This window comes from Cupressus sempervirens, chromosome 8 (assembly GCF_028749045.1).
Source record: "Cupressus sempervirens isolate cs-2001-9-10 chromosome 8, ASM2874904v1, whole genome shotgun sequence".
Classification (NCBI taxonomy): Eukaryota; Viridiplantae; Streptophyta; class Pinopsida; order Cupressales; family Cupressaceae; genus Cupressus; species Cupressus sempervirens.
Window position 1 is genome coordinate 347,806,325 of NC_143125.1, and position 72,089 is coordinate 347,878,413.

Genomic DNA, 72,089 nt, shown 5'->3' on the forward strand with positions numbered 1-72,089 from the left:
TATGTGGTGATACAAAATTGGTTCTTGCGGCGGTATTGAGCTGTAAGGGATTACGGATTGTAATCAGGTTGTAATCACTGGATTGTAATAAGATCGAACTTGCTATTTGGTGGACGTAGCCCAGGGATTGGGTGAACCACGTTAAATCTAGGTGCTTTGTGTTCATTTTATGTGTGTTCTATTATTTTCTGTTATTAGTAATATTTGCATGTAGTTTTTATTTCTGTCCGTGGTTTATCCTAACATTTCCATGATACTTAACACATCTCAACTCAACCTTTCACTAGGTCATCTCATGATCTCTTCTTTCAAATCCTCTTCATCAATAAAATGATATAGTACTCTACACTATTAGTAAATGTCTCTCAGGTTTGACACTCCATCTTACCAATAGATTGAACATCAATAACAACATAGCAATTCCTCCAATTTATTTTCCAACAATTAATTGTTTTTGGGTTGACACTAAAGGAATTGATTTTACAGGATCAAGTTATAAAATAGGAAGATCCCACTTTTGTGTCTAAGTTTGAGATTCTTGAGAAGGTACAAGGATCATGGTTTAACCAAAATAGAGACTCTTGCCACTTGGGTGACCTTTAAGGATAACAAAACCAAGTTGATTTATATTCTAGAGGGACAAAAGGAATGAAACTAGTACAAACTATTGACAATACCAACTCTTTGATTTCTACCATTGAACTAACATATAAAAAAATGTGTAACCAAGCTCAGGTGAAACATATGTAGGAAATAATTATAGATTCATAGGTAAAAGAAACTAAAATGAATAAGATGATAAATAAAATGCATATGAAGACAAGGAGATTATAAAAGGAATTGAATGAGTTAAGGACTCCTACCACACATAATGTTGTAGTAGTCCACCAGGCTTCTCTTGTCATTACACAATAGGAAAATAAACTTGAGGAATCAAAGCAAGAAGATGTACATAAGGATTGCATTTATAGGAATCTGGAAGAGATCCTTTCTCTCAGGATAAAGATTATTATGGACAAATGTGATGAAATATATATAGGTTTTTTGAATGTTAGTCATATGTTAGAATTTTTCAAACATATTAAGGTTGTGTTGTTAGAATTGAAAAGGAAATGGAGACCATATAGGTTTGAACTAAATAGACTATATGAAGTAACTAAGAGAGATATAGATGCTCTTTATAGATAAGATCCTCTATTGATATGCTAGAAGAAATATCAAAGAACTTGGGATATATTGATCAAGAACACTAGAAGATGGAGCAGAAATAAGTACCCATCACTTCCACATATCATTGGGTTATACCTACTATTAAGGATACCACATAAAGGGTCAAAGAATTGTAATGTTGGAAGAATGGATTTATAGTATTACCATGCATAGTCATGGCCTAGTTCAAAGGAGAAAATGGTTTTCAAATGAATGAGTTCCATAAGTTTGTGGACAAGATAATTACCTTGGAGAATAAGTTTACTAAAGTCTAGACTGATGTAAGGGTTGCTACTTGGAAGAAATGGTTTGAACTTCTAATTTTCATACTAGAAGTGTCCCAATTTATATGGTCAACACACACACAAATTGAAAAATGGGTGAGTGACTACATGATTGTCCCCAAGGTGGCACCAATGGATATAGGAAACAATAAAGAGGACATGAATTAGGTCGAATAGAATCAATCAAATGTTATAAGATGTTTTTAGTTTATTTTTTGTATTAAGACATGATTATATATATGCTTGATAATAATTAGCTAATATAGTTATACTTTGAGGAGGTCTATATCTATGTTGCAACCCTTCATTTTCTATGAGAAGGGGTACCAAGACCTCTATATAAAGGATCGATAGATATAGATTTTGATATTATTATAACATACATGAAATAAAACAAAGATATCAAAACTTATTATTATGTAATTTCTTATTTGGCTATTTGGTTTTTCAATTAGTTGCATTCTACACCGTCCTCTTGGATTCACACTATTGTTTGATAGATTGAAATTAGTAGATGGTCTTGATCATCAAATGTTTCATGCAATGTAATATTTGTCTAATTGGTCTCCTTTGACTAGGGATACAATCACTTAGACTAGGGTTTGTATTTTGAAGTTCTCTATCTAGTAGCTAATGGTGTGTATATTGTCTCTAAAGGGTTATATAATAGTAAGATCATATAAGGTTGACTCCATTTGCCCAATATTGGATTATGTGTTGGTCTTGCTCAATTCATATAAGTCAATACATAGTTGTAGTTGGTGAGGTTCTTTTCCTAAGTGTTATGCATGTCATTAAGTACACCCATTTATATTCCTCAATCATCTTTTAGATATCCCAAAACATTCATTTTTATAATCATTTTTTCTCATTGAAATATTTTGTGGCTGTGGGCTAGCATCCCTCATAGGATTCAAGACATAACTTACCCACGTCCTATGGTTCTATAAGACTATTGGTTGTTTCAAACATTGACATATCAATATTTTGGTTCAATGATAACCATATAATTTCTAAAAATTGGTATCAGAGAAATAGGTTGGAGATTTTCCTAGAGTGGAAACTACTTTTAGTGCATTAAGTGTTTGCCCTTCTTTATCAAGAAGTGCAAGCACCAGTGGAGATTGTGCTAGTAGTAGTAGATGATGCAAAGCCCTCTATATTTATCTTCAAGGAATCTTAGTTCAACTCAAGGGGTTCACAATAGGCTGGTACACCCTCAAGGAACCAAGAACATCTCAAAGATTTCAACAAAGAACCCCGACATTATACACCAATAAAGACAACATCTTCATTCACACAATCAGATTTCTATGTCTGATTACGTTATTTATAACTTTCATTCTTGAAATTTTTTTGCCAAACCCTTTGGAGGAATTGTTACAAATTAGGAATAATAAAACATATTCAAATATGATACCCATCCAATAAACCAATTACAAGTTATGGTCTTTGTATCAAGACCTATTTTCTTTGTCATAAACTAGAAGTAAAAATACTAACCATGTGTAGGGCATCAAATATATTTCACAAAACAAATTCAAATAACAACAAACTAATTCCACACTATCCACTTGTGAGTCTAGTTTCCAAAACTATAAGCCATTTATTTTTCCCATTCATAAATAATTGTGTAAGATCAAATATTTGTCTGCAACACCATTAAAGACATTTACCAACCAGTTTTCACTCAAATCTTCATAACTTTCACAAATCTAAATGAAAATGATTCAAACCAATTGGAAATGAATTATAGTTCACATATCTTTCCAATTAATATTATTAGAGGTGGTCTTTATTCTCCAAAATATATCTGTACCACACGCTGCAATATGATTGTATTCAGAGAATCTCAAATCTGCAAATACCCATTTTCACCAAAATGATCATAACTTATTCATTTCTTCATAAATTTGAACCAAAAAAAAGAATGAGAAGGAGGATTCATCATTCTATCTATCCATTACTATATTATATGGTTTCTAGGCTGTACATGGTCGTACAAATCCTAGAAACAACACTAAAACTAAAACACCAATCAAAACAACAATAGAATGCACCAAAAATGTATCAAAATATTTCCTCTTCTCAAATTTTGATTCGGTTCCACCATAAAATAGTATGTATATCCATTTTATAGTTATAAGCCTTCCTAAATACCCCCAAGACCAACCATATACCTTTTTACATCATTTTTGTATTATTAGCAACTTTCTCAATGTTGCATTTTACAACTTTTTATGCAACTTTTACATTTTTGAAAAAATGGCTTCATACCCTTTACAACTTGACCCAAATACAATATAAATGACTCAAATGGATTTAAATATCTCAAATAAGGAATCTTAACTTTCTCACATTGTTTTACTTTAGGTGCTCCTACACCAGTAGATCCAGATCTGAGGAAGATAGAAGGATTGAAGAAGGAATTGTCTTGCTTGTAAGGAGAGAAGTAGATGGTAAGAAAATCTTTAAATGTTGGACTTGTGATGAATTTGGTCAGTATGCTTCTAAGTGTCCTAGAAAAGTGAAATAAGTATAGAAGCATTTCAAGTCTAGAAGACCTAGGATTATTTGTGTGCAAGTGAAGATGATGAGTCTAATGAGAGAGTAGAGAGTGAAAGTGATGATGAGTTGGGATTTGTAGGTATAAAAGAAGAAAATCCTGAAATAGAAGTTAGAGAGAGAAAGCCCTAATTTTGCAAGTTGAGAAGAAAGTTAATTGGATCATAGAAAGTGGTTGTTTAGTTCATATGACTGGTGACATGAATAAATTTGTTAATTTTAATAGTCACAATGGAGGTATTGTCCAAGTTGGTAACAATGTGGCTTGTCAAATCAAGGGAATAAGATCTATTACTCTTGATGAGAAAACTAACATAGATGATGTTTACCTTGTTTATGGATTAAAGCATACCCTATTGAGTTTTGAAAAATTGGTTGATAAGGGATATCAGTTACAATTCACCAAAAAAAAATGCATTATTAAGGATAAAGATGGTAAGTTAATTGGCACTCGTACAAGATCCAAAAGTAATGTTTTTCATCTAAACCCTACATAGATGACATGTTTGGTTGCAAACGTTGATAATAGTTGGTTGTGACATAGAAGGTTTTGTCATATAAATTTCAATAATAGTGTGAAGACAAGTAGTACATTAATTGTTAGATATTTACAAAAATTGTGAAGCCTACTAATGCTATGTGCAAGGAATGTGTTATGGCTAAGTAGAAGAAAAGCTCCCTTGCTAGCAAGAAGTTTTCTACAACAATGAAATTGGAGATTGTTCATACAAATTTGAGTAGTCCAACTAAGAAAGAGGATTCTACGGTGGAAGGTACTTCATGATTAATGTTGATGACTTTACTAGAATGATGTGGGTAGTGTTCCTTACAGGAAAGTTTGAAGCATTTGAGAAGTTTAAGTTATTTAAGAATAGAGTTGAGAATGAGTTTGGATTGAAGATTAAGTGTTTAAGATTTGATAGAGGTGGAGAATTTACCTTGAATGAGTTTAACACCTTTTATGAAGTGAATGACATTAAGAGACAAATATTATCACCTAAGACTCTTGAGCATAATGGTATTGCTGAGAGAATAAATAAGTTTGTAATAGAAGCTGCTAGAGCTATGATGTTTGAGAATGATGTATCAAAGACTTTTTGGAGAGAAGTAGTCAATAAATCAATGTATATAATGAATAGAGTGCAGATCAGAAAAGGTATGAACAAGACACCTTATGAACTATGGTTTGGACATGCAACATTAGTGAAATATGTTAATTATTTTGGAAGTAAATGTAATATCAAGAGAGATGATGGCATTGGTAAGTTTGATGCAATAAGTGATGAAGGTATGGTCATTGATTATTCATTAAAAAGAAAAGCTTATAAATGTTTTAATTAGAAGACTAAGACTATTGGTTAGTACGCAAATGCGAAAGTGGATGAGAAGTTTGGGGTTAAAGAGAGAATGCTTAATTATAATTCTGATGATGAAGAAGCTAATCCTAAGCCTATCATAGAAAATGTTAAAAATTTCTTTGAGACTAAAAATGATTTTTAGAATGATATTCAAATTGTGGGACAAAGAGAAGAACCAAGATCTCAACCTAGAGAAGAAGTGAGAATTGAGTTATTGACACCTACACCTAACAAGAATTTGACAAAGAATCACCCTACTAATCAGATTATTGGAAGAAAACAAAAAGGAGTTAGTCCAAGATTTTTTTTTTTGTGAATATTTTTTATTTATTTTTCAAGTTGAACCAAAGAGTGCATATGAAGCATGCAAGGATGATCATTGGATTCAAGCAATGAAAGAAGAACTAGACCAAATTGTGAAGAATGAGACATGGGGATTGGTTACTAGACCTAAAGATAAGAATGTTATAAGAACTAAATGAGTTTTCAGAAACAAGATGAATGAACAAGGTGAATATGTGAGAAACAAAGAAAGATTGGTATGTGTAATCACCTAAAAATGGTCATCTAGACTATTAGCCCCCTTTTCAACATTTTGGCTAAATTAATTTAATCATTTACCTAGACCAAATTGCTAATAATCAATTTATTTGATTATAACCTATAGTTTGACTATGCTATCCTAAGTTCATTATTTGATTAAAAGAACATGTGCCCTTTTAATTAAATAAAAGACCCCATTCTTCTAACCCACTTAAAGTGCACACATAAAGTTCTTTTTCTATTTTGCAATTAAAAGAAAAGGCTTTGTGACTTTTGTCTTATATGACAAGTCAACTTATATTCTATTGGTTGACTTGTGTGTGCACATGGATCACTCCTCTTTTCGAATTCAACCGTTGATCATCCACCGTCTTCATCTTGATCTCCACCGTCCGTACATCTTTAAAAGGGAGAGAGATTTCCCCCTCAAAGGATCCATCCTCATTTTGAATATTATTATGCTGCAGGTTTTCTAACAGGTTTCTTTGGAGCTTTGTGGAGAACTTCTCTTTCTTGTCTACACTCTCTCATCCATGGCATCATGGCATTCTAGCTTAGCTTAGCTTTCATTTTTACATGTAGCTTAATCTCACATAGCTTAATAATGGTATTGTAACACTCTCAACCATGCTTAGGATAGCTGCACTTTTCATATTCATGCTAGCTTAATCTTTATTTGCATTGCATCCTTGAGGAACTCCTTGGGACATTTGCATTCTTGCATCTTGTCTTTGGAACCTCCCATTGCATGGTTTACTAGCAAGAAGAGTATCTCTAAGGCTCATCTGAGAGCCTTTTTATTTTAGAAATATACTCTCTTGCACTCTGTGGATAGGGAGCTCTAAGCCGGCATTCGAACATTCCAACTCATGGAATCGCTTGGATAGAGTGGTTTAGAGTGTGACACAAATCAAGTGTACATTTTTGGCGCCCACCGTGGGGCTTGAATCAAATTTCTAGCTCCATTTTCTTTCATTTCTTATCTTTGATTTTTTACAGTAGCATATTGGATCTAATCAAGTGCTTTTGTAGAATTATCACTTTGGTTTTAAGGCCAACCCATAAGTAGATTGGTTTGAAGGCCAAAAATCTAGTTGGTTTAAAGATTTGATCATATCTTTTAAACCAATTTGAATTTGGTTCTGAAATTTATTTTTCAGGTTTAGTATGTGTCCAAAATGTTGTAGAACAATTTTTAGAGCATTTTGACATGATTTGCAAGAGTTATGATTTTTTCTTTGTTTTTCATAAAAAGCCATTTCTGATAGAAAATCAGTGCATTTTTTAGAACAACTTACATTTACAAAATTTTTTTTGAATTCTAAGAGGGGTACTCTCTTTTTTTTTTGACTTTTGAGGTCGTATTAGGGATCAAAAACCCAATTTGATAAATTTGGCCTGTTTTGACAAAATTGGTCTCTACAGAGCAAATGAAGAGATTTTTTTGAATTTCTTGCATTTTTGAAAAGCTCTCTGATTTTTAGTAGGGGTCTTTTCTTTTCATTTTTGTTTTTGGATCCAAAATAATAGAAAAAAAGTATAATCTTGTTGACTAGATCAAAAGCAAAGAGTAAAAATGAGAGCATTTGTGATTAGTTTGCCCTTTCTTTGCATACACTTGATTAGAAGATAACTTGGATATTTGAGGCAACTAACCACTTTTTATTTTTATTTTTAATGTTATTTCACACTAACTTTTGGTGCTAACAAGTTGTGATTATAGGTTGCCATCCTTGTGAAAAAAATTGAAACATTGCATAAAAGAACGCATGTCAAAGCTTCAAATGCACAAGGGCTACTAACGATTGTTTGCAGGGCTGCCCAATGCATAAAAACCCAATTTTTCTTGTTCTTTACTTTTACATGTGCGGCATATACTAGTTGTTTATTTTTAGGCACATTAAAACTTACAATTGGGATCTTTTGGTGATAGGAGAGTATGCTCTTCACCCTTGTGGTGAATCCGAAATCTTGACTTACCATTTGATTTCAAGAGTAAGAGGCAACTAAATCTTTTTGGCATGTTTGGGAGAAAATGATTGGAATAGGAGAGTATGCTCTTCACCCTTGTGGTGAATCATAAATCTTGACTTCCAAAAGTTGATCCACTCTTTGTGTAGTTTAGAATCCTTTAGAGGGCCTGCTCTCGGACAACCTGAGAGGAACAACCCAAGTGGGGACAAGCAGATTACCTGGGTCTTCCAACCCACTATAAACTCAAGGCTATCAAGGACACAAAACTTTGGTAGAAATAGTGTTTATCTTCGCCTAGTGTGATCGCTTATGGGATTTCAACCATAGGGAGATCACTAGGCAAGAATGCTTAAGGTACTCTTGTGGTCGCGAGATCGGTTACTCATCGCAAGGTGAGGTGTCCCGTAATTGGGAGCAAGAGGACCACTATGACCGGAAGCCCTATCTAAACACCCTAAGTTAGTAACTACCCTTTTTTAGCCACTCAACTTCTTGGTGCAAGGATTGATCCTAGTGGACTACCCGGATCACCTCAAGATTTTACACTCACCATATGTGTTCCCTTGGTTGTGCTTATGGTACTTCCATGACAAAGCCAATATCTCTTGTGGGCAACCACTTGGTGTGAGGCAAAGGAGCATCAAGCGTGGGCCAAGTTGTTGAGTAATGAACCATGACTTTTAGGTAGATATTATTTGATGTGTTCTCGAATGTGCTAGACCTATGAAAATCTTTTGAACATACACATGATGATAATTCTAGGGATTTCTTTTAAGACCTCACATATGCTTGTATCATGCAAGGTTGCTTTGTTCCTTGCTTGATTGTTTGAATAATACTCCATGTGTCACTATCTTGCTCAAAAAGAAATTGCTTTTGAACATCAAACTTGCTACACTATCAATTATTGTCAAACTTTGTCAACCAAGTCAAAACATCAAGTGCAAACATTTTCTTGTGTTGCTTGCTAAGAGGAGTCTCATCATTTGACTTTTCTTTTATATGTCTCTAGTGCTTGAACATTCTTAAATTGACTCTTTGGTCTTAGTGCTCTTGGTCTTTTTGTCTTCATGGTCTATGTTTGCTTGCTAGTTATCCTTTTGCTGAAATGGTTGCCTTGATTTCTTGACTACACTCTTAGGTTGGAGAGTTGTTCACTTGTCACCCTAGTTGCTCTATCTATTTGGCTATTTGGGCATCTTGCCTAGCCATTGACTTGAGTCATTCATTTCGTAAGTTTCTTGGACATATTGTTTGACAAGTCACTTTAATCTCTCTCTACTATCTTGGCAAGTGAACACTCTACCTCCTATAATTTCAACATCAAGTTATCTTCTAGGCTCTTTTATGCTTGGCTTTGCATCTAAAACTATGGCATTCAAAGCTTGTGCTATCAAACCTCAGCCAAATCTAGATGGTCATGATATCCTCCATGCTGCTAAAGAGTTTCGAGATCTATATGCACAATATAAAGAACTAGAAGAGACAAATGATCTTTCTTACCTTCATCTCTCTAAGCGCATGACAAAAATGAAGTTTAAACTTGAGAAAAGGTTAGAGGAGAAGATTGCATTCTTAAATAATTCTCCCTTAAGACCTTTACATACACATGGTTCATCTTCTTTGAGGTCTACATGCTCTACTTTAAGACATCAAATGTCTTCATCTTCTAGATCTAAAGATGTCTTTAGAGAAAAAGCAAGTGATACCTCCTTTGAGCATATGCTAAAATTTCATGATGGACCTATCTTTGACCAAGATAATGATGAAGGCATGGATGCATACCATTCACTTGAGAAACAACAAAAGGACTCTAGACATACTTCTAATAGAACTTTTGCTCCCTTGGAAGATTCTTATGATGACACTTTGCAAAAACTTCTTGGCAATAAGATCATCATGTTACCTAAGTCTAGCTCATATGGAAACCCATTCTTGGATATCTATTGCGCTTATCATCAACATAATGAGCATAGTATTTCAGATTGCATTGAGCTAAAACATAAAATCCAAGATCTTATTGATAATGGAATTATTGATACCTCTAATGATTCATGTGATGAGGATACTTTTCTTGAGCAAGATCATATTAATGAGCCTATGTCTAGTGATGGTTTCCTTGATACCTCCACTTCTTCCAACACTTGTGCATCTCCCAACACTTCAAAGCTTTCCAACATGCCTCCATCAAATAAAGAACCTAATGCTTTCCACATTGACTACACATATCCTCAAGGGCTACCTCTAAAAGAAACTCAAGCTAACCTTCACTTGGCTGCAAACCTTTTCCATGCTACTAATCCTAAACATCCTCAACCTTCATGCACTACTATGCCTAATCCAAGCACTACTCCATTCACTCTTCATTCTCCCTTATCCTTAGAAGTGGCTCCATGTCAAGAGGACTCTGAAAAAGAAAAAGCTATAAATGTCAAGAAAGATCAAGATCAAGCACCCGTTCATCTCTTTCAAGATTTTTCCATTCCATATCCTATATCTTGTCCACCTCCTAAGTATGATGAAGATATCACTTCCACTATCTCCCTTGAGCTTACTGAAAATTATGAGAAAAGTTCTCTTCCTATGCTATCCAAAGCTACTTGTCAAGATCAAAGTGTCCCCTCGTGTTCTACTTCTCCATATCCACTTCAAAATTTTACTCAAGCTTCAAGTGCTCCTATTAAAAATGTTGGTCCTATCAAAGCTACTCATGAGTCTATTGATGGCTTTGACCACGTTGCTCACTCTAAAGATGTTGATGTCCCTTTTCACTATCCATTTGCATCTCCTAAGTCTATCCTTGGTCCTTATCCATCAAAGCTAAAGCCTTCAAACCTTCCATCTATATTGGGACCTTATGTTCTGTCATCTCCTACATTTTCCACTCCTAGCTCTCTCGTCATACCTCAAGATCAACAAAGATGCTCATCCTTGATGAATTATCACCCATCTATCCACCTAAACTAGTAATATCAACCTTATTCATCCACAAATCCCAAGTCCTTTGGAAGTGAGAATAAACATAAGAATCCATTAAAAAAGAAAGATCACTATGTCCCATCTAATCAACATGTGAATGCTAAGAAGGAGAATGCACAAAAGAGACCACAAAGGTCCACTATTAAAAAAGCTAAATCAAAGAAAATATGGGTTCCTAAACCCATTATTGAAGAAATGTGTTTTGAAGTATCTAAAGGAAAATCTAAAGCTATATGGATTCCCAAGTCTCTTTTAAAAGGCTTGAATATTGAAAATACTTCAAAGTTGACATTCAAGCTTCCAAAGGCTTCCATTCCATCTTCTTTCAAAAATCTTTCTAAAAATATTCCAAAGCCTTCCACTCCACTTTTTTCCAAATCTCTTCTACCACCTCATACATCTAAACCTCAAGCTACTTCATCCATGATTCCTCCATCATTCCAATACCCTTCAAGGTGTGTGTCAATGTTGATCTTGTCCAATATTTCAACTACCCTCATGAAATCCTCTAAAGCTTACACTTACTTTCTATACATGAACTATTATCCTCCATATACTCTTCCTACTACCATTTCTCTTTCATCACCCTATCAACATCTTTGAGCATACCTTTATATGGTCTTGGCTTATCATGACTTATCTTTTCTATAGGATCATTATCTACATTCAAACAACTTCAGCTCTTTCTAAAAATTCAAAAATTCAAAAAAAGAAAAAAAGAAAAAAAACATCAAAAAAAATGAAAATGTGCCTTGGTGAAAACCACTTCTTGTGGCACCTTGGTAGCAAAAGTAAAGAGAAATAAATCCATCCTATGGTGAAAACTACTTCTTGTGGCACCTTAGATAAGTACCATGATGAAAACCTGGCAAATAGGCATCATGCGTAATTCTTCCATCATCCATCTATCCCCTCTTCTCTCTTTGATCTTGACAATGTTGAGCTATCTTTGCATATTGGCTATCTTATCCACCATATTTTCTATTGTGCTCTCCCATTCCCTCATAGCCTCCATCTTGAGCTTTATTTTTATTTCTCTATCCCATCGCTATCCTATCTAGTTGACCCCTTGGTCTTGATCATAATAAATGAAAATGGTTCTCATAGGTCTCTTGACATGGCTACTCTTTTGGGCTACACACTTCATGCTATCTCACTTGTTGGCTTCACCGCTTATCCTACACGTTATCTTGCTCATTTCTTCCGTTGCTTATCCAAAACCTACTTTATATAGCTATCTTTCCCTAGCTTGGGTACTCTTGAGGAGTGCATCCTTGAGGATCACTTTCACTTGCTTCATACTCCTTTCTTATCCATCTTTGTCTATCCACCAACTTTTTGCTCCATCATGTCCTACACCTTGCTAGACATTGGGAGAAAATGATGTGATCTTGCTTGAGAACTAGTAATCTCTAAATTATCTAAAAAATCCAAAAAATCATATATGATGCTGAAAAATCCTAAAAATCAAAAAATGTCCTGAAAAAAGATCATCTTAGTGAAAACCTAGCAATAGATGCTTTGATGTAAAATACAAAAAAATTCAAAAATACAAAAAAATTGAAAAAAGTCCTGAAAAAATCTATCAAGTGGTGAAAACCTAGAAACAAGCACTACTTGAAACCCTTGCACCTATGTCTATCAATCTCAATCATCCACTTCACTACACATTTCCTAGCTTGGAATTATTTCTGTCCTCATCTTGGGGGCACAACTACTTAGCCTATTGAGGTATTCTTGTGCATTAGGGTTTCTTTGACAACTCACAAAATAGTGTTTCTCAACACTACCCCCACCCACTTTGACATCAAGTGTTTTTCAACACTTTACATATAGTTTACCTACGGTCTCCGATGTTGCGATATTTCTCCCTATCAGAATCAAGTCTTGAAGAAATGGCCAAGTGACTTGCACACACGCACTTTAACACTTAAATGACTAAGCTATGCTGATTTTTATCTACTTTGTGTGCTATCTATGATGATTTCTTTGCCATGTGTTCCCTCCCTAATAGTCTTTTGAGGATGTCATTGACTAGAAGATTGGGGGCATCAGACATATTTTATTGATTTCTGCTTGTGGGTATACTTTTGTTTGTCTATAGTGTTGTAAGCATTTATGCTGGTCCTATTCAACACATTGACTTACAAATGTATCATCCTTGACTATTTTGCAAGATCGTACTTAGGGTTTATCCTGGCGCTTATGCCTTGATACAGGTGTAATCTTGCTAAATTAAACTTAGGGAATCTAATTGTGTAGTTATCTTGACTTACATGTCTTTGATGCTTAGATTGGATTTCCACATACCTATCTGATATTGATCATATTCATATCCTCATAGTTATACTAGTGATGGTTGTATGATCTCATGATGTCCCTAATAAATGCTCAATGATGAAATTAAGAGTCTAAATGTTATGCACTTCTTGCTAGTAAACCACTTTGCATATTAGCTTGCATTTTAGGTTCATTTTCTAGCTTAGTCTTGCATTCTTGCATATGGGGAGAGCTCTCTCTTCATCTTTTTGTGGACATATCAGCTAACTCCTTTCATATATTTCTTTACTTTCTTCTTGTTCATGTCTTTTCACCTTCTTAATCTTTCGCTTCATCTCTTTTCTATCTTATCATCACATTATATAAAGTTTTGACCTCTTAAATAATTTTGATGTCCTGGATTCATTTTCGGGATCAAAATCAAAATCTGAGTTCATCTTGATGGTCAAAATTGTCTTTTAAAATTCTACTTTCTTCTGAGAAGTTAGCTGACCTTTTGAGGTCTAATCTCTAAATCATCACTAGAGCATCTTCATTTCTTCATGTCTTCATCATTTTTATACTTCATATCTACTTCTATTCACCTTTTCACATCTAAATCCTCTTTCTACTCAATTTGATCTAATTTTTATGATTTCTTTTTCGCGGTCAACTTTGGTCAAATTGGGGCATTTTATCAGTTTCTTATAGTCATTCTTGGGTTCTAATCATTTATCTATCATATCAGACATTGCTATATCTCAATTTTCTCATGTCTAGCTACTTTTTGCTTCCTCTTACCTCATTTCGATTTCGATCCTGAGGGGGCAGAAATACTCTATTGCTAATTGTTACAGCTATCTATTTCTTAGGAGCATTTGTTTGACCTAATCACTTGCTCTCGATCTATTCGCTTTGCTAGATGTTAGAATTCTTTTCAGATCTTAACATCATCTTCCTAATGTTCAGTACTACCGCTATCAGGTTGTGCATTCAGGACTTGCTATGTATTTTTGCATTTCATTCTTTGGAATCAAATATCTATATCTATCATCGCCTACTTGGCTTTGATTTTCTTTGACATAATGTGTTCCCAGATCGATCACGCATTAATCAAAGAGGGGCAAATGTAATCACCTAAAAATGGTCATCTAGACTATTAGCCCCCTTTTCAACATTTTGGTTAAATTAATTTAATCATTTACCTAGACCAAATTGCTAATAATCAATTTATTTGATTATAACCTATAGTTTGATTATGCTATCCTAAGTTCATTATTTGATTAAAAGAACATGTCCCCTTTTAATTAAATAAAAGACCCCATTCTTCTAACCCACTTAAAGTGCACACATAAAGTCCTTTTTCTATTTTGCAATTAAAAAAAAAGGCTTTGTGACTTTTGTCTTATATGACAAGTCAACTTATATTCTATTGGTTGACTTGTGTGTGCACATGGATCACTCCTCTTTTCGAATTCAACCGTTGATCATCCACCATCTTCATCTTGATCTCCACCATCCGTACATCTTTAAAAGGGAGAGAACTTTCCCCCTCAAAGGATCCATCCTCATTTTGAATATTATTATGCTGCAGGTTTTCTAACAGGTTTCTTTGGAGCTTTATGGAGAACTTCTATTTCTTGTCTACATTCTCTCATCCATGGCATCATGGAATTCAAGCGTAGCTTAGCTTTCATTTTTACATGTAGCTTAATCTCACATAGCTTAATAATGGTATTGTAACACTCTCACCCATGCTTAGGATAGCTGCACTTTTCATATTCATGCTAGCTTAATCTTTATTTGCATTGCATCCTTGAGGAACTCCTTGGGACATTTGCATTCTTGCATCTTGTCTTTGGAACCTCCCATTGCATGGTTTAATAGCAAGAAGAGTATCTCTAAGGCTCATCTGAGAGCCTTCTTATTCTGAAAATATACTCTCTTACACTCCGTGGATAGGGAGCTTTAAGCCGGCATCCAAACATTCCAACTCATGGAATCGCTTGGATAGAATGGTTTAGAGTGTGACACAAATCAAGTGTACAATATGTAAAGGATATTAACGACAAGAAGGTATAGACTATGAAGAGACATTTTCCCCTATTGCCAAAATTGAAGCAGTAAGAATGTTCTTAGCTTATGCAACAAGTAAGAAGTTCAAAGTGTATCAAATGGATGTAAAGTAAACATTTATGAATAGAGAACTTGAAGAAGAAGTCTATATTGAGAAACCTAATGGATTTTCTTTGACAAAAGAAGGATACATGGTATGCAAATTGAAGAAACATTGTATGGACTAATGCAAGCACCTAGAACCTGGGATGCGAGGTTGGATAAGTATTTGGAAAAGTTAGGATTTGCTAAAGGTACTACATATAGAAATTTATAGTTGAAAGAAATTGAAGATGGCTTGAAAGAAATTGAAAGAAGGATACATGGTATGCAAATTGAAGCAACATTGTATGGACTAATGCAAGCACCTAGAACCTGGTATGTGAGGTTGGATAAGTATTTGGAAAAGTTAGGATTTGCTAAAGGTACTACATATAGAAATTTATAGTTGAAAGAAATTGAAGATGGCTTGTTGATTATTGTGATATTTGTGGATAAAATAATCTTTGGAGGTAATGATGAAGCAAGTAACAAATTTGCTGATGAAATGAAGAATAAATTTGAGATGAGTATAATTGGTGAGATGAAATATTTCTTAGGTTTACAGATTATGCAGAACAATGATGAAATTTTTCTATCACAGACTAAGTATTTGAAAGACTCGTTGAAAAGATTTGGGTTGGAAAGTTGTAAGCCTATTGGTACACCTATGATAACTAGTCACAAGTTATCTAGCAAAGATGAGACACCTACAATTGAGCTAAAGAAGTACAAATCCATGATTGGAGGTTTGCAATATCTAACTCACAAAAGACTAGATATAGAAAATGCAGTTGGTATAGTAGCAAGATTTCAAGTAGACCCTAAGGAATCACACTATGCAACAATGAAAAGAATATTTAGATATTTGAAGGGTACACCGAATTTTAGCTTGTTGTGTGATAGATCAAATGACTTTACTTCATATGCATAAACTGATGCAGATTGGGAAGGTAGTATGAATGACAACAATAGTTCAAGTTGTGGAGCATTTTTCCTTGGAGGAAGATTAGTTTCTTGGCTAAGCAAGAAACACAATTGTATTTCATAGAGTACAATAGAAGAAGAATATGTAGTAGCAAGAAAATAATTATAATCAGATCATGTGGATGAAACATATGCTAAAAGATATTGGGATAGAGTTTTTAGAACTTATTATCATGCATTGTGATAACACAAGTACAATGAGTATGTCTAAGAATCTTGTGTTACATTCTAAGACTAAGCATATATCAATTAAGTATCATGTTCTAAGAGAGAAATATGTAGAGAAAGAAATTAGATTAGAGTGTGTTAATACAAAAGAGTCGACTGCAAATATTTTTATGAAGCCTTTGCCTAAGATACATTTGAGTATTTGCAAGGTATGCTTGGGGTTATGCCCTTGCCTACTTCTGAGTAGATGATGTAGATATTGCATCAGTCTAGTGGTATAGAGCACTATAGTTTATCTAGACTGAATGTTGATGCTTCCTATATGAGGGAGTATTTGTGGTTGAGAAAAGTCACTAAGGATTCTTGGTAGCTGGTATGAAATAGTGTCTCTGGAAACTTGAGTTGGTTGAAGACTTTGAGTAGTTGATTAACATAATGATGCATTTTTCATTGATGTCAATGGGGGAGAGATTTCATGAAAAATATCTCTTAGGAATGGGGGAGAGTGTGTGGTGGGGGAGAGATGTACTAAAGAAAGGCAAAGCACATTGAGTTATATCAATGGGGGAGAAGTGTGAACAATTGATGCCATGCATGTGAGAATGGGGAAGAATAGATGGAGAGGATTTGAAAAGATGAGAGCAACAACAACAACAGAGTTGGATTTGGTATTCTTAGAACTTAGATGTTTTCATCTATGTTACAATAAAAACCAAAGGGGGAGATTGTTAGCATGAATGTTGATGGTATTCCTTTGGGGGCGGGGGGGGGGGGGGGGGGGTGTGGGGTGGTGTATCCTAAGCATTGCTAGACTAGTTGGGGAGATGGTTAGAATGATTGACATGTTGCATTCATAACTGTGATTTCTATTGATGACAACATACTATTATTTTTGTAAAGACTAGCAAAGTAGCATGCAAAGAATGAGGTCATAAAGATTGTGTATTAATGATGAGGTCAAGTGCAGTTGAGGATATGTTCTACAATATGTCCTAATGATGTGGACAAGTGTGCATTCAGAAAGTCGAATACATGTGAGAGATATTCATGATTTCTAGAAGATATTGTGTAGACAAAGTACCTAAGAAGTGGTTTTTGGTGTTTGGATTGTATCTCTTAATGGTGATAGAATCATGATGAGAGAAGTTAGACATTGACAATAGATAGCCTAATGATGATGTCAGTGAGTGAGCAGGGTTCGAGATTGCACATGTAAAAAATTGTAATTACCATGAGCTAACAATATTTTGTAATTATGAAAAGATGTAATGAATTGTAATGTCTTAATGAGGTCCTATTAGAATTAATTGGAAAAACCTCAAGGCTGACTCAAAGAATTATTTTGAGGATATGGTATAAAGGAAAATTGTTCTCCTTGTGATGAAGTGTGAACATATGTAAATTAATGTGCAAGTGTGAATTGTGCAAGTGATATGCAAAGTTGGTAAATGCGTGTAAGTGATCAAAGGGATTAGTGTGATACAAATTTAAAGATATGGTATTAAAATCTGAGAAGGTATTTGTTGTGGTATTGGAAGAGTAAGAGGGAAGAGAAAGAGTTTGAGTTATGGAGATCAGTTTCATTTCTATTATTCTGAAAGAAATAATACATAAACTAGTTGGATAGTGAGTTTAGTGGTCTTTCCCTTGAAGTTGTTTGGATAGTGGATCCATCTAACTTTTACAACTCCTAACAGGGTTGGCACAACTCCTAATAGGGTTGGAATCTCCTAACAGGGATTCAAAGTTTCCTAGTAGGGACTAATATGTATTGAATGTATTTCATTGGCTCCTAATAGAGTCCATCCTCTTACAAGGAACTTTAATATTAGTAGATCATTTTGTGGGTGCCATCCCCACCAAGGTTTTCCCTATGATCAAGAGTTTCCCTAGTTAACATATTTGGTGTTATTGTGTATGTGTATCTTCTTATGATTGCTAATTATATTGTTCACATGCTTAAGGTTTAATAAGGTCAATAAAAGTTATATTAATTTGATAAATGATTCACTCCCCTCTCAATTATCTTGGTGGACTTTACTTTCTAACAATTTGTATCAGAGCTTGGTCACAGTTTCGAATCTTGTAGGCCACAATGAGTGATGTTGGAGGAGGATTGTTGGTAGTGGGCCAACGTCCCTCTTACAATTCACAACATGGATTAATTGCCTCTTGTGGTTATATAAGACTATTGGTTGTATCAGGCATTGCTAGGTTGATCTTTTGGTACAACGAAAACCCTATCCTTTCTAACAAGATTACTCGTTATTTTCAAGTGTATCACCCAAGAATTCTGCATTAGAAAACATTAAAACAATTTGAAAGGTCATAGTGAAGGTGCACCCACCTAGGTTTTGCAGAGCCTAAAGAGTAGGGGTATTTGATTCTTGAAGGATCAAACCTGTTCATTGGTCAAATTTTGTTGAAGATCCTAGCATTGAGTGGAAAGCTCATATGATTTCAACCAACAATTTGAGGAATCGACAATTCATTTCCTTATGATTTAAATCTTTATCTTCTCTAATCTATCTCCTTAATTTCCTTTCTATGATCTTTCTTGGTGCATTTGTTGACCCCCTTACTACTTGGATTCAAGACTTGACTTCTTCTATTTGATCTCATAACTTATTTTCTTTTAATCCCATGTTGTCCACTACTGATTGGATTTCTTTAATTTAAGGATCACTACCTCTTTCACTTTTACTTCCTCTTATCATGAGCCCTTCTATTTTTTTCATCTCCTCTACCATTTTCCTAATCAATATTTACTTGTATTCACCCTTTTCCATGTTAAGTTGTAATTTTTGTACCTTCTCTCTAAGTAGATTATTCTCTTTTTCAAGTTTCCAATTATATTTAGTGGTCTATTTGGACTTAATATCATCTATGTGACTCATGTATTCTAAAGACAAAAACTTCTCCTTTATGAGCCTAGCTCATTTACATATAAACCTAGGCACCACATCAAAGGTGTCTTCATTGGGTTGTATGTGTTTGAAGGTCCACTTTCCTTAGATTCCACTTTTTTTGATGCTTGATTTTTATCTTCAATACTTTTGGAAACTAGTGTTGCTTGAGATATTATATTCAACTTCTACTTTTCTCCTATTTTTTTTTCTCATTGCCTATCAACAATATCCAAAGTTTTAAACACCATTTCTGGTAATATAATTGCAAGTTTTCCCCTTCTTGAATATTTTACTCTTTGAATGTGCCTATGGCTAAGTACCCCTTTGTATTGTTTCATATTTACATACACATAATTCTCCCCCAAATTTGGATTATTAAATTGAGGATATCTTAACATGCCTGGCACTTGAGTGCCACTTGGTTCCTCAATCTTATTGTTAAAGTTAGAGTTCCAACACCTTGTTGAAGAGAACACTGGGAGGCTCCTTGGAAATATTAAAAAAAGCTTACCATGTTAGCATTCCAAAGATGAGTTTTTTTCATAAATTTTCCTTTTGGAACTCTTCCACAAATTTCAAGTTACCATCTACCTCTATACTTGATCCTAAGTTGTTACTAATTGTAGCTTTTATTATACCTTTCTGTGGCCTTGTCTTCCCCTTCTAATATGTTAGTATGTTGTGTTCAACTTATGTTTCATTTAATAGAGACTCACTAGGTTTTGGTAGGCCTTTTTCATCATTCCCATTTATTGCAACTCCCATCATTTAGGTTTACTAATAATTTAGATAAGGTTCTATATTTTGATGAATAAAGTAACAAAGATTTTGGAGGTTCTATTTTGAGGTTTTGTAGTAATGCAACTTTTGTCAATTCAAGATTTTAAGCAAAAGGGAAAAATAAATGAATAAATAAATAAAAGGACTAGGAAAATGTGAGAGATAAACATGTGGGGCACACTTGCCCTTGAAGCATGAAACCCTAGTTTCATTAATATTTATAGAGTAAATAAAATATTAGAGTTGAGATATATCATTCACATTTCCATAAAAAATTTGCACTCCTTAATCCATTATGCCAAAAAATTGACCACTTGGTAACACACACAACACCCATATATAATTGATGGGTGGGTAAGTTGTACATAATTACCCTTCTACAACCAAAATAGAGCATATACTTCTAATGTATCACAACCATAATTTATGTTGCCCTTACCACTTACACCTTTTGAAACTATAAATTATGCACACATATGACCATTCTTAAGAAAAAGGGAAGGACGACAATGGGGATGATGATGAACCACCCAACTCACCTATCCCTAAACCATTTGAAGACTCATCAACCTCAAAGATAGGACCACCCAACTTACTTGTGTTTAAAACAACTAACAACTCACCAGTTGACCTTAAAGGCGATACCACCCAACTCCACACAAATAGGAGAAATTCCAACAACCTCGCTCACCTCAAAATGGTCACCACGAGTGCCAACATGCAGACTACATCCTCAAGCATAATTTATATAAGGTGCATTACCAAATCTCTAAGATCTCCCTTTCCCACCTACCCCACATTGTCTTTCCCTTTCTCCATTAGCTCCTTCACAATTGTAGCCCTGCCTAGCTCTTTGTCTCTCCCACCTTTGTTGTTCCATTTAACAAACACCTGTTAACCACAATCAATTCAAGGTTCATCTGGCTCCAATAAATCCCTATTGCTAACTCGATCTCCCAGTCATAAACAAAGTCCACCAACAGGGGCCATGCCCTCCTTGCATCTCGCCTCCTTACCAATATGTCTCACTGGCTTTGATGAAAAATAAATGGGTGTAAATATGGGCGAAACCCAAGGAACTTGACAAATGCCCTTGAGATGCTACAAACCCTTACCCAAGCATTATAAAATTCAAGATTTTTTCAAGCTGCTCTCTCCACTTGAGCCACACTCACTTCTCAATATAATATGTTTTATCTCTTCTTTAGACTCAAAGTGTGAACCCTAGACACAAAAGATTGAAGTAATGTTCGAGTTAGTCCCCCACTTGAAATTTAAAACTACATATTCAATCCCTAGCAGAGCCCACATAATGTTGATGAGGAAAGGGCAAGTTGAGGTAAAAAATTCCTCAACCGTTTCTCTATAAGAGTCCCCTTGAAGGCTATTTGCTACTTCATGGCACCAAAAGAACACCAAAAGCAAAAATTACTTCCATTTCTTCCTTGTTTTCCCCACACTCTTCAAACTCAACTCATTTCACTACCCACTTAGAATGATGTTGGAAATGCATAAAATAAAATGTATATTGGGTACAACATGCCCTGCATTGAATGCACCCACATGAGAATGTGCAAAGGCAACACAAGTAAATTTTGCTTGCACCACCTTCCAAAATAGTAAGCTTAACTGTGTCCTTGTTCGTCCTTTGATGTGTTTGCCAACTCAAAATGTGCAATAGCATCACTTTTATCGATCATTGTGATATCATCGTCTTCCATTCATTATGTTCTTACCACATCACTCACAGATTTGGAAAATAAGTCAACAAGTGTGTCCCCTCTTGGTAGATATGCGAGATTTTGATGTTTAAAAAAAAAAAATTTTTTTTCTCATGATCTCAACCACCTTTTGTAATCACTACGTGTATGTTTGCCAGTCACAATGACATTTACAACTATTTGATAATCACCCTCCAAATGCAAATTTCCAAAATGAAGCCTCTATGCTAAATCAAACCTCAACAAGGTTGCCTGCACCTTTGCTTCGTTGTTGCTCCCTACTCCTAATCTTCTCTTGTTAATGACATAATATTGCTATTGGATCCCTTATCACACTTTCAATGTTTGAAGATCCTTAATTTCCCTTAGCATCTCCATCAAAGTTCCCCTTGATCCATCCTTGATTTGGAGCTTTCTATTGCACCTCTTATGTGAACCCCTTTTGAAGATCAACCTTCATGCATCTATTAATGAGTAGTATAAAACCCTAATTGTTTGAAACCCTTGCTTTAAAAAAAAAAAAACCATTGTTTCCTTGTTCGAAAATCCATTCTTCCATATTCAAAACTCTAATAGTCTTAAAACCTCTATTCTCCTATCCCTAAGTCTAAAAACCCTAACTGTCCATTTGGTTGCAGGCATAAGAATTGAAAATAAGAATGCATATTGGGAATATGAATGACTATTCCAATGACAACTATTTTTTGGAATGGACATAAGCTCATTTTAGGGACAAAATGAGAATATGTATTCCTATTTCATATTCCAATTGACACACTAAACAAAAAATAGAAAACATATTTCTTATTTCCTATTCCTATTCTAGCGACCAAATGGCCCATAATTGTTTGAAACCTTTGCTTCAAACCAATGTCTCCGTGCTCTAAAATCCACTATTATATCCACTATTATATGCTCAAAACCCTAGCAGCCTTGAAACTTCTATATATATCCGCTAAAACATGTAGATGGTAATGAAGCCCAAATGTTCCACCAACAATTGCACACTAGTGGGCGACCAATGTATAGCCACTAGGTGCCGGTTGAAAGCATCAATCTAGAATGAGAAGTGGGAAAGCCCTTGAATGGGACCATGGCATTACTAATTTTCTATTTCAACAAATAATTTAATACTATTTTAAAATTCTCTTTCATCAAATTACTCTGAAATGCTTTCAAAGCAAATACAAAAAGCCGCTTTACCAATCTCTGCTTTTGCTTATCCCTTTCAATGACATTCAAATATTCTTTGGATTGTGCTGATTCTCCCTATCTCAGCTCGACTGTGGCAACAACAATTTTAAGAACAGATCGCGGCGAGTCATAGTCTGAGGTGCTCATCAGGTTGAATCACAAGGATCGACAAAATGAGTGAGGTATTCGAAGGATATGAGCGGCAGTACTGTGAACTGTCTGCAAATCTCTCACGGAAATGCACCGCCGTGCCTCTCCTTAACGGAGGTAACCACTTTAATCCCTATTCATCCATCCATGTAATCAAATACACTTTTTGACCCGAAATTTCATGTTCCTGAATGGCCTGTGGGTTTATGCTCGTTTGATTTCTTGAATAATTGATTGATCAAAATTCAGGATATTTCGTGAGGTCCTGGGGCATGATATCGGGAAAATTGATACAGAATCCTTGTACTCTCATTTTCGATCGCATGGGTTAATTTGAAACGCCAATAAAAAAGCTGTATAGAATACGATAGCGAGTGTCAATTCCTGTGATTTGGAGAATTGCACTGAAGCCCCCACCGTTCTTCCTTTATTAATTTCTTCTCCAAATTCAATATTAGAGCACACATTCAATACCACGAGCATTTCATTAAAATAAAGAAAATAATTGGAGAATATACATCCACATCTCGATACAGTCTGCTTGCTAAAGCAAAGGAATACGACTTTCATTCTTGATACGTGGCTCTATGGATTTTGGTGGCGATCCATCTATGTTGCTTCACATCTAGCTTTATATAGACACACAAATGCAGTGTATAACAGTATTTTCCTCTGAAACATTTCCCACACCTCTCTCTTACACTTGGCGAGTTAAAAGGCAAATATGAATTGTGAGTTGCTTAGGTTTTGAAGAGCACTCGCCAAAAACATAACTGAAAAATTGTCAAATTTTTGCGAGTCTGACATGAAAGATTGCCAGTTGAGAAGAAAAACAAAATTTTCTTATTTATGTAATATTCCTTTGGCAACATGCATGGATTTATCAATGATGATTTAATAGTAAAAAAGGCTAAAACAATGAAAAATAGATGCACTATAAAGGTCTCTGGTGTCTTGAAGGCCTCATTGTAGGCTTGGTGGCGGGGGTGTAGTGCTGCCTCTCAGTCCCGATGGGAGTTTTGCTACTAAATCCATGTGAGGGTTACTGATTCTCAACCTCCCTGGTGTTGCTATCCACTACCCTCATTCTGATTTTTAAAATTAATAAATTTTGTTTTACGCCCATGTTTTTCACGAATGGAACTTGTAAAAGTATTAATGTGGATTTGTAATTCAGTTCTTTTGCATGTTTTTGAATTTTTATTTTATGAATTTGTGCTGTTCTATTTACAGAATTTTTTTTGAGTCCAGAGTTTGAGTCAAATCTTTAGGCTTTCTGAGTTTTAAATGAAACTTTCACCATTATCATGTAAACACAACGACATGTAGATTTCAAAGTATAAGTGGATAGTAGGATACCAAAGCACCCATGGCTTGACATATTATGAAATTGTAACATCCATAATGAAAATGAATTCCATTAGCTTTATTGGCTATGTCAGAGTAGGGTATGTAGATTCCATGTAATTTTTCTCAGCTCTCTTCATTTATCTCTTCACATCCTCCTGATCTTTGTAGAACCACAATGCAGTACACAGAAAAATAAAACCTCTCCTTCTTTCCACACGAAAAGAAAAATGGGAAGAGAGAGCAGAAATGCGTTTAAAAGTTTAAATGTAAGTTCTAAACTCTCTCTCAGCCATATATCAATTTTGATATCATAACTTCTTCTGTGCAATAAAATTTGGGGTGCCCTCAGCCATATAACCTCTTAGCTTTAGGAAAGCTTGCTGATACAATTTTCTCTAATTCAAATGTAAACTTCACAAAGCTTTCCTATACTGGCATACAGATGCAAACTCATTGCTTCTATTTTCTCAGAATCTCAACTATTCCTCACATTCTTTTCACTTACACAATCTCATACACACAAGGAAGAATGATTATGCAGAGCCTACCACCTAAGTTGCTGGTTCGGGTACAGTTATGAGAACTAAGTACTTGGGTACGAACAATTTTTTTTTTTTTGGGATTTGGGTCCTTGTGTGTGTTGTATACAATTTTTTTAAAGAAACCTATAGAATTGTACAGTTAAATCATTTGATTGAATGATACTTCATCATTGATCACTGCCAAAGATAAATAGTACATGCCAATTGACAGTTCAGAATTTCAATATTAAGTTATATAATATATGCCATATCATATATGTCTAGGTTCATGATTCAAATGAAAATTATGTCAATACAAAATTGGCAATTAAAAATAGGAATTGTCTTCAATCTTAAATGTAGTTCATCAATCACATTGTAAAAAATAGGAGTTGTCTTCTATCTTCAATGTAGCTCATCCATCATCAAAAGGATTATCAAAAAAATCATCATCTATTGCACGTTCAGCTACTGCAAGTTCAAGTTCATTTGAACTTAATGCAGTGCTGCTTGCATTAGATGCACCATGTGTAGGTATGTTATCATTGTTAAATATTTTAGCCTTATATGAAATTCTGGATATTACGATTTATACATGGCAAATTTGTATTAAATATGAATTAACATATTTCTGGAGGAATTTGTTTGTGTATATTTCATCTCTTTTTTCATTCTGCGTCCCGCATATTAACCGGCAAAGGTTATGTTCTCCCTTTTGGTTACGTATTGCCAAGAGGGATATCAAATGAAGGCAACCCGATACTCTAAGAAAAATGGCAAGCAACGTGGATTGTTTTCTTTTCTTCCATCACCACTTACACAGGTCACTATTCATTATTCACGTGATGATGGAATCAGGCGTATTGATATTTATCTTCAGAATTATCTCACGACAATTGATGATTATCGATGAGCGATATGATAAGCTTTCTTTAGGGGAACGATAACATAAAAATCTGCTCTCTTCATTCACTGTATCTGTGATCTATCGATTGCACTTTCTGAGATTTATGTCTTTTACCTCAGATTTTGTTCAAGTTTCATGAAGTTTTGGTAATATATTTTATTACTCTGATGTGTTCTGTATTATCGGGTTTTACCTGCCTTGATCAGAGGTGATTGAAAGGATTGATTGTTCATGTGTTCATAGAGCAGTAGCTTTGACTTTTGTAATGAAGTTTTTCTAAATAAATAAAAGGCTTCATTTTTGGGGCTGGGTTGTTTCCCTCATTTCGGAGGGTTTTTCCCAGGATATGTGAAGATGTTTGTTTTTCAGTTTCTAGTTCAGATTTAACAATCATCACCATCACCCATAGTGACTCAGCAAGATCCTCAACGGTTGTATCCAAGTTGGTACACTCAAGGTCTACATCCAAAAGCTTTGCTGCCCCATCTTTGTATTGGGGATCCTTACATGACAAAGAACACAATTTGAAATATACACTAAGCCTTCAACTTTTTCTGCAGCCAACTGGTTATGCTTCACTAAGTGGATAAAGGAGTATATATTCAAATTCCGTTCAGCAGCAAAATAACTTACAACTTGGAGAGAACTTACAAATAAAATAAAAATGCAAAATAAACTAAAGAATGTTAAGTACTAAATTCTACACAATAGAGCATGTAAGCAAACAACAACATTAACACATAACTTGGAGGGTGCTATCTTGTAAGGATGCATAGATGATTTTCAAATTGTTTGTACACATTGATTTCATAGTATATGTAAATCAATGGGCATTAAACTATTGATGTTAAGTGCTTGTAATAGAGTTTAGTGAACCTTGTACCATTGCTTGGAAACAACAAACACCGAAGCGTATGAAAATAAGTCTCACCATGAATCACCAACAATAATATCTTTCAATTAAAGTAAACTACTTTTCCTTGTACTTAAGCAAATTCTATTTCAAGTGAGAAGTATTATGAAGTAATTGGTAAAATACTTGTTTGTTTTTAACAGTGATCAAGAGATCAATTTATACAAGAGACTGAACGATGTTTCCCTAAGAAACAATTGTAAAGGATAAAAACATTCAATTCTAGAAACATAAAACTAAATATGTACAGAAGATTGCAATACATAACCATTAGATACTAAATAGAGATAATAGAAACTATCTATTATCGTAATACTCTCCCTTAGTGGTTAATCTATCTAGAATACAGAGTTGTCAAAAAGTGTAAAAGGTAGATTCTATCTGCTCAAGGTGCTTTGCACTGTTTGTTGTGGGCTGCGAACCATATTGCTTAGATAGGGCAGCTAAGTGCTTTCGACATTCAACCTTCATGTGCCCAAATGTGTGGCAATAGTTGCATTGAATGTTTTTCTTCCGGGAGCCTTCTAAATCTGGAGCAAAGGATGTTTGCTGAAACTGGCCTTTATCCTTTTGAAAAGATTTGGCAGCAAAGGCTTGCTTTGTGCAGGTGTGTTGATGTCAGTTTTGTACCACTACATAACATGTAGCAATTGAATACTTGATATGGAATATCAAACACTCAACCCTCTCTTGAAAAGTAAATACTCATGAAGAACATGAGAAAAACTCCAAGATTCCTTACACCTGTGGATACTATCTTAGTTATATTAATGTGATTTGCTGGTTAATCACATAGGCGGGCTTATGTTGTTCTTTCAAAGATGTTGGACTTTTGCAGTAATGGTGATGAAATCTAGCTGTGCAATATATACTAGCGTCAAATGATGTTGATGGTGATGATGGAGAGTACGTCCACCAATAACGCTTTGATTTTCTAACTTGTTCCAAGAATGAATTCCAACTACTACACTACTCGCTGCTTTACTTCTACTCCTATGGATGGGGATCAAATCTGATGAAAGCATACCAATGACACTACCTCCATAGATGCAATGGTTCAAGGGAAAAAGACTAGATTACCATGGAAGGCTTCCTAACAATCCGCTAGGATGCTAGTGGCCTAGTTTATGGATCCCTATCAAACATCCACTAATATCACCATGCAACTATCCATCTATTCTTACTCTTGCTTAAGAACTTTCTTGAAATGAAATCTACTTTAACAACTTAAATGGAAATTTAACTTTAACTATTGGAAGTAGAACCATGCAATAACACCAAGTGTTCTTAATTACCATGCAAGACACAACAATGATAAGGGAAGCAATTTTGGTATTATCTTAAGCAACAATTTTCTTCAACCCTTGGAAGTAGAAACCATGCAATAACACCAAGCGTTCTTAATCACCATGCAAGACACAACAATGATAAGAGAAGCAATTTTGGTATTATCTAAGCAACGATTTTCTTCAACCCTTTACAAATGAGAGCAAATGGCCTTATATAGGGGCCAAAAAATACAACCAATAGTAGAGATTAAGAGGCAAAATCAATGATCCAGATTAAATCCTAGAAACCCTAACTAGGGTTGCCACCCCATCGGCTAGTGAGAAGATGCCACCTCATCAATGGACCAATGAAAAAAAAAGAAAAGTGGCAACCAATGAGAAGGTACCAAAATGGTAGCCAATCAGAATCAGACACCAATCCTACCCAAGAAGAAGGAGAATTTGCCACTTGGGCTTACATCAAATGATCCTCTAATATAATTCTATCCTTTTATTTCATCTTCTTAGCCAAGGCAATGAACTTGGCTAGCCTGTCATTGATTTCCCTCATGGGAGGGCAAGGCATGTGCTTCATCTTGAGCTCAGATGAATTCATCATGTTGCTCATCGCTTGCAGTGTCTTCTCATGATCCTTCTCATATTATTTCGCATATCTGATAAAGGCATTTGAGGGAGGAAAGGGTGCCCAAATGCTGCTTCTTGATGGCAACCTTCCCCAACTCATCCAATCTTGACCGAAACTCTGTCTCATTGATGCTCCCTTCATCAATATCTTCAAAATCAAGTGCAAGCCCAACATCGCCCAACATGGTTGAAATGGAAGTGTCAACGCCTGGGCTGTGCTGTGCAATCTCATTCTGTATCTCTTCAAGTATCCTCAATCTGATGGTCAAGGCAACATACCAAGACTCCACCATACTCATTCCTCCTTCATCCACCAACTTGGTTCTCTCCAAATATCTCTCCGGTAGCTCAATAAATGCCTGTAGCCTGGGAATGGCTAAGTTCATGATTGGAAGGAAATCCTTCCACTCCCCTTCAAATGTTCTAAATTTGTCTCTAATAGCCACCAATGACCTGAATGTCGAGATAAAGGAAGGCAAGAAATTTCGCCCATCTTGAATTATATCACTCATCCAATCTTTGATTTCGTGCATCTGAGCCGATATCTCTTCTATGTTGCTCCTGCTGTCTTGCGGAAGGGCTGCCTGATGCAACTATTGGATAGGCTGACAATCTCTTCAATACTTGTTTTCGATCTCCAACTTTACAATTCTCTCGTTTGCCTTCCTCAACCTTTCTCTAATTGAAACCATGGCTTCCTGGACCTTCTCACATTTCATTCCATCCATGACTCTTCCCAAGTTATGCTCGACTATCTCATACTCTTGGGCTACAATCTCATCCACTGCCTTGCTAAACTTTGGTATAGCAATCTGAACTTTTCGGTGACCATCATCATCGCTCCTGATTACCTTTGCCACTGTTTTTGCAATTTGTTTCTATTTCTCACTATCTTCCTTTTCCACTAACCCTTGAATATCTTCAACTGTTCGGATAGTCACCACCTCGCCTCTTGGCATAAGCATTTGCTTTAAACATAGTGGTGCAGTGCATCTCCCCAAATCTGGATTCGGTTTGACTAGCAAAGCATTACCAACAGCCTTAGGTGTTTGGCTTACTTCCTCAATATCAATTGGCTCATCCTCTTCTTCACTAGTGACTGCCACACCATCTCCATGTTGGTTCTCCGAGAGAGGAGAGTACTCGGTACTGTTGCTATAACCACTTGATTCCGAATCAGAGCTCACCTCTATCGAGACCCTTTGTCCACTTTATTAATCTCTTGGCTCCTAGCTTCAATTATGCTCTCCCTTAACGGTGCTGCATTCTGTCTCTTTGCTGGAGGTTCTTGATGTTCTTTACTTTTTTCAACCTCCAAATTTCTCTTCTTGCTCTTAACTGGCTACTGCCCGTATCTTTCTGTCTGACTGACTCCGCTGGACCACCTTTCTCCAGTTTCATCTTCTCATAAGTTAGGCATACCTTCCGACTTTGTAATTGCCTTAACTTCTCATTGTACCATGACTCAGTGTGTAGATCAACTATCTTTGTAAGTGCCTCTAAGGAAGGATCCTGATGATAATCCCAATCCACTAGATCCAATTTTGTTCCATCCACTGTATGATAATCTTCCCTTAGCACATTTTCATCATCTTCTAGCTGATCGGGAATATCAAGGCCTCTTCATTTGATTGCCCTCATCATGCCCATTGACAATCTTGAGAAAGCTAGCTTTCTCACATGAAAGTCATCTTGTGCATTGGCCCAAAATTCTTCTATAGTAGGAATATGTTTGAAAGTGTTTTTGTGAGATGCCTTGATAAGACCATTAGGATCGAATCCCTATCTTGCTCTATACCATCCTAGATGATATCGCTCTAACTCCTCTGCAGTTGCAAAGGCGACAGGATTGGGGCAAGTATCATTGCCTATTCCAAATGAGAAGGTAATCCCTGTCTCACCTTTAAGTTTCATCTTGTCATAATGCTCAAGTTGCCTAGCGAACTCCATCAAAACTATCTTGTCAGGTGGGTACCTTGGAAGTCTCTTGGGACAAACTATACTTCCTGTTACTCTAATATATGTGAATTGTGGAAATTGGATGAACCAACTCCCATACTTCTTAACTTTTGCTTTCGCTTCCAATGAGAGCCTCCTAATAGGTGTCCGTTGTAATATTCTAACCATCTTCATGGCAAAGGTGTCACCAAACATCTTATAATCTTTGGTGTTGTGCAAATGTAGTTGTGGATAGCACTCATGCACCAAACGTTGCCTTGGCCCATTACCAATCACTCCTAAGGTCTTAAGTCCAGTATTTTCATATAGTCTCCTAATTAGATAGAAAAGATAGGACCCCATGTAGAATTGCTTTTGATTTTGCACTGTCCTAAGTTGCAACTCTAAATTTTCTCTTATAATTCTAGCCCAATCAAATTTTCTCTTTCCGTTTTCAATTTCATCAATAAAATCGTACATCCAGTTCTCAAATTGCATACCTTGAGCCACGCCCATGATTCGGCTGAGAAGCACAATAATGTTGCCATACTTTGATTTGAAATCTGACTTAGTGAGCTTTGACGACTTGGTAACTCCCTTCTTGCCTTCGTGTAGCCAATTCTACTTTAGATGAATGAAGCAGGCATCCTGATTATCCTGAAATTTGTTGGCCGCCTGATCCATCATTACGACTGCCATGCCTTTATACTGGGGAATATTAAATACTTCTTTGACCACTTGTCCACTGATGTTAGCCAACACTCTCTTCCCTTCATAAAAAACAATGGACTTGGTAACAATATCAAACTGGGATGCACATTCCATTACCAATTCCGGACAAGGCAACGTAGGAGGGACAGCTGCTGCATGTACAAGTCCGCTCTTGTAGATCTTCTTCGCCATGGGGGATTGTCCTTATTTCAATCTATCCTTCAACTATACCATGTTTACTGTGCCGATATTGGTATCACTTATTCGCCTCACTTTCGAGAAGAAGGTGGTCTTAGGCATCATGTCTTCTGTCTTTTTTTGGTATTCGTTCATTTTGAGTTCTTGCTTGCATTAACATCCACCATCCTAAACACTTATTTCTGCCTCTTCGTTCTAAATGATATGGAGTACACTTATCAATCTCCAAACTTCTTTCTATCAATGAAATCTAGCTTATTTCTGCCTTTCCAAATCCTATCTCTACACTTATCAATCTCCAAACTTCAATCCTTGGGGTGGGACTACCACTTATTTCTACCTCTTCGTTACCTTAGGATGGACTACACTTATATATCTCCCAACTTCAATCCTAGGGTGGTCTAACTTATTTCTGCCTCTCCAAGTGTCCTATTATGAAATCTACACTTATATCTCCCAATTTCAGCCTATCAATGGAGATGATGAAGGGGTGGATGAATAGTTCAAGAAGAAGATAAGGGAAATGAACCAAGCGAGAACAAGGAATAAAATCCGCCTTTAAAACCAATCTTCACCTCTAAAAATGAATGAGAATCTTACCTTAAATTTGCCTTCTACCAACAATCGGGCCTCTTCAAATTCAGATATGATCTCAGAAATTTCAATCCTCCTTCAAAATGTGATGCCCTAGCAAATGAATTGCTTGCAAAAATCTGCTCTTCTCTTCAAATTTCGACCCTCTTGCCAAAATCGCCCAACTAGAAGGAAAATCACTGCCCTAGGGCAGAAAAGTCTGCTCCAAATCAGAATTTCGACCTTTTAAATTCGCCCACAATTGCCAAAATCAGATCCCAAATCGCCTTGCCTTTCCACCAAATAAAATCGCCATAGTTGGAGGAAAAAAATCGCTGCCCTAGGAAAAAAATCAGACCCAAAAATCGCTGCCAATCTTGCAAAAAATCAGACCTCCTCCAAATTCACTTTAGGGCAGAAATCGCCCATCTCTAAGGAAGAAATCGCTGCTCAAAAATGGAAAATCAGACCCCAAAATCGCTGCCAAGGACAAATTCACTCGCTTAGAAGAAAATCGCTCAACCAAGGAAGAGGAGGTGGAAAGAATGAGGAAATAAGAGGGGGAAGCCCCTTCTTATAATATCCTCTTGTTGTTCTCTAGAGTGGGCCAACCTGCCTGTAGGGAAACAAAATTTAAGTTAGACCTCCAAAGATGGCCCAGTTTTAAATGAAACATTAAAATAACTAAGCCCTTTAGCAAAATTGGCCCATTTAATTGCCAGTTTGATCCAGAATTACAAAATAGACTGAAGGTAAGCCTAGGAGATGTCAAAATTTTTATTTAACAACATTTTGGTAAGTAAAATATCATTAAAATTGAATCTAGCAAGTCAAAATCAATTTTCAATTCCAAATTACCAATTTTCTTTAACATCTCTAAAATCCTCTAAACAAAATGTCAACCAAATTAATGAGATTTTGCAATCTAGTCCAATTTCAATTTTGCAATACAATTTCAATTTTTAACAAAATAAATCTTTTTCCTGGCACTCGAAATTCACCAATTTCACTATAAAAATTTCTTTTCACCGAAAAATTTCAAGATTTCCAAAACAACTAAGTCCACAAATTCATTTTGAAAATGCTCAAGCTTATACAAAAATCCAGCTAAGTCCAAAATTTGCAAATTTGTCCTGCCAGGTTTTATTTTAACCATCGAAAAAAATGTTGTTTTTGAATTCTGCTTGGCCTAAGGACAAAATTACATGTTCCCGAAAATCAAATTTCGCACTAGGTGAAAACAAACCAAATCCCCTCCTAGAGACCAAGACGTCCAAGGTGTAAAATCGTCAATTCAATAACCTTTGGACAACTCCAAAATTTTGCTAGGCAAACGAAAAATTTACAATACCTACGAAAATTGCCAAGGCTTGCCCAAAAAATGGGGTCCCCAAAAATTTTGGGGCCATGTTGTGAAAACCTCACAACAAGGTGGAGCTGGAACTACTACCAAACTGTTGTTTCCACTGATCTTGCTGAAGCAAAAGTGTGCAAAGATCGGTGAACTTCAGATCAACACCAGAAGACGTGATGTTGAGAGTCTCAATATAGGACTTGGGTGAACTCCGGAGAGTGATAACCACAATGTCCTCTTCCTCCATCTTGCAACCAATGGCAAGCAACTGATCATGGATTTTCTGAATCCTATTTAGGTGAGCCTGGAGCGAGGTTCACTCATCCATGATAATAGAGAATAGAGCGTTCTTCAAGAAGAAAAAGTCCCATTAAGACTTTTGAGATGTGCCCATATCTTGGTAGCTATCTTGCCACATGGAATTTGAGAGAGCTGATCATCAACCATGGATAATTTGAGAAGCATCACCGCCTTTCATTATTCAGATTCCATGAATCCTAATCAGTGCCAGGGGCAGTCGGACGTTGGGTAACACCCAAAACAAGCTGATTGGTATTCCTATATTCAAAAATTGCAATGATCTACTGCTTCCAAGTGCCATAATTTCGAACATTGAATTTTGAATTGCTCTTGAGAAAAATATTGGTCAATGATGCCATTGCATGTTTTCAATGAAAAAGTGTGAAAATCTATGAAGACACGTTCTTCGAGGCAAAACAATGGAAGACCTAGAAAATTTGAAGGATGATCCAAAAGGGATCACAAAAAACTCAGAAAGAATATGTTGTCGGTTTCTGGACCTGCTGCCTCAAAAATTGAGGCACCCAGAAAAATCTGACGACAACCTAGTTGAGCTCTTGAAAAACCCACCAAGAATTTGTAATTAGAAAAATTTTTTGAACCCAAAAATCTCTCGAGCAAAATATTGGTCAATGATGCCATTGCACGTTTTCAATGAAAAAGTGTGAAAATCTGTGAAGACACGTTCTGCAAGGCAAAAAAATGGAAGACCCAGAAAATTTGAAGGATGACCCAAAAGGGAGCACAAAAAACCCAGAAAGAATATGTTGTTAGTTTCTGGACCTGTTGCCTCGAAAATCAAGGCATGAAAATTGAGTCACCCAGAAAAATCTGACGATAACTTAGTTAAGCTCTCGAAAAACCCACCAAGAATCTGTAATTAGAAAAATTATTTGAACCCAAAAATTAGGGTTTTCGACCAAAACCCTAGTTAGCGGCCATGAAGGTCTAAGTTGCAGGAAAAAAAAAGTCGTTTTCTAGTAAAAAAATGTCAGGCTTTTTTCAGGAATGGATTTACATGGATAGACTTTGAAGAGGGTAAAACTGACACCAAAGAATGGTGTAACAAGTGCGCATTTGGAGAAAAGAATGCAGAAAATTGTCTAGAAAAAGCGACGCTCAGTTCAGCAAAAAAAGTCACTAAAACAAACTCATGATTTTTGTTGATGTCTTGTCATGAGCAGAGGAGCCGTGATCACCAAAAACTTGCGATGTAGCCCCCCAGCAAGTAGAAAACATGAGCAATACATACGTGATTTTAGAAGTCGCGATTTGCAGTGTAGACTTTCTCTTCGAAAAACTCTAGGATGGTTATAGAGAAAAACAATTTGCAATGCAATTAGCTATGAATTTCTCACAAAAACAAAAACCCTAGACGGGTTATAGACAAGCTCATAAATAAATTTGAAAAATTTGAGCAAATAATTTCAATAGAAATTATAAATTTTTCGAAAAAATTTGAAGTATTGGCTTTGATACCATATTACGGAAGTAATTGGTAAAATACTTGTTTGTTAGTAATAGTGATCAAGAGATCAATTTATATAAGAGACTGAACGATGTTTCCTTAAGAATCAATTGTAAAGAATATAAACATTTAATTCTAGAAACATAAAACTAAATATTAGAAACATTCTAATATTTACAGAAGATTACAATAGATAACCTTTAGATACTAAACAAAGATAATAGAAACTATCTATTATCGTATTAAGAAGTGTGGAAACCACACAACACTTCAAAACATCACAAGTATTCACCATGATATCAACAATGAATTTGGAATTATTCAGGCAATAATTTGTCCAAAACTATCTCCCTTTTACAAATGAAATAAGCCAACCTTATGTAGAGGTTTTCAAGGATAATGGATGGCACAAACTGGTTCAAGTTTAATGACCCAGATTTATCAACACATCCCTAATATAATGAAGTAAGCAAGCCTTATGTAGAGCTTTTAAGGATAATGAATGGCCCAATTTAATTCAAGATCAATGACCTAGATTTATGAATACATCCCTAATATATCTACCACTTACAATCATTAAATGTTGGCCAATGAGAAAATTACATTACTTTGAATACATTTACGAAGGATGAACCAATGAGAAAATTTGATGGGGGGAATACATATCTCTTAATTGTTGAAGTTGCAGTGTTGTAATAGTTCCTCCTTTAAGCTTTGAGCTTTGGGATTGTTGACTTTGCACTTGTACTTTGTAATTTCCCTTTTCTAATTTGCCGTAGAAATTTTCCCTAAAGTCACATTTGCAAAAGATTAAAGTTAGGGTTTATGATACATAGGGTTTTCTCCTTAGTTCCCGATTTAGTATACGAATCCGTTTCGTGCACATGAATCAGATTTGTGGATTTGTGAAAAAAAACTTGTATTATGATTGGTAAGGATTCATGTGTATATATATATATATATATATATATATATATATATATATATATATATATATATATATATATATATATATATATATATATATAGATTAATATATATATTTTTATATATGCATTAAATTTACAAAAAACAAGAGAAATATACATAATTCTAAAACTAAATCATTTCATTGTAGGAACCTATGATTCTAAATCATTTCATAGTATGAATCTATGAATCAAAATCATTACAATTATAAAGAAAAAAAAAGCTGGATGAATATGGGCAAGAATCCGGATCTAGATCAGAGCTGAATACAGATCGGATCCGAATCCGGAGCTAGCCTCTAGGGTACAAATCCAGTAACTAGGGTACTCTCCAATTTTGTAATCCATAATTTGAAATTTGGCAACATAGTTATTATGCATTTATAAGCATAATGCCTTAATTAGACTTCTTTAGAAATAAATATGAAAAAGTCAATATATTACTAAATTTAACATCAAGGTGATCCAATCATAGAAGTGTAGGGTGATTTGATGAAGTGCCCTAGAGATCACATACCCTAGGCCCAAGAGTGGATACATTATTCCCTATTGGTCTCATGTGGCCCTTTCCATAGATATGAGGCGGGTTACCTAGTGTGGGGTCCTATCATTGTTCTCTCTCTTTGGCCTCCAACCCTAGGCCCAAGAGCGGGCACATTATAACGCCTTGGCTTCATGCAGTCCTTTCCCTTGCTACGCATATGAGGTGGGCTACCTTGTGTGGTGTCTTATTAGTATTCTTCTAATCATGATTACTTCACTTTCTCCATCAAGTTTAATTATTGCAATTTGAAAAATATTCATAACATCTTATACATACCTTATTAAATCATCACATCATTAATACACCTTTCTTTTGCTAAATGAAGTAACTATAAATTTCATCTTAGATCATTGATATAAATACATGCATATTACATACATACATATATACAAAGTCCAAATAATAATCATATAATTACTTACTATCCAATATTTATATCAAATAACACCAAGATATCGATAGACTGAATCTACTCTTTCCCTTTTTCTTTTTTTTTTCTTATTCTCCCATTGATGCCCATTGACTGAGTTTGAACTTAGCTTTTATATCTTCAAATCCAAGAGGTGGCAGCTTTTCGGGTTGACAAGTCATTTCCTTTCAACATGTCCTTTTGTTACGATTGGTTTGATACCTCAAAGGATATTATTTATCTTTATTGCTAATTGGTTATGACAATATCAATTCCTTGCACCTCTACAGCTGTGTAATCAAAAGATGGCTAATATTTATTTATGGTATTTGCACCTTTTCATTATCAACTCTAATTAGTGTATATGTGTTAGTCTATCTTTATTCAACGACTTTTGATTGATTTGCTGGTTATTACTAAACCTCATCCTCCCATTAATCTTAATCTTATATTATACTTACAGAGCGCCCTCATACTAAGGGTTACCCATATGTTGATCATTACTATGTCCAATCTAGTTATCGATTGAATATTTCCACTATAATTGATAGCCCCTATCATTATTTCCAATTCAGTGTCACTTGAGTTTCTTTTTATGATCATAACTCTTATGACTTGTGGGGTAATCATATTGGTTTTGTATGACCGATATTTATAATTAATTATTTATTGTTTATTCTACTGGTCCATTATTTGAACTGCTGTCACTATTTATACTTGGGAAGTTAGGAACATATGGTAATCATTACTGGTTCCCCATTCTGATTGTCTCTAGATTATTTTGTATTGACAATGCTTTCATGGTAACGGGCTTAGTGGCCTTTCATGATAGTTCTCTTAATTTGATTTAATAGAGTTATTGAAGGTATTCTACTTTATAAAATTAATAAGTGTACATGTAGCATATTTCTATTTGCTGGATCGTTTTCATCGGATTAATCAATTGTGGCAATAATTCTGTCTGATTGATACTTGATATTGTTTCTGTTACATATCCTTGATATACATCTGATTTCCTTCGATGCAATTTTGTCTCTTCAGTCACAAAATGGGGCAATTGGTTGTCATGATGAAAAAAGGGGTGGATATAACATGATTAGATTTTGAAATGGGAGAATATGACATACTTCCATCTTTTGTTTCGAATCCTAAACTTTGTTGCTAGCTTCATGAATGACTTGCTACTGCTTTGTTGATACTGATGTTGTAATCACCCTCGTTCATGAAAAGGCTCGACCTTGAACACCATCCTTGCTTGTCATCTCCATCTTGAAAAGTTGCTTGAACTTCCTGTGTCAAATTTGATCTTCAAGCTTTCCTTCCTTCTTGCACTTGCTTGAGGATCCCCTTCATTTGAGTCTTCCTAGCAGCTATCCTGGTCTTTGGATCAAACATGATCCTGCACAAAGCTTGAAGTCAATGATCTTACAAGGAAAACGATTTAAATGTTAATTCCAGAATTTATCAATTTTTGATTTTACTTGTGAATTTGAGACCATTTGGATTCCTAAAATCAGGATATTACATTTGCAAAGCAGAAGACTTGGAAGTGAAATTTAAAAAATGCAAGGATCTGAAAATGGAATTTGATAACATGATTGCCAAACCTGGACCATGTTTGATTTTATTAACAAATTCTGGAAATGTCAATAATTTCTGAAAATTGTTAATGACTGATTTCAACCTTCTCTATGCTGGGTGACTTCTCCTTACTATCAAAATTTCTGATTTTTGGCTTGATCTTCTGGGATTCACTTTGCATCTGCTTTTACTACTGATAAACCTGCCCTTGATTGACTAAAATCGTGATCTCCAGCACTTTTAACTCAATCTGCTTTCTTTCCTCTTCTCAGTGATTAGGTGATTCTGGAATCCACACCTTACATATATGCTTTGCCTTTGATTTGTTTTTGAACTGTGATTGGAAGGATTGCGATTGATCTTCATCTATATCTATCTCCATGATGGGACACCACTCTCCTCAAGGATGACCCCCATAGGAATTCAAATAACTCGCTTTAATCAATTTCCTGGCCCTCAATCAAGTCATCCCCGTGTCTTGTATTTTATCATTGGGTTCTCTTGCAATTTATTTCAGCCTTCCCTCCTTTTTACAGCAACTCAATGCATGTGAGATAAAACATTGCTCCAAAGGGGAAAATCAACCAGCATAGGAACTCCATTAAAATTTACTTTCTTTTAATTCTTTCATCAAAAGTCATGGTAGAAAATTATGCCCACAGGAGCAAAGTGAAGCCTTATATTTGTCCTTAAATTTGTTCTAAAAAATTTCACTTTGTCTTGTGAGTGGAAAATCGATGCCTACAGGGACAAATGAATTCCATGAAATTTGATCAACCCTTACATATCTTTTACTTGGTGGAGGTTTGATAGGGATGAGGACAATTTGGTCCTTTAAAAATTTCATCTTTTGTTGCACATTGTAGAGAGGGTAGAAAACTGACCCTCATAGGGACAAAGTCCATTCTGAGCATTTCTTATCACGAAGTGGAAATTCAGCCTCCATTGAGACTAAGTGGAAAATCATCCTCCACAGGGGCAATCCATTAGGAAGAAGGGGAAAATCCGCTTCCATCAGGACAAACTACTAAGCAAAAAATCCATGTCCATTGGGACTTTTTATTTCCAACTTATATCCCAACTTTTGCTAGGTGTTTGTCAGTTGGAATGAAGGTGGAAAATTGATCTTCATAGGGAACTATCTAACTTTTACCTAATTGCCCAATAGGAATTTGATTTCCATTAGGCTTTGTGGATTGTCAACCTCAATTTCATTTATGCTTTCTTCCCAGTTGTGGAAAATCGACCTTCATCATTTTTGCTCAAATTCAAAGGCAAGAAAGAAATTTAATTCTTATTGAGCATAAACTGACCCATCAAAGCTCCTTGACACTCGGGAATATTTCACTTGAATCCAAGAACCTTGTGCATTTTGACACTAATGACTTTAAAACCTTAAGACTTGATTTGGAGACTTGAAAGCCTGACCACATCTCAAGGCAAAACTTGAATTATGGAGCTCAAAATTGACGATCGATTGTCAAAACCCTAAGAACAGGCACAATTGAAAAACGGAAAGAAAGGGCCCCCATTTTTAATGGGATGTATGTTTACAACACAACAGGTAGTCTGAGAAAACATATTACTAAACATAATTTACATCATTTATTAACATTAAATTTCACATTTACATCAATAAAAAACCATATCAATTTGATATAAGGCTGAGTCATGATACCATAATTCTTTAGAAAAAAGCTTTGGCATCATAAATAAAATGCAGAGCAAAATAGAACACAACCAAGAGGGCTAAAAATGGGGCGTGACACTAATCCAACAGTGCCTTTATCCCCAGGAATCTTCTCCAGCCTTGCAAGGGGTTTCCTCCAACTTTTGATCTCAGTGTCTTCGAATTTTCTTAGATGTGCTGTTCCTAATCATTATCAGTTCTTGCTCATTTTTCCTTGACTTAAGATGGAATTCTTGAAAAAACTCTCTGGAGGAAAAAATGATGAGAGTTTCTTCATTCGAAAAGATCCATATTGGCGTGGCGTGTGGCTTGGATTGTCAAATTTTCAGGGCCAAGATTTTCCTTCATGCAACTGCTTTGGCTATGAATCTTTTTTTTGATTGGTAATAAAGCTTTATATTGATAATTGAAAAAAGATTTACATTTATCTGGTGCCACTAGGCAGTCATACCATCATTGTGAACTCCCCCAACAAACCAAACCCAGAGAAACCCAAACAACTACATCTACCCATGCATGCATCATACTAGCATTGATTTAACTAAAAGACCACCAATTTGCCAAAACGTGGTCGTACATTACAATCCCGTCGTATAACAGAAATGCACAGAAAGCAAACCCCAACCCCAGACTACTGGAATCATTTGGCTGCATCTTCCTTGGAGAAATTTGGACATCCTTCCTGATCCGTACGAACACAACAAACTCAGCCATGCTTACCACCATGCACAATATCACAGTCTGGAAGAAGAGAGAAATCAATACCCACTACAAATGGACTCTTATACTGGCTTGAAGGCCTTTGGTCCTCTCCACCACCTTGTCGTGACACCACCGTCACATTATCAAGAGCCACCATGTCCGAGACACCAACAACCCCTACAAACACATTGCCCACTGCTAGGCTTCTTTTGCTTTGATGCATTGGGAGCTGCCTCCGGATTCTAGGTCTACCATCATCACCCATAGGTGCTTTGGATCTCTGCAGAGTCACTTTCTGCCTCTTCACAACCTGCTTACCTACCAAAACATGCTTCGGATCTAGCAGCAACTGGGAAGTGCATCTCTGAAGGTGCTCTAGACGCCCACACAAGCAGTGGTTGGAGGTCTCCCACACCTCCTCCAATTAAACGCCATGGACGTCCTTCCATACGGATGCCAACGTCGAGCTTGACCTTTCTAGCACTGAAAGCCAAAATGCTCCCATCATTTGACCTGGCAACAATTCCCACTTTGGACGGACCTGGATTTCCTTTGGATGCCCCATCAAAGTTGATCTTTGGTCCACTCGAGATTCCATAGGTGCATTGGATCTTTGCAGAGTCACTTTTTGCCTCTTCACAACCCGCTCACCTACCAAAACATGCTCCAAATCTAGCGAGCAGAGGACAAGCAACAATTTGACCCATCCCCATCTGGCAACCGGGAAGTGCATCTCTGAAGGTGCTTTAGACGCCCACACAAGCAGTGGTTGGAGGTCTCCCACACCTCCTCCAATTAACCGCCATGGACGTCCTTCCATATGGATGCCAACCTCGAGCTTGACCTTTCTAGCATTGAAAGCCAAAATGCTCCCATCATTTGACTTGGCAACAATTCCCACTCCAGACAGACCCGGATTTCCTTTGGATGCCCCATCAAAGTTGATTTTGGTCCACTCGGGATCAGGTGGGACCCATACCACACCATCACATTTCTGATTTTGATTATGATCCGAGGGAGAATCAGCTCTCGAAAGCCCCAGAGTGGGCCGCTTTGGCTATGAATCTTATTAAGGTACCCAGAGGGTATATTTTCTAGAGATGCTCTGTATTCCTGTATTTATATCATCAGAAGGGGAAAACATTCAAACTGTAATATCTATCGCCAGCTTCTTGAGATGAGCATAGTTTTTTCTCTAACATTCGGCTTAGTTAGGCCCTTTTTACTGAATTCCTAACACATGTTAGTAGACCCTTACTTTTAGTTGCATTTGATATGCGCACAAAATGACTGACCTTTGTGATTTGTACGAAGATTTTAAATTTGTGTCATCTCATTATCAGTGGGTAATTGATATAACTTGATCCAAAGAAAGGCCGCCTTGATGAGTTCTTAACTTGTTATAAAGTGGTGGCTAATGTCTCAAATACAGTTCCACATTTTCAAAGCACCGAGGTCCTCTTTTAAACACTCTTGTGTTTATCTTCTTGATAGGTCATTTTAAGGTGCCCATTGTCTAAGAACTAAATATCTGTGTGGCCTGAAAAGTTAATGTTTTTTATCTAATTTTCTGATCTTTCATTTCCTGCTACATCCCTTTGATTTTGTCGAGAAATCAGATGTACCTTCTCATGTAAATATTTTATTTCATTTTCTTTGTTGAAAGGTAACTGGATAATATATTGAAGTATTGTTTTTAGTCCTCCCTTGATTGCTTCAGCTATTTTTCATTTACATTTTGCAATATATGGTCTGCCTCTCTTGATTTTTGAAGATTTGCAAAATTAACAGAAGTCAATTTGTCTAAATAGAAAGATACATTCTACTTTAACAATTAGGTAGGCAAATGTTGGCAACTGTACACTACTTTTTCTTCTAATTGTTTCTTGTCTTTATTTTGTTGTTCTTGCAAATCAATTCACTTGCAGTTCTGAGACAAAATTTGTTCCTTTCTAGGCACGTGTGGACTTTGCTGGGTTCATTCAAAATTTCTTCCTATCTTAATTAAGCTGTCAGCTGATCACGTGGTTTGATTTTTTAGACAACTTTTTAACATAGTTCTCTTGCATACCTGGGATTGGAATCATGTGTTTTTATGGCCTATTTTTTTGCAATTCCCATATTTACCTATAAAATATTATGGGTTTACTATATTCATCAGCACCTACAATTGTTTCTACTAAATCTTATGGTTTTCCATCAAAATTAGTTTACATCTCTGATTATTTAAGCTGAAAAAATTCACTACCTATAATAGTAGGAAAGTTCCACTACTCAAATGTTTCCTGGTTTGGATCTTTTTAATTTTACAGAGCAGAAGAAGCAGAAACTTTCTGAGATACAAGCTGGAGTAGAAGAAGCTGAATCGTTGGTACACAAATGCTTAACTATGTGCTTTGAGTGCTTTTGACATTGTCTTTTTCAATGCTTATCGTCTATTTTGAGAATTTTTTCACTATCACGTGTACATGGATTTGTTTTATCTTACAAAATTGCATCAAATTTGTGAGAAACAGATTCGTAAAATGGATCTTGAAGCAAGAAGCTTGCAACCAAGCCTGAAGGCAAATCTTCTTGCAAAATTGAGGGAATACAAGTCAGATCTGAACAATTTGAAAAGAGAACTTAAAAAGTCTTCATCAGCTAATGATCCCCAGGCTGCGAGGGATGAACTGCTGGAATCAGGGATGGGTGATACAATGATGGTAATAACTAATAACTTAAATGCCTCGTAATGGTATATCGTCTACCATATAACATCATTTAGAAATGATGAAAAATGTATTTTATTACAGCACATAAATTTGTTAGATCAAATTTTCATTGCACGTTTCTATTGTAAGAATGTACTTGGAAAAAGAATGGTCAAGAATAATTCTTGTATCTCTTGTTTGGGTATGACAGTCCGAAGCCATTACAAAACTCTTCCAGGAAACCATTTTACAAAAAATTGTAGAATTTCCTTACTGTCCATGATATCAAATGCCTAATAGCAATAAACTCTTGTTACCATTCAAGTAGACCATACTAAACGTTGTTCCAAAAATACCAATCTTTGCAACTGCAGGTAGTTCATGATACTAGCATGCAACAATATTAAAATCATCTATGGCATGAGGAAATACTTTCAAAAGAAAAATAAAATTTGTTTGTCGATTATGGAAAGTGCCACTGAAGATTGATGCTGTATGAGGCAGGCATAGTCCTTGAAAATAAGTTATCTAGTGTGCTGGCTAATGTTTCTATACAGATATAGCATAGAGGATGACAGCGATACTCATCAGAAGACATAGAGGGACTTCACATAACTAATTGATATCTGTTTTACAGTTGACAGTTTTATTGGTGTCTAGCTTTTACTTCTGGTCAAAAGTGGAAACTTTTCATGAGTTTGATTCAGTTGTTTCTCAATGTTTTTTGATTGCTTTCAGGTTCCTTTAATAACTTACTCCTTCAAGAATATATATACATTATTTTTTGTGGAGGTAGCATTTTAGATGCCTTAATACAATGCTTACCTTCAAAAAGAATTGAAGTGCAAGCCACGATTTGCTAAAGAAACCTTTCAAATAGAAAACTGCTAAATGACACTGATTAGGAAGGTTGTAACCTCACATATGACTAAGCATCACCATGAGTGCTAAGATGGATTGGGAAGAAGGTTTACCATCTTATCTTTGGAGATAAAATAGAAGGATCAATATACATCACTTTATGAATCTCTCCTACCTCTGCATGGCAGCTACTTGACATGTTTTGGTAGTTTCATTAAGAGAGTCCATGTTCACCAGAGCCAGGATTCGTTGACTGGTTTTGATCTTTGGGCATAGAACACCCATAGAATTTCTCTACTCAAGCTAGTTTCTTAGGAATGGGTTTCTTGGATAATAAATTGAAATTCTAAAGCAAATACTCTTTTATCAAGGCTATATTTACGGTATCTGAGGAGCCAAATCTTGCTGTGCCCTTGATTAGCAGCTACTCTCTAAATAAGAATGTAGTTCTGATATCTTGTGAGCCAAATCTTGCTTTGCCCTTGCTTTTGCCTCCATAAATTCTGTGTAGTTCACCCAAAACTTTTCTGTCATAGTTAAACAAAGGCTTACTGGCCCATTCTTTCCAGTTATTTAAAGATCTGCCACGAAATTGTGGAGGTTGTTTTGGCCTCTGTTGCGGCCAGGTCTACATGGAAAGCAACAGATACAGTTATGTCCTTGATATCATCCTATGACCTGGTTGCCATGTGGATCTTTCTCTTCTGACTTGCTACTCGTCGGTTTTAAATTTTTTCTTTTCACTATTTGCAAATCTCCTCTTCATCACATCCCTCTTGTAAATGTCTCCATCTTTATGGTAGTTGCTCTTTTGCCTGTTGTACCTCTTTCCTTCTACTCACAAGAGTCTAAAGTGCATCTACCTTTCTTTGTCGTCCGTGATGTGATTAGAGGAGAGTGATTTGTTATTCAACTATAGTATGTGAATCTGAGAACATCAATCCATTGAAGAACGATTGGGACTATAATGTTTGATGCTAAGTAAAGACAGACAAAAAATTACAAACAGGATATTCCTGCTATACAGTATTGGGAGACACAAGGCTGAGGATTCTATAGCTTATTTTTCTTTGCTTACCCACCACCCTACATGGAGCTGTCTTAATCAAATCCCAATTTGAAATATAAATGGGAATATTTTGTTAGATTTGCCACAAATATATACTCCCTGTAAAGCCCCACCAGGGAACCTAAAAGAAATTAATCTAAAGTTTCACTAAGTTTGCCAAACATTTTTTTCCTTTAAAGATAATAACAAGAGATAATATAGCAGAAGCAATAACTCACATACATACAACCATCCAAAATAGATTACATCTCTTAAGGGTTCCATGATGTTGAATCACGTATAAAAGTTTATTAATATTAAATCTAACACATAACCAAAATCCACATCATGGAATAATCACAAGTATGAATCCAATTAAATAATATACAATTACATAAGATGCCACTTGGCATAACTAGAATGCATTAGCATCCACTATACAAGTCATAGGGTATGAAAGCTCAAAGAATAGACATCATAAATAAATACATCATCTCATAAGATCTATGATAATCAAGTATAGTATAACAAAATATAACCATCCAACATAAATACAAGATCAGAAAGAAAAGAATAATTGCACAAGGACATCTAGCATCGACATTCAGCTGTCGGATCTCAATGGTATAAGTTAAAAACACTTCCACTCGACCCCGTGGAACCTAAATGGCCCACTCCCACCGCGCTGAGGAGATGGTCTCAAGTCCCAAACGGATAACAATCCACAAGTCATAACCAACATCTAGGTCAAGGAAATCCTAATAGCAATCTATCTCAAAGGTACCAAGACACAAGTAACATCTAAACCCAGAGGCATCAAAGACACATAGGAAATCAACTATACAAGTGGACAAGTGTCATCGCATGAGCCAACTCTAAGGTTACCTTGGCAGCCTCTCATTAAATTATCTTTTAATTTGATTTAATAATAACTGAAAATCACAACAGACTCATAGAAATAATACGAAAATCCACTATAGAGAATAGAGCACTAAATACGAAAACCCATTAGAGTACTAGAGTATTAAATATGAATACCCAAAGTTGACATTTTTTTTGGATTCTTTTGCAGGATAAAATTTTGGCAACGGACAATTTGTTGAAGAGAGGCTTTAACATTGTCAACATATGTTATCTTTGTAAGGAAGCTAATGAATCGGTTAACCATATGACTATTCATTGTTCTTATACTAGAAGATTATGGGAAAAGGTTTGTGGCTTGTTGAATATTATTTGGGTTTTCCCCCTTACCATTCAAGATCTTTTCAATGGCTGGAAGTCTCCCTCTACTAATACCTGGTTATGAGGTTGTGGGATTTCATCCTCCCGTTCCTTTGCTGGGGCATTTGGAAGGAATGAAATTATAGGGTGTTTAGGGGTAAGGAAACTAATTTAGGCCAGCTGTTCTACAAGATTAAGAATATGGTGTTTGAGAATATTAGATCTTGTGGAAAAGGGCACCAACCTCAGAATGCTTGGGAAGAATTAGTGTTTTAGAACTGGAATTCAGATGGTCTTATTCTTGTGCAAAATGGTCCTAACCTTAGGGATTTGGTAAGATGGGATTGTCCTCCTAAGGATTGGTGTAAGATTAACTTTGATGGAGCTTCGAAGGCAACCCAAGAACATCGGGCTATGGTGTCATCATTAGGAATATGAATGGGGATAGATTGGGTGGAATGGCCATTCCTATTGGGTTTCAAACTAACCATGTGGCGGAAGCAAGTGCGACCCTCTATGGTCTTAGCTATGCTAAAAGTTTGAATTTGAATAAGATTTGGCTTGAGGGGGACTCCCTTAATATAATAAATTGCCTTAATAAAGTTACTAATCCTTCTTGGACTATTAATAATATTATAGGCAAGGCCATTGATCTTATCAATTCCTTTGAAAATTGTGTAGTCACTCACAACTATAGAGAAACTTATCAAGTTGCTGACTGGGCGGCTAATGTGGCATGCAAGAATGATGAAAAGCTAATTTGGAATCAAAGTGATACTATTCCTATTGAGGGGCTTTTATTGATTGAGCATAACAAAGCTAGAAGTAAACAAAAATGTTTCATTAATGATGAATATGCCATCAAGGATTAATAATGATATGGGCAGGAATGGGAAGCGGTGGGTTATTATGAGAAGGACAGTGTATTGTCATTCATTACCACACAGATTGTAGGTCTTTTTTGCCACTAAAATCCTTGGCTGCGATTTTAACTCTGGTCTTTTATTGCAGTGGGTGTTTTTGAGAAGTGAGAGCCATTGTATTAGTGTGAAGATGGGAGGAAGGAGAAAGAGAATTGAACTTGTGAGCTGCAAAGAATGGAAAAAGAAGAGTGAGATTTGGGACATTTTGGAGCAAGGGAATTTTACAGGATTTATGGAGAAATTGAAAGGTAGTAACCCTGCCATTACTCGACCATTCGTCAAAAATTGGAAAGACAGGAGTATATTGGTGGGTAATCAGAGGATGAAGGTTTCTGAAGATATTATTGCCGAAGCAATGAGACTTGACACAGAGGGTATTAACTTCTACCAGGACAGGAAGCTTTCAGATCGGGCGGGTGAAGAGTTTGCGGAAATGGCTAAGGAGCGCAATAGGCTGGTGAAAATTGGTAATTCATACTTTAGCCCTCACTCCATTTCTCGCCCTTGGAGATTTGTTATGTTTGTGGTGATAGAGTATCTTACATTAGATGACCGCTTTACTAAGATATATGGACACCATTTTATGTTTGTTAACCATTTTAGGCATAGGGTTAGGCTAAATTTACCCTTCTACCTCAAACAGTCTTTGGGTAACACTGTTTTAGCCATTCAAAATGATCCTGAGGGTGATCATGCTTGTCATGGGGGGTTAATGGTTTTAGTTATGAACCTTTTGAAATCCAAAAAAGTGGATAGGCCTCGATAGAGAAAGAAATATTTAGATTGTGAGACGGAGGGAAGTGAACCAGAGGAGGAATTGGATGAGGATATGGAGGATGAAATTGCTGAGGTTGAAATGAAGAAGAGGAAGAAATGTGATTTAGGGAGCTCATCCAAGAAGAAAAGGAAGGATAAGGAGATTGATTTTGAACAAGGTAGTGATTCTGAAGAGGAGCAGGAAGAGGGTATTGAGAAGAGACGAACATTGGGCAAGGTTTCGGGAAACAAGGGGAAGAATGTTGAAAGGGATTTTGTCCCCTCTGATGATGAACTCCTAATTAAGAGGGTGGAGAGAAAAAGTAAAAAAGTGCTTGCTCAGGATGTGGATCTTGAGAAAGAATTTAAGGAGACGGAGCTGGATAGGAACAAACAGGGGGGGCATGAGGACTACCTTGAGTATAATAGGGATGAGGAAGACCAGGGTTTTCTGAAGGGAATCTTTGGTAACCTAGGGATAATGATGAAGGATATTGGCACTCCAAAGCAGAAAATGCAGGACATCTCGAGGGATTTTGATCAGATCAACAAGATGGCAAGGGGGGAGAGAACACTGGGTTAGCACATTGATAGATTTTTTGAGGTTATAGGCAACGCTGAAGAGGTAAAGAATTTGATGAAACGTGTGCCACCACTTGAAGCCAAGAATAGAAATTTAGATCAGCTGGGCAAAGGCCTTCAAAAAAGAATGGATGATCTGGATACTAGAGTGGGTAACTTGGAGAAGACGGTTAAGAAATTGGCCGATTAGAACTGCACTATCTTGAAGACTGTGGTTGACAACTTTAACACCCTGTTGAACAAGCTTGAAAAGGGTAAAGGCCAAGACTCTAAAGTTATGAAATAGGACCAGGATCCGAGCAAGTGAACAAGGGCTAATTCCAAGAAGAATGAGGGTGTGGAAGCAAAAAAGTTGGATGATATGGAAGCATTTGCAAAAAAATGAACATCTTGGCAGACCAAGCAGCGGATCTTCTGAAGACTTTGTAGCTGTCCTGGGGCTGTCTTTTCATACATAGTTGTATTCTGGCCTCTTGTTTTTGGCTTGTTTAGTCTGTTCCTTTTTTGGCTATGAGGCCTTTTGTTTTCTGAGCTTCTCTACTCTTGTTTCTGTGATACTTTGTACAAGGTTTCGGGTTCTTTAAAACCTGTTTTTACATAATCAAAACAGAGTACTAGATCAAACTCAAGGGTCAAATCATGAATTCATGTCACTTGATGAATTCAAAAGGGTAAAACTCAGATACATGTCCTACTTTCTAGGACAATTGGCTTAAGGTTAGGATTTGGACTCAAGAATTATCTCCCCTCTTTTACCATTGAGATATTGCGATAGGGTACGCTCATCCTGGCAATTTACGGAAGTCGATGCTCGGTACTTGCAGTCTGCATAAAATCCTAGCATGTATATATACATATAATCTAAACTAAACAGGCAATTGCGGGAAGTGGTGCTTTGTGTAAATCCCAACAAGCAGGTGACTACGACTCCCTCCCTCAACAGCATCAGAAATGTCAAACATAAAGTAAAACATACAAGTACACCATACAAATGCAAGTATGGGGTAAGTAATAATATAACTACATATAAATTATTCATCTAACCAACATCATTAAATAACTGAAATCATTGTATACAAGCATCATCATCGAAAGAATAATCATGCATACATGAAATAACCGAATATCAAGTAGCTCATCACATAAATCAACTGAGTATAAAATAACATCCAAATAAATTGGGTAACCAAGTACCGCAATCATAAAACAGAATCATAAAACTGGCCTAAAAGAGTTTGGCAATATAACATGAAAAACAAACTAGGGGTAGGCATTACACTGCCCTTTTTATTGTCGCCCTACATACTGTCCAAACCATGACATTTTATCTCCCAAATTTTGTATTTTTTCCGTTTTACAGATAAGAAGGAATCTCATTGCAAGTTTGACCCTTCATTGGCCTATCGTTTTCTAAATGGTTTTTTCCCTCATGCAATAAAAAAAAGCAACTAACTCACTTATAACTTGGACCCTGTCAATTCCTTATGTGTCAATCAGGTAATCAGACAATGTATTGACTTTTGCCTTAATTTAGAAAACTTTAAAAAGTACACAAATTTTTATTCAAACTCAATTACTTGAATTTCCAGTGATTGGCGTTTTATATTGACCCTTTACACATTTTAAACTAAGATGGAACAAATTTTATACAGTACATACATTCCAAGAAGATAACTATTTATATGGATCATTATCACTTTGCAAAAGTAGAAAAGGAGAACATTGAAAGGAATAAATCTTTCCCAGACTTACAAGAACAGACTAAGCTCTGAGGTGAGCTACAACCAACTGGTGAAGACTACCAATCTTTACAACAAGCTGCTGCAGCATTCTTCTTATCTGATTTTTCCAACTGTGAACTAATTTTTCTCAACCCTTCATAATATTTCAGTTATGCTCAGTTAATTTGCGTATCTTATTTGTAAGTTTGTCACCACATGCTGTGCGTTTTTAATAAATTTTTGGTCAAACTCTTAATATTTAGCTTCAACTCAAGTCTCTTGTCTGAAGTACACTTATTCTACTTTAGATTAATTTCTTTCTAAAACTATCTATTTGTATCTTGGGATAGAATCCTTATTATTTATTTTTCTAATGCACATGGGCTTAGTACAAGTCTATCCTTCCCAATTGATTGGTACTTAATATAGAAATGAAGTATATCAGGTCCTCTAACAGAGCGGCCGACTCATTATCCTTAACATATTCTGCCTCAGTTTGTGTCCGCTGCTCTGGGACGGCTGCTAAAATGAATTGGAGTCCAGGAAATTTTTATAAATAATTTTGCAATACTTCTTGAAGATTATTTTATCACACTTGCAACTACTTATCTTTTTATTTCATTTTATCGAGGATTCTGTGTGCTCTACAAGAATTTTCTTTGTTATTGGAAATTCTGTTATCTAAGTTAATCTATAAATTAAAACTTTGAATGTCAGCATAAATCCCCCTCGACTATTTTATCCTTTGTTTTGCCTCAAAATTTTCTCTATTTTTTAACAAGTTCATCAAACAATGCAGGCATCTGCAGATCAGAGGGGAAGATTATTGATGTCAACAGGGAGACTTAGTCAGACAGGTGACCGGATCAAGGATAGCAGGAGAACACTTCTTGAGACAGAGGATCTTGGAGTTTCTATTCTTCAAGATCTGCATCAGCAACGACAATCACTATTGCATGCCCATGATACGGTATAATATTTTTAATGCCAGATTTCCTACTGTTGATGTTTTCCAAATCTAGCATGATTTACAATTTGAAATACCTCTATTGAGATACCTCTCTTTTACATCCTTAGATGTGAGATATTTTAATGCCACTCTCTTGTGCATAGATCAATATGAGAAGGATATTGTCTGTGTTGTAAAATCATTATACGAGTATTAACATTCATTTTTTTTTGTTTGATTGAAAATTGGGTAGTGTTCCATGCTGAAAAAACTTGAAGAGTTTTCTGATTATAGTGAAACTAAGATTATGTACTGGATGAGTTAATATTTTTCAGACATTTTTTAAAGTCACCTTGGGAAAGTGACAAGAAGACACAAAGAAGCGTGCCTAATTTGCACTTTTCCTTAGCATTCATTCAACTATAGTAGTTCTTGAATTGTATCTTTGTATTTTGTTGGTCAGTTATGCAATAATGGTTCTGGCCAGGTATTTCATTTGCTAACATTTGCTAATGTTGTTAGATCTGGCCTTAATATGCAAATAATAATTTTTTTACAATCAGGACCAAATGGTTTGGAGCATGCAGTGGAGAACAGTGCCCATATTCACACATCAAAATCCCAGTTCCATACTAATGGACTTTTGAGCACTTTCTAGTAGTCATGGGTTACCTAAATGTAGGACATATTGCAATGCATTGACTTATGTCCAACCCCTTGCATCACAATGAGAGCACTTGGAATTATGGGATGAAAATAACCATATTAAAACTAGTTATAAAGTTAATATTGGAATGTCTAAAATATACATAAATTAAAAATATCTAAAAATAACTTTAGCAAACTAAAAAATATTGAAAATTTGAAAAATTGAACATATAAATATATCATTGGAAAAATTAAAATTGAAAGGAAATGACCATATAGGTGTCTGCGTCTATGCCAGTTTGAAATTGATTCAACTATGATGTCATTAACTCGGGTGTTTGTCCAGTCTCATTGACACATTGGAGATATGTTTTAATAAAAAAAAATCAAAGTTTGAAAGGTTTAATCTATTCCCACAGAAGCTTATGATAGGATCCTTCTTATGTGCGGTTTGTCATACTTTACCAACAATTTTGATTTAGAACAAGTCTCTTAGCTTTTGGATAAATGGAAATCTTTGACCACCACCGTTAAGATGATATCACAAGCTTCCCTTCCATTCAACAGCTCCCTGACATTCATTGATGTCAGTGTTTTATTCCTCTGCTTCTAGCAAGTGATGCATATCTGTCTTTGTTCTTTCTTTTGTATGGCTAAATCTAAGTGAACGGTTAGGGTAGGGGTGTGGGAACTTGGTATGGTTGAACATAATTCTTTTTCCCTCTTCGGAATGGGTACAAAAATATATATACACCATGTGTGTTATAAAATTATAAATTATAAGAACGGTGATACTCATAATTGCCAATTAACGGAATACTAAGTACCTCGTATTCATAATTTGCAAGAACAAAAATAAGTCTTAAAAGCATCAGTGCTCCAAAATCGAAAGCTACACTCTTTACAAGGAAATGATAATGAGCAATACTCACAATAAAAGATGGTCCACTGAAGTGCACATTCAATAGAGTAAATTAGTGAGACTTCCACAGACTAAATATTATAGAGGAACTTAAGAAAGATGTATTCTTCCATATGGAATAATTAATGTAATTTGTTTTATATATAATGACCAGCACATAATATCTGGACTGATTATACTGCTCAGTTGGGATTGAATGTATGTCTTTGAGTGATTCGATGCCCAAATCAATGTGACATAAAGTTGCTGAAAATCTCTTTGGAATATCATGAGACAATTGTTAGGTCTGCCTTAATCCTTCAACTTGTTTAGAACCTAAATTTTTTTGATGAGCTGTAGACTTGAATTATGGAACCCACCATTGCTAACACTATGGGGAATATGAAATGTGAAATATCCAATGAAACCTCTGATATTTTATAATTTTCTGGAAATATTTCTCTTTTTTTGGAAGAGTTATTAAATTATTAATTAAAAAAATGCTTTTCTGGGCCCATATCCTAGGCAGTACTTGCGGGGGAGGAACTAACAAAGGACAGGTAGCAGGACTGAACCCACACGCAAACAAAGGTCAAAATAGGACCTGATAACATAGAACCAAATGGAACTAACAAAGGACAGGTAGCAGGACCGAACCCATATGCAAACAAAGGTCAAAATGGGACCTGATAACATAGAGCCAAATGGATTTGAAGAAGGTGTGTCATTTTGTTTTTGAATATATTTTGGTTTGACTGTAGTTTGTTTGAGAGACGAATCTTCCTAGTTTGCTTGTAAGAGGACTGAAATCCCATTTGACAAATTGTAGTAGGTCAGTGCTTTTAATTTAGCTTTGCCAAATCTGGAAGGCTATCTAGATTCCTCACTTTCTTGTCCGCTCTGCTGAGAAGGCTTGATCTCAGTTAACTAATTGTGCAAAGTAATTCTTCCACATCATTTTTGCTGTTTGAGAGGTGTAGGTGTGTGGATATGCCCTGATGTTTAGGATGCAGACATTCCTAACTTTAGCAAAAAGCAGGGGTCAACACCCCTTTTCAGGGGCCGTTGAAGGGCTGTCCTAGGTTTGTGGCAAAAAAGGGGAACGAGAGTGGGGGCATCTTGTAATTGTACTGCTGTCCCAAGAGTGTCATGGATATCTAGGATGGGTGTCTAGGCTTTGGTGAGCACTCTTGACCCTCCAATTCTTCTTTAAAAACATGGGTTTAGAAATCAAGGTCTTTAGTGAAGATGAAGTAATCAGGACACTTATTAGCTCTAATTGCCATTCAATGTAATGAAAGTCAAATTGCAGATATTTGATGGTCCCCCCCTGAAGTAAGAGGAGTTAGTGCTTTTCTATATCAAGGCCAGGACAAAAATGGGTGAGAAAGGAAGTGATCACAGAATTGAAACAATTAATAATTACCAAATGCAGTTGGATGAAATATAGCTAAAGGCTAGTATATGAAACCAGATGAGCTTGTTCTCGCTTTGTGCACACAGTATTGATAGTCACCCTTTTCACAGTATCATCCTTATGGTTGTGAAAAGGAAATCTACAAAGTGTTGATATCCACATAACTTGAAGAAAGATAGAGAATCAAACAAGGAATCAATTGGGTTAATAGTAGCAAGTGTCCGGCTTACCAATTGTAGGGTTTCTAATTCCTTTACATTTGTTTGGCCGATGAGTTCTCTTAGTTTGTCCAGCGTGATCAGCTAGCCGTTCATTTGATGCAACACCCTCGGGCTTATATGCACTATGGGTGTGAAGATAAGGGTCTCCTATTGCTAAATGCAGTTAAATAAGTGCATTACTGCAACTTATCTAGTGCAAAAGCTAAACTAACAAAATGTTTCAATGCTTGTTTCCATCATTGGCATGAGAAAAATTACTGTCACTGAGAATTGTTATTAATGGACGGGCAATGGCCTATGACACCTCTTTTGCTTGATTGCCATAAATATTGGTTCATCTTCTCTTCCTAGGATTTGCCTCTTCCTTTCTTTTGTAAATCACATTCTAATTTTTTGTTTGGTTAATTCTTATAACTACACGTTGCATAATAGTTTGGCTGAAGGAGTCATGTAGTGGCAGGTTGTGTAGTTCCTAGATCTTAATTTACAACTAGTGACAGTGTGAAATGCTATGATTTTAAGTCAGTTTAGATTCAGCTTTCTTGTATGAGAACTGTGGTAAATTGGCCATGCAAGGGCAAAATGTTACTCTTTGGGTTTGGAAGTGAAAAAGACCAAAGTAGGAGTCAATAAAAATGTTTTGGACTAATGTTCAAGTGGCTGAAGGAGGTCGAAAGGATTTGAATGTCATTGAGATTGTTGTATCTACTGGAAAGGTAGAGGGAGTAGATCTAAATCTGATTACTGGAAAGCATTTGCATATTAACAGATTAACATTTATTCTGATGTTAATGATTTTGGGAGCTGTATGATTGTATTCCTTGTCCACATCATATAGCCTTTTCACTGGAGTAGCTGTACATCTGAACGCTATAAATTTACACACGTATTATAAACTAATTTTGAATCGCTTTATTGTATATAGTATCTTTTTCCTTTTGTTTGATCAGTTCTGATTCTATAACAAGCTGTGCGTTCATTATAGTTTTGGTTCATGAATAGAAAGTGCTTTTGAAAATTATAAAATTTTGTTGGTTTGCACCATTAAGGTGGAATAAAATTTCAATAGCAGTGTGTGGTTCTTGAGTAGCATAGCCTTTTTAATGAAGATAGATCTTTCTATTGTATAGTTGCTTTCTGTGACCTATGTGATGGCCAAACTCAATTTGAAGAGAGGAAAAATACCTCCTTTCACACATTCCACTCATTTTTATGTCTTATCTAGTATTTAAATGCTAATATGATTTGAAATGTTGACACTTATCTTGTATGTGGATTGGACATTGACATGCTTGTTTTATATGCATATAATGATCTGAAGAGAGTGGGCTCTGCTAGGGTTTGGTTTCCTTGAGTGTTTTTGGTTCCTTGGATTGTTTTGACACAATTTTTGAACTTTAGATATATTTTATGATAGGGGAGGGGTAATTTCTGTTGGCCATCTTGCAAATAAATGGTGGTAGGAACTAAGGATGCTGCATCTCAGAAGGAAGTTGAGGTTGTTGTGGGAAACAAAAGATGGATCAGATTGAGATGTAGAAGTCTGCATGCAGGCAATGGAGGAAAATAGAGATCATGCGCCTGGATGAAAATGAGATCAAGAAAAACATTTCTTCCTTCTATGGACACAGCTTGATAGGCATATTGAATTTATGATAAAATCTCTTTCAAGTCTGTATAGAAAATAATCTTGATAGTTTTAAAATTTTCTGGCAGTTCTGAAAGAACTGATAATCTATAGTAGTTGTGGCACATGTGTTTGATATTGGAATTGGCAAGTCAGAATTGGTGGATTTTGATAGCATTTTCCAATCTGCAGAAGGTGATAAGATTTCAAAGAACCACTGTGATGCAATTCATTCATTGAGGTAGAAAATGAGAAACCTGAATCACATTAAATCATGGAGGAACACTTGTTTCTATTTCAGGAACACGAAGATGCCATCCTTTCAGATTTCAAGGAATTCTGTGGAAGCAAAATTTCGGTATTCCTTGATGTGAAGCTAATAGAGATAGAGCTACATTACTTAAGATTTGGTAGGTAAGAATTTTGAACTGAAGAGTTTGAAGGACTTGATGCGATAGTTTCTGGTGGATTTATGCTTTAGAGTCCCTTGTAAAAGGAAAATTGGTTAGCTCAGTTTGCATCGTAGAGGAACACAAGTTGTGTGATGACTTTATAAACTCCAAACAGATTTAGTCAAGTGGAGAAGAATTTATAGAGAATCCTAGTTGCAATTGCTTGAGGTCCAGAAGTTTAGGTCAAGTAATCTTGGGAAGGGTGGAATGCAATGCCCCTTTTCCTTAAATTAAGCCAAATTGAAACCTGAAACGCCTATGGTACATTTTCTCTGGGTTTGGGAATTAGATATTGGAAATATGAATGTCCCATTTGGGATTACAAAGATTACTCCCAGAAACCTAACACTCAACACTCTTTGTCATTTTCAATGTGAGCTTCCAATGTATATGTGTAGAATTACAAGACCTTAGAACCTGGAATTCAAAAAGAATGAAGAAAATGAAGAGGAAAAAACTGGAATGCCATGGTATGTTTCTCTAACTGCTGTTAAAACAACCAGTTTTAGTAGAGACTAAATCGGGACTATATTTAGTGACTAATATTAGTTTCTCTATTAATGGTTTCAAAGAGCGTGTCTGCTGACTTATTTTCTCTAGTCCCATTAAGCATACAAAGTCAACAAGAAATTTGTGACAGATTATTACTTCTTGTATCTTATTGATCTCACGCTCTTTGAAATTATGGCCTTTGCTTGGTAGCAATTAAGTTGCAGGGAGATGTGTGGGTGGTTCCCTAATTCCATTGATTTAAAAAAGAGAATTCAAATTTAAGATAAGTTTACTTTTTGGTATGAGCTAACAGTTTTCCTTGTATGATTGTTTTTTGGTCAAAGCAGCTTCATGGTGTTGATGACAACATTGGTAAGAGCAGAAAGGTTCTTACTTCAATGTCAAGGAGGATGAGCCGAAATAAATGGATTATAGGTGGAATTATAGGTCTTCTTCTTGTAGTTATCATTGTTATTGCCTACTATAAGATTTCCCACAAATAGCTCTCTGGATTCTTTTTGATTTTGCAGTTTTATTATCATGATGTGTGAATGAAAATTAAACTAATGCATCTGTTGATGGGCAGCAGCCTGCTAATGCCTATTTGAAACTCCCTTTTATGAGTTTCTAGTGCTTAAACCAATGGAAGATGGCATTTATTTTTGGACCTTCCTGAGTGTATGTAGGTTGTGTTGGTCTGCCAGTAAGTGGTAATGCATGTTCAAAGTATATATGGTGTTGTGGTGCTTAGATTGCACATCAGTTTCGATAGTGTCTGATTGTTTGAACTTAAGTTTATCCAAAAAATTGGAGTTCTGTTTTTCTACATGCATGAGATTCAGAAGAATGATGATGGACAATTAATTGTATTGTGCAACACTTGTTTTTTCTGAAGAATCTTTTGCTTGAAAAAAGACAACATTTTACAATATAATTCAATATCAAGTGAAAGACAGCAAAGAATGACAGGTAGTAATTAAAAAAGAAATCGACAATGTTTGGTGTCATGAGCATATAAACTTATAAGCTTTGAAGTTTCTTTAGCTCATGGAACTCAAATGCTTTTTTATTACAAAAAGTTAAATGTTATGCTAAATTGTGTGTTAAAATTTATAATGTGTCGACAAATTCCTCCTGCCTTGTTTCTAAATTTTTTATGATAATTAGAAAATGGAATTAAAATAATTCAGGGGACGATGCCTGTTGGGTGATAGTGTGAGATAAACTCTCATTCTTGTTCATGCTATTGTATGCTATTTGCATTGATGGATGATCTGTGTTTATGATTCTGGTTATTCCACTGCATTACTTCAGCGTGCAGTCATTCTATTCTAAACTAGAATTGCACATGGTTATTTTAACTGGAAACGCCCATATGGTTGTTCTTAACACACTGTATTAAGGCTGATAAGAGTGTTAATTTTAGTGTCTGATTGTTTGAACTTAAGTTTATCCAAAAAATTGGAGTTCTGTTTTTCTACATGCATGAGATTCAGAAGAATGATGATGGACAATTAATTGTATTGTGCAACTCTTGTTTTTCCGAAGAATCTTTTGCTTGAAAAAATACAACTTTTTACAATATAATTCAATATCAAATGAAAGACAGCAAAGAATGACAGGTAGTAAGTTAAAAAGAAATAGATAATGTTTGGTGTCACGAGCATATAAACTTATAAGTTTTGAAGTTTCTGTAGCTTATGGAACTCCAATGGTTTTTTTTTTACAAAAAGTTAAATGTTATGCTAAATTGTGTGTTAAAATTTATAATGTGTCGACAAATTCCTCCTGCCTTGTTTCTAACTTTTTTATGATAAGCAGAAAATGGAATTAAAATAATTCAGGGGAAGATGCGTGTTGGGTGATAGTGTGAGTAAACTCTCATTCTTGTTCATGCTATTGTATGCTATTTGAATTGATGGATGATCTGTGTTTACAATTCTGGTTATTCCACTGCATTACTTCAGCGTGCAGTCATTCTATTCTAAACTAGAATTGCACGTGGTTATTTTAACTGGAAAAGCCCATATGGTTGTTCTTAACACACCGTATTAAGGCTGATAAGAGTGTTAATTTTAGTGGTTTATCTGCATAAAATTCTTTGACAACATGTATAGGTTCATACATCACACAATTGAAGTCATAAGTTTGAGGTTAGATACTAACATACATTTACATAATGTTGATTGCTTTAAAATATAGGTAATAGAGCCAGAGGGTAGACAAGATACATTTACAGGTCTATAAATGAAGTTTACAATGCTAGTATATTTTAGTAAGCCATCTCTTAAAGCATTTCTTTAGTTGAAGACGGAAATCCAGTGTGATATAGAGGCATCATCCTATAGATGAATGTAAAATGATACAGCAATTTTTGTGTCTACCAGTGCTATGACAAGATACGAGTAATGAATCTGTATGTTCTGATATCGGTCATGGTTCTAAAATTTTGGCGTCTTTTAGTTGTCTCAAATTTTAACCACTTATATATTACATAAATTTTTAATAACCAATAGGTGTGTTTGATAATTTTAATACTAGAGTTTCAAAGGAAAAGTATATAATTTTATTGATAGCATCTGATCAAAGTGGGGAAAACAAAGTCGATTGCCCCAGAAACTACAACTACTTAATGGGAGCGGAGACACAAAGGATGCAATAAGCGGAGTAACCTAAGTGTATCACTTCCCATGTTGGTGATCCCCATAGTGAAGGGATATTTATTGTTATTGCATCACGTCTTTTGTTCTATATGGCAATAAAGAGTGGTGTAGTTTGGAGGTGTAGAAGGGTACATTTTGGAAAACACCTAGTAGCCACTTGGGCTGATTTTGCACACCTAGAATTTCTTAATCGTAAGTTGTATTTTGCCAATATTTTCACTATACTTTCATAAGTGAAGCGCTTACAACTAAGGTTTTGGCTTTTGGGTATTCACAGATGTTATCGTAGGAAATGTGGCATGCAAAATATTCTAAAAGTACAATTTCAAACTGCTCGCTCAATACCCGCTACTTTAATGCACCAATAGTCACTGACTAAAAAATGTCAGTACTTGTGGCTAAATGTCCTAGTAGTCTATATGAAATGTCCCAATAGTGGTGCACAAATGGGTCATTTATCAAACAAAAAAGCTAAAAAATGATTGGCATTAGTACATGTGTGATTGATTAGTAATACATGTTTTCATTTATTGAGTTTTTTAAACTTAGTAATTGGGGATATTTATGACAAAGATCATAATGATTGTTGAACCCCCTATTGGTAATTGGGTTTTTTTTCCTAATTACCGTTAAAGATAATAATTGCGGAAGGCACACACACAATATTCAGTTAAGAAACCTCAGCAATGAGCTCATATTTATAACTTTGGAAGAGATGAATCATATTCTTAAGATGATCAATGTTTACTTCTATTAATATTATAAATATAATATTTTCATTGAGAATTTTCATGCAAGAAAACTTTATTCATACACGCCTCTATATAGAGAATAAATGAGACATGGGTGACAAATTAGGCAATTGAACCATGATCTTTAATCTTGGGTCATACAAAACAAGTGAACATAAATTAACTCAAATTACTTTGGAAAATAAGACAATTCACATAACTTATTTGCAATTTTCTTAGGGTAGAGAGAAAGTGTCTAACTACTTTAGATTCTTAGTGAAACATTCACATTCAACAAATTTTAGGATGAAGGTGACCTCTTTTAGGATTTAGTGAAGATGAAAAATGTCATCCTCTATTTGACAAAAAAGTGCAGAGTAATGAGCTTTCATGAACAAGTTAGTTGCTGATATGTACATGTTGAATTTGAAGTGTTTAGAGTGTTGATAATAAATTGGATTTTGAACAATGTGAATACCACTAATTGTCATACCGAAAGGTAGTAGGAGATTCTCTTGTACAATCTCAATACTTTTAAGTAATTTTATAAACCTAAAAATATGTTTTACTAGCACTTAAATCATTGCTTCTCTCATTCATCACTTGATTTAATCATTTATCCATCCCCTTAGGACCATGTTGTCATTAATTTCCTGAACCATATTCGAGAATCAACTATTTCATCTAATCGTCACTTGATTCAAATTACCTAGTCATCCAATTCTTGGTTTCATTTAATTATCACCTAGTATACTTACATTATCACCCTATCACGTAGGACATCTATCGCTTAATAATTTTATTAAATGATTTTTAACTTAATTAATTAAAATTGGGTATAATTATGCATATATATATAAATATCCACAATTATCCATTTTGATTGTTTATTTATACTCACATTATTCATTAATAAATTAATTTTGCACGATAGTTGATTACCTAGCCTAATTGGTTACATATGCTCATTATTAGTCTCACTTATCAATCAAATTACTTCACTCCTATACAATCAATTAACTATTTCATGCATAGTCATCTACCCTTTATTCTTTGATGTGCTCAATTAACACTTTTATGCAAGTAATTGATTAATCAATTAAATCTGTTAACTCCTCAGTGACATTTAGTTGAGACACAATTATTTTAGTAAAAAATGAAAATAATATGCAACTCTAATGCCCACATCTCCTCATTAGTTCTCCAATTCATGGTTTAGATCTCAAGTTTTGGGATTATTCTCATCCATTTATTAAATCCTCTTGCGAATAAATAAATCAAACTCATTTCTTAATCAATCAACAAACTATCAAATTTGTCATCTAGGTCATGCTAATGTCATGCTGGTAAATGGAATACTCATATGAAGATGAATGAAACTTTACATTCAACTCAATTATAGGTTTCTATGTCAATAATTTTTGTTACTTATTTGATTTTAATTTGGTGCTATACTGTTCATTTTTTTGGCATACAATAATCTTTTGAATCCAAAGATTTTTTTTTAATAGGCAAAAGGTTTATATTTTACTAATATAATGGAGATATGAAGAATACATCATTAAAGTTTTACGAGGCGATCTTCGACACCAAACAAACTAATAAAGGATGCTCCTCTTAATACCACAAACACATAATAGAAACAAAGAAACAACAATTGACAAGAACAAAATATGGGCTTTTTATTATCGCCACGAATGTAGAATTAGAGAATTTTGAAATACAATATGTGAACCCACATAGGCGCCTTCCTTACAGTAATTTGCAACATAGAGCTATGAACTATCACCTAGAGATGTCCTAGACAATGCACAAGCATTCCTTAAACAAACATTTTTATGTCGCCAAAGAAGTTTCTAGACATCAAACCCTAACCCTTGAGATCGACTAACTCTAAAATTACATATAGAGTTGACTTGATGCACCTTTGATACTTATTTTGGAAATTTTGGTCGGCCCAACTTCGGAAGGTCACAACTTTTGGACCGTTGCTCCAATTGGCTATTATAACCACTTTTCAAAATTAGTAGCTTATGATATATAGGGCCTAATTGGCGCAAGCTCTAGTAGATCCTATTTTGGAGCCCATTCAAGGCCTCTAAGGTCTTCAATGATGAGCCTAAAGTTTTTATACCAAGATTTTACACCAAAAATCCCCAATAACTCCATGAATACTCATGATAAGACACTGAGCCTCAACTAGAAGGTTGATATATCCAAGATGAACATCCACCTCTGAAATTATGACATTTCAAGCTCATATGACCGACTTATTAAAAACAAGCCTTCATAGACAACACCTTTGCACTGAGACAACCCTTATTCAAGAAACAAAAAGGAAATATTTTTGGGTGATGCAAGATTGCTCTTACACCTAGGATGCTCTTGCATTAGACATTTGGGGTAATTTGAGAACTTGTCACATCTCAGGTGTTCTAAGGAAAACCAAGAGGGTTAACCTCCTCCCTTGCTATCTATGATGAATCTTCTACTAGCCTCCCTTTCCACTTGACCAGGTACTCTTCATAAGTTACGTTCCTTGTATTTTTGTCAAGACGACTATCCAATATCTCCTCAATCTCCTTTGTCACTGAACTAGCAGTTGGAATACTCCACTGAGCTTCAACAACTTCATCTCCATCACCCCCTTCATGATATTTTGTCAAATTTGAAATGTTAAATACTAGTGAAATATTCAATTTAGTAGACAACTCTACTTTATAGGCATTTCTAGAATCATGCATTTTCACGATCTTGCATGATCCAAACTTCTTCATTTTTAGCTTATTTTATGTACCCACTGGAAAACGCTCATTTCTCAAATGAACCATGACTTCATCTCCAATATGAAATTCTTTATACCTTTGTTTCACATCTACCTTAGCCTTGTACTACATATCCATCTTACTAATGTGGTTCTTCACCTCCTCATGGAGATTCTTCAAATGTTTAGCAAAATCTTCTTGTTCATCACTACTTATTTCTCCTTTATCTAGTTGCCTCAATTCAAAAGCATTTCTGGCACTGCTCTCATATACAATTTGGAATGGTGATTACCAATACTCCCATTGACAGAATTATTGTATAGAAATTCTGTCTGTGGTAAAATCAATTCCCAGTCCTTCGGCTTACCTCCAACCAAACATCTCAACAAATTCCCCAAACTCCTATTCACAACTTCTGTCTGTCCATCGGTCTGTGGATGATGTGATGAATTGAACTTCAAATTTGTCTTCAATTTCTTTCATAACGTTCGTTAGAAAAACCCAACAAACTTGGTATCTCAATCAAAAACTATACTCTTTGGCAGACCATGTAGTCTTAACACTTCTCTGAAAACAACTCTGCCACATTAACAATGTCACTAGTCTTCTTACAAGGAATGAAATGTGCCATTTTTAAAAAATATGTCAACCACCACAAATATGAAATTGTGCCCTCATTGTGTCCATGATAAACCAAGAAGAAAATCCATGCTGACATCCTCCCACTGCTTCTCTGGTATAGCTAATGGCTGATACAACCAAATATTTTGCTCCACCCCTTTTTCCATCTGACATACTTTGCAACTCTGCACAAACTTCTTCACATATTGCTGCAACTCTGGTTAGTAATAATTCTCAGCAACCAAAACAATGGTCTTATCTCTACCAAAGTGTCCAACTAATCCTCCACTATGCTTCTCCTTGATGAGATTCTCTCTCATAGAACTTCTGGGAATGCACAGTTGACATCCTTTGAACAACATACCATCTTGGATTATAAAATCCAATCTCTTCATCTTGCCAAGTGTAACATGTTTTGTGCAAGCCTTCTAAGCTTTTCCAAAATCACAATCCTCCAGATACAAATTCTTGAGTTCTTTGAACCCAACCCCCTCAATCTGCATCTTTGTCAGCAAAAGTTGTCTTCTACTAAGAGCATCTGCAACTCTGTTAGACTTCCCACTCCTGTGGTTCAAAAAAAAAGTATAAATCTAAAAAAACTCAACCCACTTCAAATGCCTTTGGTTCAATTTTCCTTGACTATTCAAATATTGCAAAGGTTGATGGTTGTATACAAAAAAGAGCTCCTTAGGAAGAAGATAGCATCTCCACTTCTTCAATGCTTGAACTATAGTATAAAATTCTAGATCATAAACATAATATTTTCTTTTGGCATCATTCCATTTCTCATTGAAATAAGCAACAGGTCTATCTTTTTGGCTCAAAATAACTCCTATTGCAAGTACCACTAGCGTCACGGTCTACTTGAAACGCTTTATTAAAATTTGGAAGTGCTAAAATAGACTGCTCTGTAACTTTCTGTTTCAACATATTAAAACTCTTATCTACTCCTGCGGTCCACTTAAATTCTTTCCTATCCCCTCTCATTGTTTTAGTCAAAGGCCCACAAATACTGCTAAAACCTTTGATACACTTTCTGTAAAAACTAGCTAGTCCAAGGAAAGATCTTACCTCAATCGTGCTCCTTGGAGTATGCCATTCAAGGATAACCTTCACTTTCTGAGGGTCCATTTTCAGATCTTCTGTTGATACTACAAATCCTAAGTACACCAACTCATTCTTCACAAAACTACACTTCTTTAGGTTTATCAACAACTTTTCTTCCCTCAACTTATTAAACACCTTACGAATGTGCACCAAATGCTCCTCTAATTTCTTATTGAAGATCAATATATCATCTAGGTAAACAATGACAAACTTACTCAGAAACTTCTTCAGTTCCTCATTCATTAGCCTCATGAAAGTGTTCGGTGCATTGGTTAGCCCAAAAGGCACGGGTAACCACTCGTACAATCCTTCCCTTGTCTCGAAGGCATTCTTCCACTCATCTCCTTCTCTAATGCTTATATGATGGTACCCACTCTTCAGATTATCTTTGTGAAATACAAAACTCCACTCAAACAATCCATAATATCACCCATCCTTGGCAATGGAAATCTGTACTTGATTGTGATCTTGTTGATAGCCTAAAAATCTATGCACATCCTCCATTCTCCATTCTTCTTTGGTCTTAGTAATTCTGGTACAACACATGGACTCAGACTCTTTGAAATCAACCCCTTCTGCAATAACTCATGCACTTGTTTGTTCAACTCTCCACTTTCCATTGGTGTTATTTTGTGCACTACCTTGTTTGGAAAATTGTTTGCTGGCATCAAGTCCATCTAGTGACTTGTCTTCCTCACCGGGCGTAATCCATCAGGTACATTATTTGACACAATATTAAGGAACTCTTCCAACAATCTGTAACTTTTGTCGATACTTCTTCTACTTCTTCTTTATCATCTTTTGAGATTACAACAAAACAGATATGCTCACACTTCATACATTTAAGAATCTCCTTTCCATTAACAAAACATATTCTGGCAACAATATATACCTTTTCTTATTTCTCCTTCAATGGCTTCAACTTATGTTTCACTCCATCCTTTGTTAGAGTGTAGGTATTAGCTTGCTCATCATGTACAACATGCTTGTCAAATTGCCACAGCCTACCCAACAACATATGACATATGTCAATAGGTATGATATCACAAAACACCTCATCCTAGTAGCTTCCAATCTTGAACTTAACTAGGCATTGCTCATTGACCATGACTTTGTGGTCATCTTGCACCAAGGCAATACAATAGGGACACAGGTGCTTTTGCCTCTTGAGATTCAACTTTGTGACCATCTTTTCTGATACCAGATTGTCAGTGCTTCCTCCATTAATGATCACATCCCAACACTTATCTTCACATTTACACTTTGTATAAAAAAAATTCCTCATTTGATCAGGTTTATTCTCACCACTCAGCAAGACTCTTTGATTAACTAGGACTTCTCCTCTTTCAACATCTTCATAATAAGATGATTTGGCATCTTCATCAACATGCACAACTATGGCCTACCCTTCAATTCTTCTATCCGTCCTTCCTTGGCATTGGGAACATTCAAATGCTCTATGCTTTTCTCCACAGTGAAAACATTTTCCATGAAAACTTCCTCTTTTAGATCCTTGCCCTCTTCCTCTTCCTCTTCCTCTTTGATCTCTATTGTTTTGATCATGTAAATGATTGGATTTGTTTCCCCTTTGGTTTTGACTGCTATTTCCGATGTCATCCTTGTTCTTCTGATCATCATTTGGGCCTCCATAAGGCCATTTTCTAGATCTTCCACCACAACCTATTCCACTATTCTTGTTATCAAACTTCTTGTTCAATTTTTCCTCAACTCTTAGGGAAAACTAATATGCCCCTTCAATTTTGTTCATTCGAACTAGACTAAGCTCCTTCTAAATGCTTGGCCTTAACCCATTAAGATAACATACGACTTTCTCCTTATTAGCTTCCGCATGACTAGTTTGGATGAGAACTCGATAGCACTCCTCAGTACACTCTTGAGTAGATCTTCTCGTTGGCTTCAACCCTTGAATTTTCTTTAGCAGATCAAACTCATAATCCACGAGAATGAATTGTCGCTTCAATTCAGCTATCATTTGATCCCATATGGTGACTTTGTCCTTCACTCTTCTATTTCTCTCCAATTGAATCTCTTGCCACCAGATTTTCGCATGTCCATTCAGTTTCACCTTCGCAAACTTGACCTTATCAAGATCCTCAATATCTTCATACTCAAAGTATTCTTCCAATTCATTGATCTAATTGGTCAACTCCTCTAGGTTAAGATTTCTCAAAAAAATGGGAACCTCAAACTTAGGTCTTTTACCAATCTTGGATATGGGCTTAAAAAACCTCTCTTCCTTTGGGTTCAGAGCTACCTCCACTTCAACATTTTCTTCTTCTTCGTCCTCATCCTCAATTTCATCTCTCATGATAAGATTTATTCCTCTATGCATTTGATCTTCCAATGATTGCATCTTTCTCTAGAGGGCTCTAAAACCCTTAGGTGTAAGACATATAGCTCTTCCACCACGCTCTCTTTGTGGAGGCATTTTCACACTTCCACTGAAACCCTAGTGAAAACTGCCTCACAATCGACAATCTGTCTACACACTCAACCCAAATCGATCTTGGTGCAATTGCCTCACAATCGACAATCTGTTTACACACTCAAGAACTCCTTCTCTAATACCACTTGATGAAGGGTAGTCCCCTTAACACCACAAACACATAACATAAACAAAGAAACAACATGAATTTGCAAGAACAAAATATGGGCTTCTTAGTATCATTGTAAATGCAGAATCATAGAATTTTGAAATACAATATTCAAACCCACATGGGCACCTTCATTACAATAATTTGCAACATAGAGCTGCGAACTATCACCTAGAGTTGTCCTAGACAATGTACAAGCATTCCTTAAATAGGTATTTTACACTACCTAGGAAGTTTCTAGAAATTAAACCCTAACCCTTGAGATTGACTAACTCTAAAATTACATATAGAGTCGGTTCGATACACCTTTGACACTTATTTTGGAAATTTTGGTCGACCCAACTTTGGAAGGCCAAATTTTTTGAACCATTGCTCTAATTGGCTATTGTAACCACTTTCTAGAATCCCCAGCTTCTAATTCTATAGGGCCTATTTGATACAAGCTCTAGTCGACCCCATCTAGGGACTCTAAGGTCTTCAATGATGAGCTTGATGTTTTCATACCAAAATTACACACCAAAAATCCATAATAACTCCACGAATACTCATGATATGGCACTGTGACTCAACTGGCAGGTTGATATTTATAAGATGAACATCCACCTCTAAATTAAGACATTTTGAGCTTGTATGACTGAGTTACTAAGCAACAAGCCTTCACAGACAACAACTTTGCACTAAGACAACCCTTATTTAAGAAACATGTTGGCATTTGAAAACGTTGTAGGTTTCCAGTTACCCCGATGAGAATATGACACATCTAGGGGCAGCTAACTCCCATCTTTAACACATCATTTCAGACATCGGGCCAACTATAAGGCTTGACCCTTCTTCACTTTAGGCTTTGCAAAACCTAGGCGGCTGGACCTTAGATTCAATCAATATGGTACCAGTGCAAAAACATACTCTTGAATCTTATCAAAGCAGATTTAACCCTTATATCTCCTAATAACTCATGCCATAACACAGATCTACAGTAGTTAAATGCAAATCTATGAAATTCATAAGCTAAGTGAGGGTTAGACTTTTCAGCTCTTCAACATGAAAGGGGGAAAAACATTTGATTAATAATGTTGAATTCAACAAAACCCCTAATATGCAATAGTAAGAACTAATGATCCTGTAGCTGATTAGTGCCTTATCTATTGGGCAATTCCATGAATCAAACACATACATGTGGAAACTTGATTCTTATTTATATATTCAAATATATGATCTATCCATTCACCTTGTAAATAGACATCTGCGTTCAATCTTAATCTCATTCTTACCTGATATCCTCATCAGTAAACTTGCAACGATGTTGATTTTCTTGAAGCATTTATATAACCCCTTGAGTTATAGGCAACAATGAAACAACATACAACCTTAAGGGACTGCAACTATGACCTAGGTTCTTTGTTCAAAGATCATAAAGCATTGAAAATCCATTAAGAAAGGAGACAAGATCTAAAATGAAAACTCAAACACTTGCTATTTTTTGTATTAATTTTCTTGAAATAATACATTCATATGCATGCAATCACAACATAGAAACACCTAAAAGATCTGAACTATCTATGTTCTCTTCATTATTGCTATTCATACAAGAGATATTTGTTGAAGGAAATGTGGTGTCACAGTATATGAACACATCAAAACTGGAACCAAAACATGGTATCACAATAGTGAGTGGTTTTTCTCCAAAGATTGGAACCCTTCTAATGGATAAAAGAAAGCAAGATATAGACAAAGATGAATTCCCGGATATGATCTCAGAGTGATATGTGTCCACTTGGAATTTAATCCCTTGCAACTGAATAATCTCTCTCTACCTTCTCCCATCAATTGCTAATCATATCCTTTATGTTTTGCCTTTCCAAGTGCAGAATATCTCAGCAAAAGAGAAAGATCTGCTAACTGAACTCGAAAATGTGCCAATTGATCAATTTTTAGCCAAAACACCACTAAGAATAAAAAATAACTAGATACAAGGGTCACTAGACATGTTTAAGGTGTTTTTCCACTGAATTCTGCAACTGACGACTCAAACACCTGATAAATTACGCAAATCAATCTAAGAGAGAAAACCTCTTGTAGCACCTAGCAGTGACATTATGTGCAAAAACGAACTTCATATTCAGATAGTTCATCTCTTTCCAGTTCCAACGGTATATTGGAGTGCACATTTTTCCTACAGAAAACCCCTAGAAAGCCATTTTGAAAAGTAGTCCCCTGCTATAAGACTCTCGCTTGCAATTTTAAATTTTCAAAAATTTAAAAATTCTCTAATGTTGAAATTTCATTAAATATCCTTTTGAAATTTACAAGGATGTAGGTACCACTTTGTGAGAAAAAATAATTTAAAATAATTTTAAAAAATATCTCTTTTTCTCTCAACCTTGGACCTCAGGTCAAACTTGGTTTGACCGAGCTGCCACGTGGCAGCATTCGATTGGTCCAACCCCTACCACTTCATCACTCAGTGAGTGCCACATGGCTCCATCATATTCCTCCACCAGGCACCACCACTTGGCAGTCTCACATTGGCTGCTCAATCACCACTAGACCTCCATGTCACCACATGCCTCGTCATCGCTTGCCGGGACCCATTGCCACGTGTCACTTGCTTGCATACCCGCATTATTTATATCTAGTGAGCATCTCCATTTTGCGGGCATGCACCAACCCTTCGATGCAGACACGTGTCATGATCCTATGCTTCGCTTTTGATCTGCCACATTATCGCACTTGCATTTTTGTTTAAAATTTCACCACATCATCTTCTAGCCTAGTCATGGGTGGGGCCCCTACGCGAGCCTTGCCTTTCAAAAAGCAATGTCTTATAGACACCCTCCCACTGTGTGAAGTTGTATTTAAAGATCCTAAAAATCTCTCCCACGATGAATGTGGGATATATCTTTTTGAACTTTATCTCTGCTCCACACACAGGCTACTTCTTTTCGTGAAAGGAAATGGCTTCTTAAACATGGATCCTGCCTCCTTACATATATATTCACCCTTGCAGCTTTAATTTTTGATTCCTTTTCACGCAAAACTTTAATGATGCCATTAAATGTGGCAGCAACATCTGTGAAGTTAGCTTTTCGTCCACCCATTAACAGAGCTCTCTTGCGGCCATCTGGGTTTGCTGTTGCATGATCTATCAGAACTCTTGCATAGTATAACACCTCTTCTTCATTTGGAGCTCCACTATATTCTGCATATTTCCAAGTTCACTTGCATAGCCTAGATCTCCAACAGTATCAACATATATCACACTAGCTCCTCCTTCAGCAACCATTGTTCAGATACGCCCTTATGGATTTAGAATAGTGAACTTCAAGGAGGCACTTGTCTTTTCATGCATGTTGTGAACCAAATCTTCTGCAGGGCTCAAGACTCGCCCAAAAGGCAATGGAAATTCAATTTGGCCCCATGTTTGGAAGTTCTTAAAAGCTGCAGCGCCATCCAATTCTCCTCTTATATCCAAAGGGAGCGGTGCGATTAAAGGAGCACAAAGCTTTGATGTTAAACAATCCGAATTCTTTGAACTCAAAATTTCCTTCAAAACCCAGTAAGCAATGCGATGAAACAGAGAAATTCAAATGGTAAATTTTGTTTTTGAATTGATTAATACAAAGACTACCCAGGGAGGAAAACCCGATTCTTTGTAAATTGGGAAGCAAAGATTCAAACCTCTACTTCCAACTTATTCCTAAAAAAGAGGGATTGGCTTCCTTTAGCTGGCGACTTTCTTGCTTGGACGCGGGTGTTATGTTCTGAGCTCCCTATTTTTTACTTCCTCTGGCTCCTGGGACG

The 72,089-nt window shown here is 35.7% G+C and overlaps 1 protein-coding gene and 1 pseudogene across 1 annotated transcript; one reads left to right on the forward strand and one right to left on the reverse strand.

Moving 5' to 3' along the window:
* Window positions 1–23,015: 23,015 nt before the first annotated feature.
* On the forward strand, window positions 23,016–58,612 carry LOC149542760 (vesicle transport v-SNARE 13-like). Its single transcript, XM_089797655.1, has 5 exons — window positions 23,016–23,351; window positions 43,587–43,645; window positions 43,791–43,979; window positions 51,879–52,049; window positions 58,134–58,612. The coding sequence occupies exons 1-5, from the start codon at window positions 23,258–23,260 to the stop codon at window positions 58,287–58,289; spliced, it is 669 nt and encodes a 222-aa protein (XP_089653781.1). The 5' UTR covers window positions 23,016–23,257; the 3' UTR covers window positions 58,290–58,612.
* A 12,540-nt stretch (window positions 58,613–71,152) lies between these two features.
* Window positions 71,153–72,089, reverse strand: part of LOC149542761 (ATP-citrate synthase alpha chain protein 3 pseudogene) — a 1,073-nt pseudogene continuing 136 nt past the window's right edge.

Coding starts and splice junctions, on each gene's coding strand:
- LOC149542760 (XM_089797655.1), top strand. CDS start 23,258: ATGAGTGAGGTATTCGAAGGATATGAGCGGCAGTACTGTGAACTGTCT. Junction 43,980..51,878: donor GGATGGGTGATACAATGATG/GTAATAACTAAT, acceptor CAAACAATGCAG/GCATCTGCAGATCAGAGGGG. Junction 52,050..58,133: donor TATTGCATGCCCATGATACG/GTATAATATTTT, acceptor TGGTCAAAGCAG/CTTCATGGTGTTGATGACAA.